Genomic DNA, 54,039 nt, shown 5'->3' with positions numbered 1-54,039 from the left:
TTGCTATGTGAAAGGGGTCACCAGTAAAAAAAAGTTTGAGAGCCACTGTTCTATGCTAACTTTAAAGAATGTAACTACATAAAGTACTATAAATAATCCAATGAGTTTATTTTAAAGCTCGGCTATATATAGAGGCACCACGATACAAGAAGATCACTTTGTCAGGCAGCTACTACACACTACTAGCTCAACTGTTAGCTCAATATGTAGAAATATGCCATTGCAGATTGTAATAACTGACCTTACAGTTTCTTTAGAAAATCTAAACTTTTATTATACATACTGTAGTACACTGAAAATACGTACCCGAAGACAGAAGATCTTGAATTTACAACTGTACAAAAAACAAATAGAAAACATATGGGCTATGCTATAGATGTAACATTTTACAAAATGACATTTCTTGTTAAAGGCACCAGATTCCCAGTGGGCTCTGGCTTAACATTTTTCAGTCTTTTTTCTAGTCAGATCTTGCTATGAACGTGCGAGCCAACCTCAAGCTCTACTGTGTCAAAGTATCAAGCTTCTTTTTTCTATGTAAGTGGTCTGCACTTCGACGTGATTCAGTGGAGGAAATTAGCAACTTCACAGGGGCCTATTTTATTAACTACTCGAAAGAAGATTTTCCCCATCACATCCAGCACCCTATTTTATTTGACTGAAAGGTTAACAGCAAAACTACAAATAAAAACTGAGACCCCTTAGGACACTGATCCAGAACTGAAGAGTTAGTCATCCTAAGAACTGGGCAGTGTTTTGGAGAGTTGGATGGGATTTACTAGAGAACGCTTTGGCAGGAAAAGGTGTTTCCTCACCTCAGAAGAGATGAAAGGAGCCATGTTACCTGTTTCTACCCTTTACTTCACCCTAGAATCCTAAATAAGAGAAACTAATTCTGTGTGCCCCTCAGTAACCACGCTGAGGGGGCTTTCACAGCCTTAAAAAACAAAACACCCACAAAGGTCTCCTCCTTGCCCCCAGTGAAAAATTCCCCAGTGCATTCTTGTTTGCTGAAGCTACCCCACAATGCACATGTGACGTTCTGGCTCACAGACTAGGGCCTAGAATGTTGGGCTACAGTAAAGGGAAACAAGAAAAAGGATTTAAAGAATGTTAGCCCTGAACAATGTGTGCACCTCCCACGCCTAGTTAGTGGGGGCTTCAGCACATCATTCTAGAGTTAACTTGTTTTTTGTTTAGCTTTGCAATGCACTGCTGAGCCTCATGTACAAAATCAACTTTTCAGTCATTTAGATGCTAGGTGAAGACAAAAATTATCAAGCTCAAGGAGTCAGATTTGCTTTGTAAAAATAAAGATTAAGTAATATACAGGAATTCAAGTGCTTGCTCTGCTGTTTCCTGAACTTTCTGGTACTTTAGATGTACTCTTCTCAAAGCACTGGTTCAGTGTTTCCAAGCTATGATGCAGGGCTCTCGATGTAGTTTAGTTTTTCAACAGTGTAATGATTCTAAAAACATTTAAATGGCTACTTTCATTTCATATTTTGTTTTTAAAAAGGACACTAGATACTCAGAGCTAGCTGAAATAAAGTTACAGTCCTTAGGGCTAGATCCAGCCAAGAGAAAGCTTTTGTATTTAAAAATAAGACTGCTAATTATTTTAGCAATGTTAAGTTGTCTCAGTTCCAGTGAGAATGAGTTTAAAATATTTTGTTTCTATTTAAAAACTAATTGGTTTAGTGCATATCACTAGTCTTCGATGAATAGGCCTGGAGATTGAAGTCTGTCCATCTACACAGTAAGTATAGAGCAGGTAGCAGCAGTGTAAGTTTCCCCCATCCTGCTTCATTCTAATACTTCAACCGAGTTCTGGAGAGACTACTTAGAGAGAGGGAGCATCTCCTTGCCCACGCAGTCCTCCTCCTTGCTGCTGATAGCTGAATTTTGGGGATGTGGAATTTGTCCACTAGACACTGGACTGAGAACCCCAATTCATCGCATGTAAACTGAAGAGCCATCAAATGGCAGCTTCTGATCACTACCAAATGGGAATGAGTTTTGAACCAATAGCGGGGGATGCGAATGCACATCCCCTGAGGTGTCCACTCCTAAAAACATTGTTTCTTATAAAAAGAAACAAACCCCTCATCTAATTTCTCTATTAGCAGAAGACTAAATGTATTAAAGCAGCAGCAGTTAAGACAGAAGCGTCACACTGGTTTAGTTTATAGAAAACTAGTTATCACATGGACTATTTTAAAACCTGAAAGCAAACGAGATTGAAAAGGAATGCAATTTATTCCTTACACATTTTTAAAAAGACAAATACTTCTGACTTTAGCCCTTCACTTGTAATGTATTAAGTCAAAGAAGTTATAACCATTGTGAACACACCTTATAGTGAATTCATTCTAAAAACGAAAACCCTCCACTCATTTTAACTTGTTCCTGTTGCTTGTTTGGCTGATTTGTATCACTCGGAAAATAGTCTACCTCACTGCAGAAATGGAGTAATTAAGTAGAGGGCACTTTCTAGAGTGACAGTTATGCTGAGGAGTCTCATTCTCTCACTTATACATGCACACAACTTCTTAATGATAATGGAAGTTCCATGCAGGTACCAACAGTACAACTCAACCATTAAGTGTTAGAATGGTTAATTTAGGTTATTCTGGATCTTAATTTTGTTGGAGCAAATATACATACTTTTGATCAAATCACAATAAAATGTTGTAAATACATTTCCTCATTAATGTTTGCCCTGTTCTGATAGGCACATAGCTGGATAATCTATAGGCTGTGTTGACACACAGATGTATCACTTAGGGGATATTTGCTTTTATCTTAGAAAAAGATCGTGTTGGCCTAAAAGTCATAGATTAACATTCCTTTTTAAGGCCAACTCTGAGTCACCACAAGGCCCCATGTCAGTCTCTCACAATGCTATGTGACTTATCTCTGTACTTCTACCTCCCCAGCATCACCTTCCCAGGCAAGTGCAATTCCACACGAGATTGGCTGAAAGAAATTTAACATGGACATTTAATGCAAGTCTCCACTAAGGGCCAAATTCTGAAGTCACTGCTTATGCGTGGTCTACACACAAGATGTACTGCTTTAACTGTACCGGTTCAGTTAAAGGGGTACAATTATATTGGTATGTGTGCATATATGGTATAGCTATTCCTGTATGGGAAAGGGAATAAGCTATACAAGCATAAGACCCCTTTACTCTGGTATAACTGCATTCACACTAGGGGTTTTACTGGTATAACTATATCAGTTTTCAAGAAAGTCACACCCAACAGTTGTACCAGTACAAAAACCTGTGTGTAGCTCAGGCCTTGGTCACCAAGTGCCCAGTGGCTGATTAGTCAAACTTGCACTAAAAAAAAAAAAAAAAAAAGAAAAAAGGAATTTGCCATAAAGGCAGAGTCTTGCTAACCTTCCACATTCACAGATGTGACAGTAACTCACTTTGTGGCTGGAAGAGCCACTCTTAAGACTGCAGTAAAATTCAACTGCTCTTGAGAGGTGTGAAAGCACAATTCAAGCTTCATTCCCTCCAAGAGAAAGATATGTTGCCCAGGGGGCCTGCTGTACACGAGCCAGAGATTAATCTCCACTGTGCGCCTCACGTGGTAGCAAAGAGCTATGATCCCGAAGCAGCCCATAAGCAAGGTGGGAATTCCGTTTGGCAATCTTAAGTTTGACACTAAAGGAAATTATAAATTTTGCTGCATAAAAGGTTAAGATATTCAGTTCCCCTCCATCTCAGTTGATTTATGCCAAATACAGATTAACTCGTGCTGGGCATTAACATTCGCAATACAGTCAGATTAACAAAGCTTCTCAAACCCACCCTATGACCCTGGAAGAGACAAGCTAAACACACAGTGGGTGCCATTAGACATCTACCACTTGCAGTAGTTAGATTTACTACAATCAATCAAATTGCAGGAAGAACTGCAAATACCTGTGGTGGTGCAACTGTCCATATGTAAATGGAACCCATGTAGTCAAAGTAAATATTTCTGCAATAAAATCCATGACCTTGCTTAGTGGTAAATTGTGATTCTGTAATTGTTCTTTCCTCAGTGCTTGGAACTGAAATGCTCTCAAAGTGAAAAGGAAATTTTTCAGCTGTGATCTCAATGTCTGGCACCCGGAATCACAGATTAACAAATCACAAATGTTAACTTCCCCCCTCCTTAAAAAAAAAATAAAAAAAAAATCTGTCAGTTTGACAGCATCCTCATACTGCATTCACCTGAGCCCAGTTAGTTTGGATAGCTACAACTTGTATTCTGGAAGGGAATAAGAAACCTACACATGAATGCCATTTTGTACAACGGACGCACTCTAGAGGAGCTGGCTGATTCTAGTCTTGGTTTGGTCCACAGTTTGTTGTTACTGAATCTCTTAGGAAACATTAGTTATAGGTTTGTACTTCTTGAGTCTGGTCCACTGGCCCGTAGCATAGTTCATTTCAAAGACTGTGTCAACTAACATGGTGGTGCTCCCAGTGCCATCGGCCTTTGGTAAAACTTCTGTATGCTCGCTAAGTTTAATCTGAATGATGTCGCCTTGCTCTTGGCAAGGATTCTCTGTGGAGACAAGAATAAAAAATAGTCAAACTGCAAGTTAAGACACATTTCAACACAGCCTGTTAGCAAAATTAAAGGGTAAGGAAAAGCTTTGGCTCTGCCAGGGCCAGAGGGAGGAGGAAACCAAAAACCTGACAAGCTACAGTATCGCTAGCACCTTGAACAAAGCAGGAAGCCACATGCTTTCACAGATCATGGTTTGAGTTAACAAAGGGAACTGAACCCTGAGGGACTAAATTAAGGATTTAGCAAGGTTACCGGGGTAGGTGGGTGGGTGTTAGGGCTCTCCCTGAGATTTATCATAGCATTTGAGGTCACCTGATGTGCTTGAGTCAATATTTGCTACATTTAAAACATTAAAGAAGAGGGTCTATACTCTTGAACTCCCTCCTCGTCCTGGTCTGACAGCACCCACACTCACTGATCTTCCGAGCACAGCGCAAGGCCTTTTCACAAGACAAGAGTGTGGACTAGTTTGGTCTGTAGGGGTGGGTGCCCCCCCCCGAGGTCCACCACATGCTTTTGTATGAGCAATGGTATTATGGTTATTTGTTATTTACTGAAGCATGTGCATGTCCTGAAGGGCACATTTTGTAACTACAAAAATACAGTTTGTCAGAGCAGTCAGATGTCAGCACCCCTCCGACCACCACTCACAAGATTTTAGACTTCGGCTGGTATGTTGACACAGCCATGCCATACAAGCTTTCCGTGCATTGTTGTAGGGGCAACTGTATAGTTCAGCTGTTGCCAGGCAGTGTAGTGAGGCACTCCATACCTTTAAAACAGAGGCTTTCCCTGCTCCTCCCAATTTTTACATTTAAGCCATAAAATAAGATCCTGCCCAGATTATCACTAAAGCAGCACATCTTTACATTTTAGTGGTGCTTCATACCATCTACTGGTCCTCAAAATAATGTTAGTTGTAATACATGCCTCTGGATCCTGCCATGAACCCAAGGATAAGAGCCTTTTCTGGCCTGGTAACTTTGTTTGCAGTCTTGAACATTTCCTGTGCGGCATACATTTGCTCCCTCTGCAACATATTAAAGCAAGTGTATATTTCAGTGGAGAAAGTGCTACTGAAGAACACAGTAAGTTACATTCAACATCCAAAGATAAGACACAGGCTACATAGTGATCTTTATTCTTATAGAAAATAAGTCCACTCATTCCTTTTCATAAAAGGCACATAGTGGCACACATTTTTGAGGTTGCAAAAGAGTTCACATAAGCCCCATTTTCACACAATTTTAGGGCAGTCACTTTTTGTGACGAGCACAGACCTCTCAGTGACACCTCCACTCCACTCTTCCTTAAGGACTACACCAGCACATTTCACGTTTCAAACTTCAGCTGCTTCTGCTGTAAAAGTTTTTTAAGGGGAAAAAATCCATATGGTGAAGAATTTCTTTTTATGGGGGGAAGAGTCTGCTTTGCTGACTTGTGTGTGTGCAGAGGTGACAAGGGAACAAAGTGTTAAAACTGTATGTGAATGAAAAATCACTGAGAATGTTCAGGAGCATCTGCTTCGTCCGTCCCTTTTGTGACATTACAGATTCTTCCTACCCAGACTGACAGGCCATGGGGCTGCTGCTGGGACAGTTTCATGAAAGAGATTTTTTGAGAGAGATTTAAATATAGCAAACTCATTAAAAAGAAAACAAAAAGGTCAAACAACCCTTTCTTAAAGCCCTGATTCTTTGAACACTTATGCACGTGCTGAACACTGAAGACCTAAAGCTCACGCTTGAGGGCTTCAGCCAGTCACCTGCAGGGCTCAGGAAGGAATTCCAGCTCCCCACCCCCAATATATTCTATTTTGTTTGATCTCCTACCTCCAAAGCATCAGAGATGGCCACAGCTGGAGGTGGGACACTGGATGGGGCCTGTGCTCTTAGGAGGCACTGAACATTTCCCCTCTCACATGCTTAGCTGGCCGGTTCTTGCTCAGGGTTTAACTGATCACCATATGTGGGGTTGAGAAGGAATTGAGAGACTGTGTGTGTGGGGGCGGCGGGGGGGGGGGGGGGGGCCTTACTCTGGACCATGAAACATCACTTGCCTGGATTATCTGGGTCTCTCTCAGTTAAACCATTTCCCTTCCATTGCAGGGGCCTTGGATATTGATATACCTCAGTCCCTCCCATTCTGCCTGTGGCACATAATAGTCTAGTCCCCTTGTAGGCTGTAATACTTTGGTTTAAGTTTGGTTGCTGGGTTTAGCGTGCAGCTGCTGGATGGTGTTGGTGGTCTGTGACGTACAGGATGTCAGACTAGGGATCTGATGGTGCCTTCTGGCCTTAGAACTCTATGACCTGGGACTACTCATGTACTTAACTTCAGGCATGTGCATTAGAGTTTACAGGATTGTGACCTTAATCAGCAACAGAAAAGAGATGTAGTCCAGCATTTGGAGTATGACTTTTCCTGCATTTTACAGTATTTGACCATTTAAAGCTTTCTCTTTAGAACAATCAATTGCTATCTTCTTCCACTGTACAGTCCCTGCTATCTGTGTTGGTTTATAATATAAGTCCTTTTCAACCAAACATGAATGGCAGTTATGGTGGAAACTCACCCCCATCCCATTTGTCTCAATGTGTGACTGTAACAACCTCATTAGGACCATTTACCGTTATGAAAAACAAATGATTTGTTGGGTTTTTTTTTTTAAACTTAAAAAACAAGGAAATCAGGTGAAGAAGTCTACCATACTGAACCATTATGTTTGCACAGATAGAAATCACAAGACACATGAAAATATCCAATAGCAATGTTAACTAGTTGGCAGAGCACTTCTATTTTCGTTGGTTAAAAGATGTACTTTCCACAGCCTCCTGAATGCCAAAACTCAGCATTTGCCAAGCCATTAAAGAATTAACATGCTACTGAGGTTAATAGTAAAGATTTGTGATCCTGAATGAAAACTGCTTTTCATCTACAGATACATTATTACTTACCGTGAGAGAAAGGCTTTTCTTGGGTGGTGGCTGCTGCGGAGTTTGGGGGACTACTTGTGGAGGTTGTGCAGCAGGGGAAATGGCAGGAGGCGTAGTAGGTGTTAAGGGTGAAGTAGGTGTAGCTGCAGCTGGATTTGAGTTACTGTTGTACATGGGTGTTCGTTGTTTGAACTGAGCAGGAAGAGGAGTAGTGTTTGGAGCTGTAGACTCTTCGGGTTGCCTGTTAGCCTGTATGACCTCTCGCACAGATCCAGCTGCATGAACAAATGTAACAATTAAAAAAAAAAAATCACCCGCAATTGGATAAGGGTCTCACATACTACAGTGCCTTTTAAAAGTACCTAGATACAGACAGACAAGAGTTCGAGAGAGCCACGTTTTAGTGATGTGATTAAAATGAGCCATTTATTTTATTTATGGATTACATTTGAAAAACTACATTCTCTCTCCCTTTCCACTGCATTTCCTTTACCAATAATGGGAGAAAGCTTGGGGACTTCCAACTGGCAAATCTCCGTTGCACTATACTTAGCAGTGAAATCTGTATTTAATGGAGTCTGCTTTATAAATTTTTGAGTTTCTACTCCATAATTATAAGTATAGCACAATTATTGTACGAAGACCTATTATGCAGGAGCTGAGATTAGAGAAACTAAATTTTAGAAGCAACTTCCCAAAGGAAGTCAGAATTAATTCCTAGTCTCAGCCAGTCAGTGACTATTGAGAAGAAAGACTGAAAAAACAGGCTAAACAACAGGAATTATAGAATTCAAATCCAGTCCCTGGATCAGTTGTTTAGAGGACCACTGAAAAGGAAAGGGTTACTGTAGAGACCTGCTTTTGGAATGACAGATGAACTGTCCCTTCTCTCCCAAAGTGGATAACCAACTAATACAATTAAACCCCAAAACCACACAGTAACTATTTCAAATCCAGTATGAACTCAAAACATTTTAGAGGAAAATCCCAGACAATGATATCCGCCACAGCCAGACACAGATTCTACAATTTATCAAATTATAATCTTGTCATCTGAAGACTCCCACAAGGCTTTACAAATGGAATCTATCTATTAATCACTTGGCTTAAACAAAGAAGCTGACTCCTAAGTGACTTAGGGGCTATTGAAAATGCTACTACTATTTAACGATGCTAAGCATCATTATAAACAGTTTAGGGCAGGAAGTGAGGAATGTGACCATATTCAATTGAAACTAGACTGGGGGGCATAGAGGGCAAAAGAAGGAGAAAAAACTGGCAGAATGTAAGTGCAGGAGTTGGGATTTCGGCAAGACACCACATTAACAGCTTTAATCTTGGAGGTTTTTAATAGCTAAAGTGATGCAAGATGCACAGTTTGTTGTATTACATAAAAAAAAATAAGGTCAAACAATAAAGCAATTAGATCCTGAATATGTGAAGTACGGCACTGACCAATTTAATATATTTCCTGCCACAACAATGAAACAAAATGTTTAAAGAAAGAGGTTCTTAACCTTGACCATGAAAACCAGACAGGGCATTCAAAGCCATAAGGTGTATAGATTGTCAGGCTCAATGGGTAGTGATCAATGGCTCCATGTCTAGTTGGCAGCTGGTATCAAGTGGAGTGCCCCAAGGGTCGGTCCTGGGGCCGGTTTTGTTCAATATCTTCATTAATGATCTGGAGGATGGTGTGGATTGCACCCTCAGCAAGTTTGCAGATGACACTAAACTGGGGAAGAGGTAGATACGCTGGAGGGTAGGGATAGGATACAGAGGGACCTAGACAAATTAGGGGATTGGGCCAAAAGAAATCTGATGAGGTTCAACAAGGACAAGTGCAGAGAGTCTTGCACTTAGGACGGAGGAATCCCATGCACTGCAACAGACTAGGGACCGAGTGGCTCGGCAGCAGTTCTGCAGAAAAGGACCTAGGGGTTACAGTGGACGAGAAGCTGGATAGGAGTCAACAGTATGCCCTTGTTGCCAAGAAGACTAACGGCATTTTGGGCTGTATAAGTAGGACCATTGCCAGCAGATCGAGGGACGTGATCATTCCCTTCTATTCGGCATTGGTGAGGCCTCACCTGGAGTACTGTGTCCAGTTTTGGGCCCCACACTACAAGAAGGATGTGGAAAAATTGGAAAGAGTCCAGCGGAGGGCAACAAAAATGATTAGGGGACTGGAACACATGACTTATGAGGAGAGGCTGAGGGAACTGGGATTGTTTAGTCTGCAGAAGAGAAGAATGAGGGGGGATTTGGTAGCTGCTTTCAATTACCTGAAAGGGGGTTCCAAAGAGGATGGATCTAGACTGTTCTCAGTGGTAGCAGGTGGCAGAACAAGGAGTAATGGTCTCAAGTTGCAGTGGGGGAGGCTTAGGTTGGATATTAGGAAAAACTTTTTCACTGGGAGGGTGGTGAAGCACTGGAATGAGTTACCTAGGGAGGTGGTGGAACCTCCTTCCTTAAAAACCTTCAAGGTCAGGCTGGGATGATTTAGCTGGGGATTGGTCCTGCTTTGATAACCTCCTGAGGTCCCTTCCAACCCTGATATTCTATGATTCTAAGTTCAAATTAAAGTAAACCAAAATATTTGGTCTTCATTATATGTACTTTAATTAAACAAGACAATGTTAAACTCCCCTGGCTAGATAACACACATGATCCAAAAGGAATGAAAAATAAAATGCAACTAGCAAGGCTCAGAACATCACATGATGGTTTTTCTGCAGTTAGATACAATGCTAATACTAGAAAACAACACTAGCTGCTGACACTGCTGATGCTTCAGGCCATGTACTTTCCAGAGCTGCCAAGTTGCAGCCAGAGAGAGATTTATACAGGGCTTCTGAGAGATTTGGAACTCTGTTTCTGAGCCAAGCTTGTGTACATTCTACATGTGCCCGTCTGCAGTGACCACTGTGCCAAAGTTCCTGAACTGAAAAGTAAACATTGCTATGGTAGGAATCTGTACACAAGCACCAGGGTAAAGAATGTTGCATATAATTGAAATGTCAGTTCTTTGTTGACTGAATTTATCCCAAAGTGCTTTGTTAACGAATCACTATTATTTAGGTGTATTAGATATCTTACGGACCTGTATGATGACAAGTCCCTTCTCCGTTGTGTGTGGGGGGCGGGGGGTGAAGGATTGGAGGGAGTGTTAAACCTTTTAATCCCATGGCTAATCACTTATTTTAACACTTCCCTGTTTTCTATTATTGAATGTAATTTGATTTTTGAAAAATTTAAGCGCTCAACTGTACCTAATAGACCTTCATAAAAATGCAAAGGAAAAAGGTGAGAGGGTGATAGGTTGTGGTTGAACACCATGTGTTAAAGCAGTAACCCTTTAATAAATTATACAATTATTGTTTAACACTTGAGAAAGTACCTCTCTCTTTCACACATCCAGAGCCACAAGGCAATCTTTGGACTAATGTACATTCCTAATGGCTTACAATCAGATTTCCTATAAAAAGACCAAGCAAATGAACCATTTAGGGGGATAAAGAGTACCTTAGCCTTTGTCAGATCTATCATTAAAAGTGATTTCATAGCTACTTTTAAAGTGAGAATTTTTTTAAAAATAATGTAAATGATGTGTCTTTTGTTACTAAAAAACTAGAGGCCTTCTCCTGCAACCCTTACACAAATAGTCCTGTTGAAGTCAATGAGATTACTTACACCAGGGATAGTTGAAGGAATGTGCCCTGCATTTGTAATTACAAATGAATGACAAAAAATATATGAGAGAACCAATGTATTAATAAAGTGCCAGTAGCAAAAATGATTATTTTACCTGGCTGCACTTCGGAGCTTGGGATATAGGAGGAAGATGGAACCACGCTGGGGGTTGCAGGCAAATAGCTTGTAGAAGGTAGTGCAGACTCATTGTTCAGAGGGCCAAGTTTCTGTAAAACAGGAAATGGTTTTGCCGCCATATATGACATGACTGCATGGAAATTCTGACCTTTTACATACAATGTCAACTTTGTCATTTCTCTATTTCTCCATTAGCGCTTTCTTTTTGGCACTTGCTTAACAATGTATGTACATGGGAGATTTTTCCAATTATACAATTATAGTTAACTGCTATAATTATATCAGTATATAATTATATCAGTAACTCCTCACGTGGACACTCTTATTCCAGAATAAGAGTGCCTTATCTTAAACGGCTTCCAACTCAATATAAACCAAACTGAAAAAAGGCACTCAGTCTGGTAGAAGAGTGTCCATACAGGGAGTTATACTGGTGTAACTAGTGCAGTTTGAATTCACAGCCTACCTTTTAGTGGTATAACTTCCCTGTGCACATTAGTCGTAGAACACCAGAAACTCCCTGAGATGTTGTCAGTCATTCAAAGTTTAGACAGAATTAGCAGTTTGCAATGATAATCCACCTTTCGGCTTCCACAAACTCCTCGCATCCCCTTCTAACCCTCAGAAGAGAAGATCGACCCTAAGTTACATTTATGAAAAAAGCTCTCAGTAGTTTTCCTAGAACACATTTAAGTGTTCATTCTGCATTGTATATTAGCAGCAAAATACATCTAGAATAGAACATTATTTTGTGGAATCGTTATAAAATAATTATTCACTTGGAGGTAAGCTTTAAAGAGGATACAGAACTAGTCTTTACAATAAAATATCCCAGCATTATGCAGCACAATTTTATATTTCATTGCAACTTAATGTCCTACCTGGGTAGACACAAGGCCAGCAGCATAATCTGGAGTTGCATTTTCCACTACTGTTTCTTCTTTGGCTTGTTTTTCCACCACTTCTGTATCTATTGGATAGAAAAGAAGGAGTTTGTTCAAGTTAACTTTCCTAATTCCTGAACTAAATTTTTTTAGAGTGATCCATGTAAAAGATTAAAAGAAAATTCTGATAAAAATTACTTAGAAAACACATCTGTTACAATTCTGGTAAAATCAACATTTTTCCATATAAAATACCCACGTGGTTTCATAATCATGCTGATGCTTAAATTAACAACAAAATTTACATTTCACAAAGATACTGAATCTGAGCATTTAGATAAACCAAGCACAGCTATCCATCACAACACTTCTTACAATTGTGATTTCATTCATAAAAATGTATTTAACTTGTTTTGGATCTTACAAAAAAGAACTGAGATTTGTTTTCATTTAGCAAATTGCAAAATGAAGAAAGTGTTCCAGGAAAAACATGCCACCTAATTTGTTTTCTGCATGTGTTTAAGTAGCCTGGTCTTCTCATTCAGGATGATTATTAAATAATGCCTAATTGTTTTTTCATTCTTTTAAGATCATTCAAAATAAATATTTAAGATGCTTGTATACCATATAGATAAAAGATTCAAAATTGATCCTTTAAAAATTTCACTTAGTTATGCAATAAGTAAAAGTATACAATACACAAAAATGTTTCAGAACTTTTTTTTGACTGCAACACAAAAGGAAAAGCTAATGTCATATTCATCTTTGTTGGGATGTTTGCATGTTCAAAAGGGCACAGATAGTTAGTTCAACTCTCTCAACATATTTCCAGGGCACATAGCATTTTAATTAGTGGAATTCAGAAACAAACATGGCTACCTTTAATTCTTCAAGTGCTTGCCAATGTCCATTCCAAAGTAGGTGTGTGCTCACCCCAAGCACCGCCACTCAGTGGTATGTGTCAGGTTGGTTCCAGTGCCCCCTAGAGTTGTGTGCTCATAGCGCCGCTATAAAGGATTCTACCGATCCTTCTTACCAGTCGCTGGAACTTCAGCTCATTCTTGCATTTTCCCTCAAGTACCCCTCTCAGTGGGCTTTGTTCTTCTAGTTGTACATAATTATTTGTAGTGGTTAAGTTTCAGTTATTTAGATTATGGTACCCTGTTTAGCAGGGTTACCCACCCCCTGGTAGCGAGGCATACCTCGGTCTCCAGGGTTTAAGTCTTGTGTGTCATGCCACAAGCCTATGCTTGTTACTGACCCCCATTCCAGCTGCCTCAAATGTCTGGGGGAAGCCTACATGCAGAAGCACTGCAGAATCTGTAAAGGGTTCAGGCCCCACACTAAGAGAGACAGGAACACCAGACTTAAATTCTTCCTCATGGTGGAGGCACTTCACCCTCCCTTGGAGCCGAACCACTTCGACTCAGCACCGAGTACTTTGGCCTCAATAAGAAGCATGGAGGCTTCTCTTAGAGAGATGCAGCGCTGTTCTGCTTCTCTGGTGCCTTTCTGCTTTTCAGGACTCCTGGCACCATCAGTCATCCCTGTTGCCAAAGAAGATCGCTCCTGTAAGGGACTCTCCATCGCCGGTGCGGAGAAAGAAGCAGAAGAAGATGGACAGGGAGCGATTCCCAACCCCAAGATCTGTGGGACACAAAGACACCGGCAGACTGCGACCCATGCCGGGTCTAAGACGCCAGCAATTCGCCCTGTACTGTTGACTCCAGCCCCAGAAAGGCACCACTGAGTCTGGCACCTTTGGCTCTCTCGTGGTGGAGGGTCCGTCAGAGCCCAACTACTCTGGTGATGCCATCCACACCAGAGGTGTTTGAGGCCGTGAGGGAGGAATCGTTGCTCCCGGGACCGCCATCCCCTACTGTACAGGAGCTGTCAGCGGCGGCACCAGAGACAAGAGCTCCCACAGCATCGTGGCCCAGGATGCCATCAGAAGGGAAACCGGCCATGATGGCACAGCACCAGTATCCTCCCTCCCAGCACCGCTCACCGGCACTTGTCAGCACCACTCCATGCTGGTCACCTGGAAGGGAGTCCTCGGAGTCTGACTCAGAGTCAGAGTTGTATGTCTCCCGCAGAAGCCGGCACTGCTCCAGTTGGCTTTACCCAATGGTTGACATGGGCCAGGGCATTCCACCAGCGGCCTGGCCACCAGCGCAGTGGCAAATGCCACTACAATGATTATTCTGGAATGCCTGGGCCTTTCCACCAATCCAGAGGTCACAGTCCAGGAAATCCTACTCCATTGTTTCAGAGTCTGGAGCTCCCCCACCACGTCCCTCGGAACAGGGCCCATGTTCCGGTACTGAGCCTGGTGCCAAATATCAAGATCCAACACTGAGAGACTGAGCCGGTGCACAGAATGAGGAACAGTGCCCCTTGCCTGTAAAGGCCTCCTCTTCCTTCTCTCTTGACAAGGCAGTGGTGGGAACAAGCATAGCACCCTCCTGTATAATGATGACTATAGGGAGCACTAGGAGCTCCTCAAAAGGGTAGCTCAAAACCTGGGGGTACATAGAGGAGATCAGAGTCCTCCCATGCCCTGGTGGATATTCCTGCTGCATCAGGCCCTCATGAGTTGCTTTGCCCTTAAACGAAGCCATTATGGACCCCATCAAGGCCTTATGCCAGACCCCAGTGTCCCTATAACCAACGGTTAAAAGGATAGAGAAAAAGTACTTTGTTCCAGCAAAGGGGTTTGAATTCCTTCAAACTCATCCACCACTGAGCTCACTGGTGGTATCAGTGGCCAATGAGTGGGAGCGACAGGGTCAGCAAGGTCCAACCCTTAAGACCAGAGATGCCAAAAAATTAGACTTCTTGGGCAAAAAAGTGTATTCAACTGGCAGCCTCCAGCTCAGGGTCGCAAACCAGCAAGTGTTCCTGAGTTGCTATGATTTTAATTCTTGGAACTTGATGGCAAAATTCAAGAAACTATTGCCATAGGAGTCAAGAAATGAATTCACAGCCCTAGCAGAGGAGGGAAAATCTGTGGCAAGGGCATCCCTACAGGGAGCTTTAGACACGGTGAACTCTGCAGCCTGATCAATGGCTTCGACAGTAGTTATGAGGAGAGGCTCTTAGCGTCAATCCTTGGGCCTATCGTATGAGGTATACCAGACCTTACAGGACCTCCCTTTTGAGAGTATGTCATTCTTCTCAGAGCAAACAGACATCAAAATGCACAGCCTCAAGGTCTCAAGAGCCACCCTGCAGTCCCTAGGGCTACATACACCAGCCCCTTCTAGGCTGCACTAAAAGCCCCAACCAGCTCACTTCTTCCCGCCACAGTCCTGACAGGACTATAGTACGAGGAGAAGCAGGGGCTACAAGACAAGACCTCTACCCCAGTCCTCATCTGCTTCCATGCCTGCCCCCCAAGACAATCGGCGGGCTGGCAAACCTTTTGATGGGACACTCGGGGACAACGTACGAGGTCAATGTGTGGATCAGATTTCCCCAATTTTTGTGGACCGGTTGTCCCACTTCTATGAGGCATGGTATTACCTCAGATCACTGGGTGCTACACACGATAATACTGGGATACACCCTTCAATTCAGTTGTTCCCCTCTTTCGCACCCCATCCTCTGTCTCTCTTCAAGGACCCTTCTCACAAGCAACTTCTAGCATAAAATGCCTTCTTCATCCCCTCCCTGTATTCAGGGAACTGGTATGCCGCCCTGGATTTGAAAGATGCTTATCATATTTCAATCTTTCAGGGAAACAGAAGGTTCCTCGGATTTACTGTGAATAATGTGTACTACCAATTTGCTGTGCTCCCATTTGGCCTGTCCGCAGCCGCTTGGGTGTTCACAAAGTGCATGGCAGCCTTCCTGAGGAGACGGGATTCAGGTCTACCCTTATCTCAACAGCTGGTTGATCAGAGGTTGGAGCAAGGCCCAGATGGAGACATATATAGCACAGTCAACTTTCTAGGACTTAGGTCTGTTAATAAATATACAGAAGTCTACTCTCTCCCCAGTTCAAAAGACAGAATTCATCACGGCGATTCTCAATTTGGTCCAAGCCAGAGCCTCCCTCCTGGAAGCCTGGTTCCAAGCAATATGGGTACTCATCGAAAGCTTCAGAAACCACCCATTACCATGGCTGGGATGGATCATGATGGGATAGGATCATGAACTTATGTGGTGAAGCATGCAAGACTACAGCACAGACCCCTTCAGGCATGGTATACCTGGACATGGTCATCACACTTCCCTCATTGGTGATCGCCTCCTTTCTTTGGTGGTTAGACCAAACCAAGTCCCATTCTCGAGACCCCAACCATCAATGTCTCTCATCACAGACACATCAGTGATGGGCTGGGGAGATCACTTGGGGACCCTCAGGAGTCAGGGTCTCCAAAGGAGCTCTTGCTACACATCAATATCAGGAGCTCAGTGTGGTTTGCCTAGCCTGTCAGGCCTTCCAACCCCATCTGAAGGGCAAGTGCATGTTGGTTCTTACAGACAACATGACAGTGATCTTTTATATAAAGCAGCAGCATGGAGTGTGCTTCTCTCATCTGTGCCAGGAAGCTCTTCATTTGTGGAAATTCTGCATAGCTCACTTGATCCACTTTGAAGCCTCCTATCTTCCACAGCACAGAACAAGCCAGTGGATCACCTCAGCAGATCCTTTTCCAACCACCACAAGTGGTCCATCTGTCCAGATGTCATAAAAGGCATCTTTCAGAAGTGGAGGACTCCCCAGATAGATCTGCTCGCGATGAAGTAGAACAAGAAATGTCTTCGGTTCTGCTCCTTCCTGGATCGCTCATAGACACTTTTCTTCTCCCCTGGACAGACCACCACTTCTACGCATTCCCTCCCATCCCTCTCATTCACAAGGACTTGCTGAAGGTCAGAAGGGACAAGATGCATCTGATAGCCCTAGTGTAGCCATGTCAGCACCGGTTCACCATCCTACTAGACCTCTCGATGGAAATGCCAATCTGCCTGCCCCCATTTCCAGACCTGATCTCCTACGACCACAGCCATCTACATCATATGAACATAGCGTCCCTTCATCTCACGGTCTGGAAGTTCCGTGGCTGAACCCCACAGAGCTAGCATGCTGTGAGCTGGTTTGTGAGGTGCTTTTAAAGAGCAGAAAACCGTCCACTTGAGCCACTTACCTGCCAAAGTGGAAAAGATTCTTGAACTGGTCTATGCAGAAGTGTGTTTCACCTGCACAATCAACTCCACTTGAAATAACAAGTCCTAACCGTGTCATCTATTAGGGTCCATCTAGCTGTGATCTTGGCTCTTCACCCATGGGTGAATCGCCATTCTGTTTTCTCAAACTCTAATTGTCGTCATTTTCTTAAGGGCCTGGAGAGGTTATACCCCCAGATATGGCAGCCACTCCCTCCCTGGGACCTAAACTGGGTGTTAGCAAGGCTAACAAGACCTCCATTTGAACCGCTGGCAATGTGATCTCTGCTCTACCTATCCTGGAAGGTGGCCTTCCTGGTGGCCATTATTTCTGCCAGAGGGTCTGGGAGATCTGAGTCCTTACTTTGGAACCACCTTATACAGTCTTCAAAGACACGGTTCAATTGCAGCCATATCCGCCCTTCCTTCTAAAGGTGGTCTCACAATTCCATGGTTACCAGGATATCTTCCTACTGGTCTTCTATCCGAAGCTGCATATCAACAGGGAGGAACAGAGACTCCACTCACCGGATGTCAGATGTGCACTGGCCTATGTAGAAAGACTAAATCATTTCAAAAAATCTACTTGGCTTTTTGTAGCTGTTGCAGACAGAATGAAAGGCCTTCCAGTCTCGGCCCAGATAATTTTATCATCATGTATCCACACATGTTACGATCTGGCAAAGGTCCCTGCTTCTCCTGCCCTGACAGCACAATTCTAGGAGGGCTCAAGCATCTTTGGTGGCGTTTGTAGCTCAAGTTCCTAAGCAGGACATCTGTAGACCAGCACCATGGAATGCAAAATAGTGGACTGACGACCATTATACCATCACCCAACAGGCTCAAGATGATGCAGGTTTCAGCCAAGCGGTATTAACAATCAGCGCGCCAATAAACTCCAAATCCTTCACCTGTGCCATGGCTTGGGAGTCACCTACTTTGGAATGGACATGAGCAACACATCTCAAAGAACCGTAGTTATGGAAGGTTAGTAGCCATTTTTTCAAAGGGAGGAACCTCCCTTCATGTTTAAACCCATCTGAGTTGATAATTTTAATTAAAAGTTGGATTTAAGAAAGTGAAATTGATAGGATATATCTGGCTCTTGTTCTCAAGGTAGTTTCAGTTATTAACATTTATACACCTTACAGACATGCTGTACCAACCTAAAGTCTTTCTTCTTCTCTTTGCTTCACGACCAGCACCAACCATATCCAACTCTGAGATATCTAGTAGCTACCAAAAAAAAAAAAAAAAAAAAAAAAAAAAATTCATTATTGAATTGAAATGCCTTACAAAATGTATTTCATAGAATCACAGAAATGCAGGGCTGGAAGGGACCTTGAGAGGTCATCAAGTCTAGTCCCCTGTGCCAAGGCAGGACCAAGTATACCTAGACCACTTCTGAAGGGTGTTTGTCCAACCTGTTCTTAAAAACCTTCAATTCCACAGCCTCCTTTCGAAGAGTGTTCCAGAGCTAAACTATCTTTACAGTTAGAAAGTTCTTCCTAATATCGAATCCAAATCTCCTTTGCTGCAGATTAAGCCCATTATTTCTTGTCCTATCTTCATCAGACATGGAAAACAATGAATCACTGTCTTCTTTAAAGCAGCCCTTAACATATTTGAAAACATATCAGATCACCCCTCCAACCCCAGTCTTCTTTTCTCAAGGGTAAACCTGCCCAGTTTTTTAACCTTTCATCATCGATCAGGCTTTATAAACCTTTTATTATTTTTGTTGTGGACTCTCTCCAATTTAGCCACATCTTCCCTAAAGTGCGCTGCCCAGAAGTGGACACGATACTGCAGCTGAGACCTCACCAGTGTTGAGCACAGCAAGACAATTATGTCCTATGTCTTATATACAACATTCCTGTTAATACACCCCAGAATATTAGCCTTTTTTGCAGCTGCATCACTTTGTCAGATTATATTCAATTTGTGATCCACTACAACCACCAGATCCTCTTCAGCAGTACTGAAACCTAGACAGTTATTCCACATTTTGTAATTGTGCATTTGATTTTTCATTTTTAAAAGTAGTATTTGATTTGTACTATTTGATGAAATACTTTGGAAACTCACAAAAAAATATTAACTGCTCTATAACCAGTGCCAACAAACTATAGTTCACTTTTGATCAGAGGCTGGGGACTGATGGGAAAATGCAAGAGTATTTAAAAAGACTATTACTTACCTTCACTCCTCTTTCTTTGCGCAGAGGTGTTCTTGAAGGAGGTATAGGGGTTCTGTTTCCAGCAGGGCTAAATACACTAGGTGCTGTGGGACTCCTGAATGGAGCTTGTTTTGGTATTCCTTTGAGCGGGGCTTTGGAGGGGGAAAAAAAAATCAGCAACATCAGTTGTAATGAACTTCCACTTAGTTGAAAAGAATGATGAGATCTGGACTCCTCATTTCTTGTACTGTAGCTTTAAAAGCTTTAAAAGCTTCTTGGACGGAATTGACTATAGATATACATCAGATGCATCTCAGAGGTTTATTTTTGCCTGCAAAAATGTTAATAAAAGGAGTTCACTGGATCAGAGTTTGTGCCCCAAAGGTTTAAGGATGAGCCACAATTATTACACAGTTAGACGCATACAGATATCTTTTCATGCACAAGAATTTAAATAAAGCAGTCTATTAAAAAAGACATATTGCTACTGAACTACATCAAGCTCTGCTTACTGCTAAGGGCTCTATTTAATCAAGGTGAATTATAGACACAGATGGTAGTACCTCCTATAGTTAAGACTGCCTAACGTTTTCCATGATAGGACAAGTTTTCAGTTGCTTATAACTTTACCATGCTTTAACCTTTTGAGATGAAGTGTATCATGTTATTTGTGCATCTCTGGCTGAAATACACAGGGGACTGCAGGAGCCAGAGGAGGGGGAGGGTCAGAGGGATGCAGCAGCTGGTGATGGGGGTAGATAGGAGCAGAGGGTGCTGGTGGGATTGCATAAGAGAAGAGTTATGGAGGGAATGTGAAGGATAAAAGAAACATGGAGTAACTACCCATTCCCTGAATGAGACAGAGGCCCTGTGGAAAATAATAGTATGTAATCATGTAATTGAAGTCTAAATCATAATGCAAGGGTGCCAAATGAAGTTTTAACACAAGCAGCTTTAATTCAGACTTTGCAAACTTAATATGCTTTAAGATGTGTTTTGGATGCATATATAAAGCAGGAAAGCACTTAGCTTAATTTTCGTAAGCTATTAAGAAGTTAAGCTATGGGAAGGAGCAACATATTGGTTATCAACTTCCCTCAAACAGCAGTTAAAAGCCATCCTGATGTCTCTAACCTTCGGAAAGGGGACAAAAGTAATTGGTGTTCTACCTGACTTTCCTGCTTTCAATCAGGTTTTTGGCTTGGGTTTAAACAGAGTGTACCCATTCATTTTGTTGGCTGATTATCTTCTCCTATGGAAACTCAGGTTTCCATGCAGAGATTGTATTGTAAATTGTCCAGCGACCCTTGATGCTATTGACCATAAACTTTTGAGACTCTCCTGCAGATCCTGGTGATGGGAGTAGATAAGATTGCATTTTGATGCTTCTCTTCTTTCCTCTCAGAGATCCAAGCATTATTCTGAGAACCTGTTCAGATGTTCTGAAGGTTCTCATGTGTTATGCAGAAATCTATTCCCTCACCTTCCCTTTTCTTGTGAGGTCACTTGGGTAGACAACAACATGTCTCTACATCTCCCTGTCACCAGACACTGATGATGCAGCCTCACTGCCTTCCAACTGCCTGGCTGAAAAAAGGCAGGTAAGAGCACAGATAACTGTAGTTCCAGAAAACATCTATTGTAGATAGAAGAGGAAATGGAGACGGAGAAACTGCACTGGCTGAAACTGCTTCTGGCTGCATAGATGTTCCTGAAGGTGTGAGAAGGTGCAGTGTGCCTCATAAGCTACATAGAAGAGAATAGGTGTTTGTCTCTAACATTCTATCACTGTTGAAAAGTTATTGAAAGTAACTATGTCAAAAGCAACCAGCTGTATATTTAGCAGTGATGATACTCTGTCAGCCAGAGTAACCCTCTGCGAAGGAGTCTACACCACTACTTGCTTCCTAAAAAATGCCACAGCCTAACTTGCACTTCTGGAAGTTGCATACAGGCAACAGTAGCTGCAGCAGCTGGGTGCATGTCTGAACTCCAACAGCAGGTCTGGCCACTGTGCACCTACTCTGGATGGGTCCTCAATGTGAAGCACACCTCTCTACCTTGAGATCTACCAGTATGTGTAGGACGCCACTCGTCTGGTTTTATATGAGGCAGTCCTCTTTTTGGCTAGTTTGTCCCCCAGCCAGTACTAGACAAAACAATGCCATTTTGAAGAGCGTGCCACTCCATCCCTGCCAGTGTGATCTTGCATGCACTGTGAATGCAGGGTCACACAGGCAGGAATGGGGTCATGCAATTCCTAGAAGTGCTGGAATGCCCAGTATTCTGGGAATCTGTGGATGGCCACATTGTGTGACACCAGCACTTAACATGTGACAAATGCCCAAAATGTTTACTAAACTTACTGCCTCAGCAGTTGTGCGGTGTGACCCGGGACCTCTTGGTGCCAACTGGCAGAGGGGTGCATAAGTGATACAGGGTTCCACTGGGTCTGATGTCTTCATATTAATTAGTTTGCCAAGGGTGCGATGTAACCCTAGTGATCATAATCACTGTGAAATGTATACATGGATAATATGTAAGGAGTCATGTATATATACTGAAAATTATGTTCCCAAGGTATGTGAATTGGAGCTGGTCACCAGAAGGTGATAAAGAAGTTTCTTTTAGGCAAGAGATGTTTGTCTGGCTATATGTAAATTGAATATTGTGTGGTTCACAATGGATACCCATTTACAGTCTGAGCTGAATAGTAATGAAGGGATTGTAAAATCTTCAAGAGAAGGAATTTACAGGAAGAAATAACCCAGCAGAAGGGAATCCAGTTTACAAGTGAAGACAATGGATTTTTGGACTATAACTGTAGAAAGAAAAAAGGAACTCACTCTGTATCCTTCATGTAGGAAGTAAGCTGACTGCATGTGTGCTTTATGAAAAAAGGATCATAGCCAGGCTTGGTTGAAAAATGCTGGGAAGACTTTGGGATGAACTAAACTTAGACACCCCTTGGCCAATGAAGTAAGTCTACATTCTAGAATGCATGTTATGAACTTTGTTATATGTAACCCTTTGCTTCCAATATTTCTACTTGCTATCACCTGGATCTGTTCTTTGTTAAATAAATATCTTCTTTTTACCGTAAACATATCTAACTGCTGGGTGTTAAGCAGAGCCGCGAACTAAGGTATAACTGGTAAGCTGAAATGTACTGTTCTTTTGGGAGCAGAGGCTCCGGGAATTCTGTGAGCGTCCAGTGATCAGAGGCTGGGCACTCCACGGGAACACGTGTGGAGAGTTAGAGTGTGCGTATTGTTAACCTGTAAAGTAAGTGATTGCATTTCCAGAGGCTGGTGAAGCTGGGGAACTGACCCATAGTAAGCACAGATGAGGGCAGGTGGTACGGGTGTGCCTCACAACCATAGGTACCCCCAAGAAGTGTCACATGTGGATTAAATGTAACATGTATCTTTGTATCAGAGGGGTAGCTGTGTTAGTCTGGATCTGTAAGAGTGGCAGAGTCCTGTGGCACCTTATAGACTAACAGACGTATTGGAGCATAAGCTCCACTACATGCATCTGACAAAGTGGGTATTCACCCACGAAAGCTTATGCTTCAATACGTCTGTTAGTCTATAAGGTGCCACAGGACTCTTTGCCGCTTTTATGTATCTTTGTGAAAATCTTAAGTGACCTACAACACATTCCTGCTGGCATCCTTCCCTGTAACCACAGGCACATCTGAGCTTACTGAAGCTTCTCCATCTGCCAGAGGAAGTCGGGGGCTGGGTGAAAAAGAGGCCAGAATCAGAAAGTCAGACAGAGGAGGGCACATGCATGGGGGCTCTTGCAGGTAAGACTAGCTCCCGCACACAAGGCAAGACCAATAGTGACTGACAGTGATGGCATTTGTTAATGTATGACCAAAGTATTAAACTGTTTAATACATTGTTTGAACCCTATGCCATGTCTGATGGCCCAAGGATTCAGAATACACTGACACCATTTTGTCCTTTACCACTTGTAAGATATCACCTATTTTAAAATGCCCTGAACTACCACCTCTATAAAAAAACGTGTAGCCAATGCTAACCCTGTAAGGCTCTTTGTTTCCTACAGTGGCTACCCCACATACGAAGCTTTTAGAGTCTGCCCCTGCCTTTGACCAAATGGCCTAATCCTCTAGCTCAAACAATAGCTTTAAAATCCAGAGGTCCAGGGCTTATTTCGCACTAAACAGCCTGACGAGTGGGATACAAAGAGAAACGCTGCAAGCATGGATTACACCCTGGCCAGGGAAGCTTGTCCCAAGCTTCAAGCTTCTGAGGTTGACAGGAGTTTCAATCCTCACATGTATCCATGGGGATTGAACCTGAGACTTCTAGATCTGAAAGTATGAGCCTCTAGTGCTTGGGCTAAAGAGACAGCTTTATTAGCTCCAAGTCTAGAGTAGACAAACCACTATCTTGTATCTGTGGTCTGTCCTTTAACAGGGGACAAAGAGCCACATTTCATTAGGGTCAGAACTCCTGTAGCGTGGTAGTAAGCAGTATGTCTGATAAATTAGATCATCCTAAACCCCTTGTCATTGTACTGAGATAACTCCAACACTACCATTATAACTTGTATCTTCAGCAAATTGTGTCCACATAGCTCCAGTGCTACCAATATTCCTTATCTTATACCAGTGCCAACCTTGATCAGTTCCACTGTATCAATGTCAACATTCAAGCAGTAACATTTTAAAGCTTAAATATCTATTGATTTTTTAAAAATGCAACTTTTAAATATTCTTCCAATCTACTCATAGCAAAGAATCAGACCAAGTTTCACACTTCAGATTGCTGTAGGATGTTTAAAGAAGGCCCTGAAGGAAAAACTTCAGGCACTAACATTGTTTAGTTGCATAGCAGTTTCAAAAACTGGCATAACTGGCCTTAACTTTTTTTCCCCACTACAAACTGATACAGAAAATTCAAGCAGTTCAGAAATTACAACAAATACTTGGAACTGATCATCTCAGAGCACTGACTTGTATAGACTCTTTTCATCCCATTAAAATGGAAATCTTGAGTGCAATTTTAACTGTAGTGGTGCTACTGCTACCCTAAAATATTGAAGGTACTGACACATCAAGAAAATGGTACATTTATAGTTATCTACATTTAGAAAACAACTATTCTCAATTACTACAATATCCTTAGTAAGAGCTCGGCAATCTTTGCATCTGTCTGAGTCAGTGTTTGACAGGCTTTATCTGCCTTTTCCCTTCTAATGCGCAGAACTGTTTATGTTCTTGGTAATTATGTTTGACAGTTTTGTACCTTATTTTAAGGATTACAATAAAATATACTATTTTTATATATAACCTCATCTATACATGTAAGAGAAAAAATTCCAAGCAGGAATTTCAAACTATTTCACCTGGAATAATTACCCCATATTATGGTTATCACATGTTCTCCTTTCCATATGTGAAAGTCAGTTTAAGAGTACTTCACTAAAGTGCATCATTATTTTTATATTTTCATGTTTCCATAGAGCTTCATTACCCTCCTCTCTGCAATCCAGGTTTTAAAAATATAAACCTTGCAATTTTATTCTTTGCAAACATTATATTTTACCTACATATGAGCTGTATAGACATATAAATTATTCTCTACTGAGTAGTAATATAAAATGAGTCATACTTGTTGTATCTATTTTTTTGACCAGCCCCCTCCCTTTGGCATGGAAAGGCACTCCTGCAGTCTTCTTGAGCTGTTGTGCGGTTTCTGTTGCTAAAAAGAGAAATGCTTTAGTTATTTCAAAATTTGTATTTGAAATTAAAACTACTGCACATCCTACATAAAATTCTTTTAGGACCTAATCTAGTACAAGATGGGAAACTATCTTTAATTGACACAGGTCATCAATGTTAGACAAATCACATAATCTAATTATTTTTTTTCCCAAATGGTGCATTATCTGTTACACAATCCTTTTAAGTTACAGAAGTATGCAAACTAACATAAAAATAAACAAACAATCTACTTGAGGGGAAAGTAGAAAGTTAAAAAAGGTAAAAATTTCATTCAAAATGCTTAGCTACTCAAGTTGATATTTTAATCCAATCAAACTGACTAATCAACTCAAAGAAAGGTAAAAGGAAGTTGCTACAGCAAAGTGCAATGTACAGTACAATATTTTAAATTCACTCAGTTAAAGAATGGCTGTGGCTAAACTTCCTGCCTTCTGTTAATGAAAATCTTGGCTTTCACTCACAGTAGGCACACTGAGCAAGGGAAAGCATGCACTGGCTGCCTCTGCTCCCTGTTGCAAAAACATATGACAAAATAAAGCTCAGCTTGGTTCCAGTTTCATTTTTGTGGTAAGAGCCCCAAGCATCTTAACAAAAGCTCTCCCTGATGAGTCTCAAACTGATTGCTAAATATAACCACCAAAGAATCTAACCTTGCTTTAAACAGAGGAAAAAAAAAAAAAGAAAAAAAAAAAAGCTTTTTCAGTGCCTTCAAATCTGAACAGCATTTAAGATTACGAAAACAAGACTAGCATATTAATATGGTGACAACCAGAATGGCTTCAATAGGCTTAGTCCTGATCTTCTGCACTGTTGTGTATTGTGGAAAACCAGTCAGCACATATTCTTGTAAGAAGGGAAGATACGATACATGTTCCTGTACTGAAGAACAAGACTGAATTCTATGCCTTCCTTTTACAATCCTATTTGTAACTGTATCTGATCAACTAGCTGGTTTACTACTTACATTTCTGCAAGAGTTCTGCTCGAAGAGTGGCACTTTTGGGTTTTCTTTTCAGCTGGAAGTGTTTCACTGGGGGAGTAAGTGGCCCAGCTAGTGTTGTCAAGGCATTTTTGTTTAAGTACTGGCACTCCAACGGCAACATAGCTGATGTTTCACATTCACTTACTGTGTAAAGAGTTAACATAATGCATGTGGGTAAAAGGACCTCTTGCACAGATAATTACAAGACAATTTTTATATAGTTTGTGCAGGTGATTCTTAACTTCAAAGTATTTATTCAGACCCCGAGGGAAACTTCTGTTTTGCTCATAATCACTATTCCAGAAACCTGCCAACTCTAGCTATATTGTAGGAAGTAACCCTTCACAAGGATTTAATAAAACAGGAAATATGTTATTTTTAAGACGGCCATGTTAGATTTGTCTAGTCAAGTGTAAAGTTATTTTTAAAGTATTGTACATATTTCAGTACTCGGGAGAAAACAGCTGAAGATTAATTCTCAGAAGCTACATTTAAAAAAACACAAACAACCAAACAAACACAAAACAGAAAACCCAATCTGGCAGACCACAAAATACCGAGAGGTAAAGATTTCTACCAGCAAATGATCATTCCTATTTTCAAGGATGATGCAGTTCTCTTTCCAAGGAGTTTTTCTATTACTTTGCTGCATCCTGGCTTCTACAACCATTTCTGTCCATTACATTCGGTGGCTCTTCTACACTTCCAACTTTTGGGATAGTTCCTGTTATTTCACGAACACTGGTACTGCATCACTGGTAGCAGTAACTATGGGAGTACTAGCATATACATGGCTCAGGCATTTTAACTGCCTCAGTCTAGACTACACTAATGCTCTCACTGCTGCCATCATCCGTGAAGCTGCACCGATGGGACACTTCCTAAGAACTGCTAGTATAGTTGCAGTCCATCTGTATAGCACGATAGTTGGCTCTTTGAAGTACAGATGTACACCCTCATCTTTAATGAGGCTCCATACAGGGGTCTGCCCACACAAAGCTCACTGCTTTGGGATCGGCGTCTTAGAAAGAAAGCATAATATCATGCTTTCGAAACTATGAACAAGTGCACAGAGCCTCTCTTCTAATGTGACAGTTTTAAATAACAAATAGACAACCCGAAGTCCCTTGAAAATTAGTAAAAAAAAAAAAAAATATGCAAGACAGGAATAAAACGATGTTTAATTTATGATCTTTTAAAAGTTTATACAAGTTTAATCAAAAAGTAATATTTATTAAATTATACATCAGTTTTATTTCATTTCAGGCACTCCTTACATAGTTCTACTGCCTCATGTGGAACACTTCCTGTGGCAAAGAGCTGCTGAATTAGATCCACATTTATTGCTTCCCGTTAGACTCTTAAACACATAGGGTGTAATCCTTGCCTCATAGACTTTCACCCATAGTGGTTTGAATGCAAAAATGTCAAATATGCAGTGTAATTTTAGACAAAAAATGATTGCTTACCCTTTTCCCTAAGTTCTCCTAAAATATCTTGAACATTGGGATTCTGTTCTTCAAGATCAAGGTTAAGGGAGCCAGTATCTGGAAAGGATTTTAAAATATCAGCTACCATTAAGACCCAGGGGTCTGAATCCAAGGTAGCGAGCTGGATAATTTCAGTCAGTGCACCTTTCATCTAACAAAAAAGAGAAAAGAAAATCAACAAATTGGAAACAATTCTAAGAAGTTTACTTTGTATTTGGAAATATTTTCAGAAACCAGCACAAACATGCACAATATTTACTTCCTGTGGGGAACTCATATAAATTATTGTGTTTTAACACAGTTAAAAAGACCTATAAGCCATATGTCCAGGGTCATCTTTTTTGTTACAGAATGCCATGAAGAAAAGATGATTTTTAAAAACTTATTTCAGGAGGTTCAACTGGGGAAAAAGTCACAAGACTGTAGTGGGGGAAAGTTTATTTCAGCTACTAGTCAAAATATCTATTAGTTTGTAGCATAAATAAATAAAAATAAAGAAAATACAATCATCTCACTGAAATTACATATTGACATTTGGTTTTAATCATTATACTTTATTCACAGGTAGCTCAGTCCCTGAGAGAGTTGAAAATTCAGATTTAAAAACTTTTTTAAATGTCTTATTTGAACGTTAAAAATTGACTTTTTTAAATCTCTCCAGTCTTTTGCAGAGCTAAGATGTGGCTTTAGGCAGCATGTGCTTACCAGAGCACAAGAAAAAAGACAGAGTCAACATAAACTGTGTGACCACTATTAAGACATATTGGCAATACACAGTCCTAACACTAAGGGTTTTAAGATCAAGTGCAAGGAAACTAAGAGTTAATATTGAGACGTGGCCCTTTCCATATCCCATTGTGATCACATATTGCAGTGCATATGGCACAATTTACACTGTTTTCAGGAATCCAAACACAACGAGACAAGTCAAGGAGAGATCTTCATCCTTAACTCTATATTTCCTTTCTCTTATTAATTTACAACAGGACTTTTGTTATTTGAACATATTTTGCTTGTTAAAAAAAAAAAAGTATTACACCAAAATAGTAAATTATTAGATTATATCCCAGTTCTCTCTTCCATTTCCAAGCATCTTTAGACCTCAGAAATAAAGTCAATGGTCCTTTTGATTTTGCTGATTATATAGTGATCCCCCTGCTCCAACACATACACCCTAAATTACAGAAAGCTAATTTACGGTCTTATTTATGCTGTGCACAGAAGTCTCCACAAATTTCTAATCCCTGCTCCCCTCAAAGCCTCCCTCTCCCAAATCTTCACAAGAAACAGTGCTTAATTTGTAATGAAAGAGGTGCTGGGGCTCAAACAATTTTTTTTTACTTTCGTAACTGATGCAGCAAGCCCAGAGGTGCCAGGGCTATGAAATGCCAAGCCTAGAGGTGCCGGACTCAGCTCTGGCACAAATTAAGCACTGCAAAAAACCCAGTGTCAGCCTAGAACTGAGGGGAAAATGGCAAAACGGCCAAATTGGGCTTCCCCTCCATCAGAAGCTGCTTCCGCTATATTTTAAAAAAGGAATGAAGTAAGCAATGGGAGAGAAGAGTATGATACTTCTCAGGACAAAGGGCTGCTTTGACCTCTCCAGTCCACAATAGAAATTATAGAACTTGAATAGGGATTTTCAGGGATTGTAAGTGTGAACACAGAACAGTCAATAACGCTTTCAGTACGTTTGAGTAATATGGTAAGAATGATAGACCCTGACTAAGCTGTCTATATTATGATTCCCACCAGTTTTAACACTGGTTCAGCTGACTTGGTGGTAATTTTTTCCATACATTTCCTCAGTGTCAAACATCTTATGTCTCCTCTTCCCACCACTCTGTTAGTGCTTTTTCTTCAGGCTGCTTTCTACATATGGCCAAGCATCCTCAAGGCCCTCTTTTATATTCCTCCTCAAACTCCTCTTTTCCCTAGTTTTGCATCAGGAAGACCACCACTGGGCTCTCTGATCCCAGGTTAAGTTTACAGATCTGGCAGTTAGAAAAATATGTATTTATTTGCAAACTGAGCATATATGATATGCAAGTCAGAGGCAATAGAATCGCAGATGCCATTTTTACAGTTACTTTTCAAAGCAGAACTACATTCCAACATTGTTAATTTCATTATGGACCGAATCTTGAAATCCTTACTTAGGCAAATCTCTCATTGATTCCAACAAGAGTCTTGTTAATCATAGACTTCAGGATCAGGTCCAACATAGTTTGTCAGTTGTCCTTATGGGTCTTTCCTAAAACATCAATGTTTAGCAAAAATACTTTAAAAAAGGAGTGAAATTACTACCTATGGAAATGAGGAGCTAATTACATTTTGTACAGACAGCCAAAAATATGGCAAGGCTTTAACTTGGACAAATATCACTACAAGATTAACATGAGAAAAACCAAACTCATTTTCACTAATAACGAACAGCCATCAGTATTATAAATAATCATAGCATTTGGGAATGGGAGGGAAGGGACAAGTTATTGGCAGCAGACAAGAAAACCAGACAAGAGCTCCAGGACTTCATCCAAGTAGTTCCTATTAATTTGCTTTCCACTTCTACCACTAATGCAGTGTGGATTAAATAGAATTATAAAGTGGTTTTACTACTGGCTAAAAAACCTTAACTGTTTTTAATGGTTCAGTGTCCATTAAGAAGGTGATGTTGAATAGGAGTCCACAAAGGTCTATTATTAATCAGCATTTTCATTAATCTGAAGAATGGAGTGGAGAGTATATTAATATCTGCAGATGGTAAAGGTCAAAAGGATCAAAAATACTCTAGTGACAAGGGATTAAAATACAGTATATATTTAATAAAATGGAAAAATGGCCAACTTCAATATAAAATCAGATTCAATAAACTGTAAGATAGGAAATACAAGTGAGGGCCAGGGAAATGTAAAGGATGACAAATTAAGACAGATAGTGATTGTCTGACATGCAGCTCAAAGAACTAAGGTGGCATAATATACGCCCCCTTACTCCGGTGCTTTATACCACCACTTCTAGTGTGCAGGGAGCAGACAACTTCCCACGCATGCGGGTGGATGGGGGCAGAGCCTTGACTCCGTACCCTTCAGTGTAGTTATGCTAGTGCATCAGGGAATGCAAACAAGACTCCAGGTTTAGGCAACTCTCTCCCAGGGTACTCCAGGGGAAGCACAACACATTGCCCAAAATGCAGGGCTAGATCATAACGACACAACCTAGCCATAAAGGAGTAAATGCAATCCTGGCAGAAAAATGCACATGCCACTATGGGTCATGTTAACAGGAGTATATTGTGCAAAATAAATAAGGGTAATTATTCCTCTGAACTCAGAACTGCATTGAGCTTTCGGTATCATTTCAAAACTCCGATTAGCTGCAAAGGGTTTAGAAGAAAAAGAACAAAAGGTTAGGGAAATAAATCCATTAGGGAATGGTTAGGAAAGCTGCCATGTTCAGCTTAGAGAAAAGCAGTACGAAGGATGAATTTAACAATTGTCTACAAATACACAGAGATGTTAAGAAGACAGGCACCAATTATTCTCATTAGTCAGTGAGGACAAACAAGTAGTAATGGGTTTATGGTGTGGTAAGGAAAATGTAGGTTAATTACCTACCCCACAGGAGTGCTGGAAGGATTAATTCATTAATACTTGTAAAACACTTGGAGTTCCTGAATGAAAGGTACCAAGGAAGTTGCAAACTATTGGGGGCGGGGGGGAAGAGGGGAGAGAAGAGCTGAACACTCAAGCAATGGATCAAGCTGTCAAAGAAGGTTTGTGAATCACCTTCACTGGATATATTCTTAGATAGACTTGACACTTCCCAGAGAGGTTTAGGGATTAAGAATGGACAAGTGACCATCAAAAATCCTTTTTAAACCAAACAACACCATGTATTCTATTCATCCCAACATTCATTGTAGTCCAGAAGTGGTTTCCAAATTATCCTGTTCCACTGTTAACCAGTATACTTCACACAGTGCTTATTTTAGAAGGATGAAAGATACTGTCTCTTTAAAAAGCCTATATTCAACCTACTATCCATACAGCACAATATAATTTGATGTTTAATACCTTTAGTACACATGATACACCAGTTACACACACTGTACACACCATTTAGAACCAACAAATGCAACATTGTTCCTAATCTCATAACATTTTCAGACACCAGCTCAATGCTCTGAGTCCTAACACCTGATCAGTGCAGACATGTACATAAGGAATAAAGAAAAACATGCAGTACGCTAATGAAGTCCAATCACACTGTCATTTTCACAGGTCAATTCAACTCATAATACAAACTAATTCAAAAATCAGTCTGAATATACATTAAGACTTTTCACTCTTAGCTAGCCACAGCTCTCTTATATTAAAGTAATTTATTATTATTAGTTGTTGTTAAGGGATGACATTGTGCTCAGTATCATATATATCAGTAACACTGTGCTCAGTATCATATATAAAAATGAATACTGTTCTGGCCCAAAAGACTAAGAAACTGTAAGGTTAATGCTAAATAGCAGCTGTTACTTGTTTTAAAGTCATCCTATAACAAGTGTGATTGTAACACTGTTTAACGTGACTTCCTAAGCATCATCATTTAATTTGAGCAAGTTTATTATAAAACAATGCACTTTTGATGTAACAATTGTTCCTTCTCAATGAACTCATCACTGAATTCCCTTTGATTAATAGCTTTGTTCCATTGGGGTACTTTATTAACAATACAAAACTAACGCAAAAAGTTTTGGGATTCGACTATACAATTTTTCATCTTCAACTGAATTTACCTATATAATAATGATTTTTTTTATGTTTAAGTTTTAAGTGGGTGAAAATGGAGGAAAAAGGTCACGTACCCTAGCAGTTTTAACAGATCACAAGTACTCTGCAAAGGGACCAAAAAATTACATTGTGCAAGTCTCTCTCAAGACTAGGCTTGCTCAGTTTACAAGTCAAACGATAAAATTTGTAGCTGCTAGCTCCACAAACTCCATCTAGAATCTGAAAAAGCCAGCACTTCTGCCTCTGTCAATAACACCAGTACAAGTTTCTATATTCAGAGCTTAGCTGGCCGTTTTGACAATACATGAGGTAGAATAGAAACTAGCTCACTCTTCAATAGTTTGAATGAGTCAGCAAGGCTAACAAAAGTCAAAATGAGTGAAGTGACCTGCCAATCCTAATTAAATTTGGATTAATTTTAAAGCAGTATTTTAATAAAAAGTACCTCAGAAGTACTGTTCGGATGGATGGCTTTGCAGCATTTCAATGGATTATTTTACAGTGTCACTTGAGCTGCAGCTCCATCAGTTTGAGACAAGAGCCAATCAAGTGTTCTCCATGAAGACCCCCAAACTTTTCAATTCACTCCTCTTGATCAAAATACCTCTAATGTGGTAACTTTCAGGGAACACAACAAGTCCCATTTTTTTACCTAAGCTTTCTGGGGCTTTTGCTAACTCTGGGTGTAATGAGAGCTGGGGTCTTGATATGGAGGGATCATGTGGGACTGGGGTGAGCGATTCCTATTTTCTGGTTTTGGGGAGGCCGCTTTATTTTGTTGTATTAGTATAATTGAATTTGTAATGTAAGAAAGACTCAGAGGTGGGACAGGCACTTAGCAAGCAGTTACAGTATGTCTCAAAGATACACAGGAAATAGATATGCTAAGAAAGCGCCTTTTTAAAAACAGAATGCAGTGACACATAACTCAGTGAATGACTGCACAGAAACACCTACAAGAGCCACTCTGAGTCACACTACTCTGAAACCAATTGGTTAAAACACTTGATGCTTTGCATATACCTCTTTTAGGACATTTGGTTGTAAATTCTCGAGGGTGCAGTGTGCACTAATCCAGGTTATTTACAATTTCCCCCACATCGTGTTTAGAACACTACTATCACACCTCAACAACAAACATATCCTATCTGACAATGGCATCCATAAACATGAGTCTCTTGCAAACGGCACATCTACTCGGAAAAGGTGAGACTCAAGCTGAACCTGCATGCTATCTGCATTGGTGTTGTCAGGAAACAGAACAATGTGGGCCATGAAGTAGAGTGCAAATTCCTCAAGACTCAAGTTGTGGAAATGTATGCTCCAGAATGCCCTCCCATTGTAAAAGTATTCCCTCACAAATCAGCAGCTTCCTGACTTCCAACTCAATGCCACTTCAAAACAGCCCACTCAGACTGTTAGCATCCTCCTACCTCCAGTTAGCCATGCCAACTCTGATTTCCTAGCCCCTAGACATATGAACGTCAACATCCCTCTCCTATCCCCCCTAGAGACCCCTGCTCTTTCCCCCTCCGAGTTTCAGCACTTGCTGCTGTCCTCCCTAGGGTAAGGCTCTTAGGCTATATTTACACTACAAGTGCTACAGCAGCATACTGCAGTGCTGCATTATAGACCAGTGATGTGCAAATGGGGGGGGGGGGGGGGGGGGGGAGAAGGATGCAGGGAGCAAAAGGTTCGGGGGGGGGGGGGTAGGCTATTCCCTATATCGGTGGTTTTCAACCTTTTTTCCCTGCATTTACAGATTCCTAAAAAGCATCAAATGGAGGAGCAGACCCCTGTGGAAATTTCAGACAGTGTGCGGATCACAGGTTGAAAACCACTGCCCTACATAGTTTGCTCCTCTGGCCTACTTCCCAGCACAGGTGCTGGCCCAGAGACACAATCCCCCAGAAGGAAGCCACTACACTAGCAGTTGTACCTCATGAAAGTCTCAGGTTCATAACTCATCAGCCTACAGATGAAAAACAACCCCTCCCCCCAACCATGTTTTAGACAAGAGGACAATGATGGGACTTTTTAAGACTGATTGTATGGCACCCACATGGGTGCCACACACAAGTAACAGTAATGATTGCATTTTACACTTTCCATTAGGAGGGTCTCCGGGCACTTCACTTACATCACAGATTGAAACCTCAAAGTACTGGCTAAACAAATAATACTAAATGCCTAGATCTTACAGAGCACTTTCATCAAAACAATACAAAGAAGGACAGTACCAATATCCCCATTTTACAGATGGGCAAACTGAGGCACAAAGGTGGGACAGGACTTGGCCAAGGTCACCCATCAGGCCAGAGGCTCCCAGGCCCCGTGGATTCATGGCCAGCGCTCTCTCCACTGAGAGACATGGGTCTCAATGGGCTGGCTACTCAATCCAGAACAGCTATTTCAGTGTAAACTGGGGAGGCTGGTCGGGTTGGGGGAACTGGGGGAGGGCTTGGCAGGAACACATGGCAAGGACCCGCTGGGAGTGGATGTAGGGGCATTATGGGTTATAACTGTATGGGGGCCAGACCAGGCAGGTACTGAGTGTAACGCCCCGGGGGATGGGGGGGGCCGCAGTACTGATACCCCCTCCCCCACTCGGGGGTGTGTCCGGCAGGCGGGGGCGAGACTCCGCGCTCGGCTCCTCAGACGCCATTTAACGGGGAGGGGGCGGGTACCGGCGCCGCCGCCACACGGGGACGTTTGCCGCCTGCCCCGACGGGCCGTAGCCCCGACCTTCCCGGCTCCCGTGCAGCCCCTGCCCCGCTCTCACCTCATCCACCGCCCGGCGGGGCAGGTGCAGCATCCCCAGCAGCAGTTTGAGCTTGACGGCCGAGGAGAGGCCGTGGAAGCAGAGGCGGATGTTGTCGATCACCGAGGCCGTGAGCAGCGAGGCGATGCTCGGCGGCGCCCACAGCTCGTCCGTGGAGCCCAGCTTGTTGTGCAGCCACAGGCCAGTGTCGCTCTCCCGCATCGACGCCATCTTGAGAGCGGGGCGAAAAAAGAGGGGATTCTCAGCGGGCATTTTATGAAGACACCTAAACGAAGGGAGGGTGAGGACCCCTTTGGGCTGCCGTTTCGTTCGTAACCCAAAATGGCGGCGCCCAGTGGAGAAACTCCACCATGGGGGGGGCAAGGAATTCCGTAATCTAAAATGGCGGCGCCCTGTTGGGGAGGAAGAGCCGGCTCTTGAGCAAATCTCCCGTGATGCAAAATGGCGCCTCTCTTCCGTATTGCAATATGGCTACCCCCTGTTGAGGGGAAGCGTCACCGACAGACTGGCTTCCTACCCCTCTCCGCGGGCTGGTTGTGTCCCCAGTACTCCCTTGTGGTAGTAACGGGCCACGGGACGGGTCTGAAGGTCGAGCGTCTTGGAGCGCGCCCCACAGCCAGACGGAGCAGCGGCTCTGAGCCAGGCCCCTGCCCTGTGCCCGCTCCCTCTGCCCTTCTCTCTCCCTCATTCATTTCTTCCCCCTTCCCATACCTTCACCTCTTGTCTCCCCGCCCCTCTTCTCCGTCCATCCGCTCTCCTCCTTCCTCCCACTTCAGCCCCGCGCCTCACTGGCCAGTAGCCAGCACAGCTGTTGCCAGCCAAAGCCCAAGAACTCCCCTCTCAGCCCTGCGCGGAGCAGCTACCCCGCGCCGGGGGCTGTGCTCTGCCCATTGGACGTTACCGACCGTTTCTGACTCGGTGGCAGCCTGTTGTATGCTTGAGCTGGCCGGAAAAGTTTGCAATGTATATTTTATTTATAAAAATATAAAAAGACTTCTCCTGACTCCAATCTCTCCCCCCACCTTCTTTTGACCAGTCAGCCCGATGCTCTAATCTACACTCTCCACTGTGGTGTCTGGGCAACTCACTTCTTTGGTCCTCAGTTTGTTCCCCCTCTTTCCTTCCTTTCAAAACAACAAACCCAACCTGCCACCAAATTGATAGATGATGAAATCAACTTGCAATGCTGTGCTTTGACGGAAGCAAAGTTAACTGCCTTTTTCATCATCTCCCCAAAGATTTTAGTGGGGGGTAATGGTGACAGGAGGAAGTCACCTCCGTGTTCACACCAAAAGCAGGAAAAATAGTCTCTGCAGGTTCAGGGCCTTATAAATACAGCTTAAAATGCTTATTTTAGTATAGCAATAAACTAAATTAAAATGGGGGAATTTTTCTGGGCATGGCTGGAGACCATGAATTTGGTGACCCTGTCATACTTAGGGATTTTGTATCTGCAGATTTTGCCACCTCACAGTTTACCTCTTTTTCCAGACCCTTTATGAATATATTGAACAGTACTGGTCCCAGTACAGACTCCTGGGGGACACCACTATTTACCTCTCTCCATTCTGAAAACTGACCATTTATTCCTACCTTTTGTTTCCTGTCTTTTAACCAATTACTGATCCATGAAGAGCCTTTGGTGAGGGAACTTGTCAAAGACTTTCTGAAAATCTAAGTACACTATATTCACTGGATCCCCCTTGTCCACATGCTTGCTGGACCCCCTCAAAGAATTCTAGTAGATTGGTGAGGCATGATTCCCCTTTTACAAAAACCATGTTGACTCTTCCCCAGCAAATCATGTTCATCTATGTGTCTGATAATTCTGTTCTTTACTATAGTTTCCAACCAGTTTGCCCAGTACTGAAGTTAGGCTTACCCGCCTGTAATTGCTGGGATCGCCTCTGGAGCCTTTTAAAAATATTCATGTCAGATTAGCGATCCTCTAGTCATCTGGTGCAGAAGCAGATTTAAATGATAGGTTACATAACCACAGTTAGTAGTTCTGCAGTTTCACATTTAAGTTCCTTCAGAACTCTTGGGTGAATACCATCTGGTCCTGGTGACTTTTATTACTGTTTAATTTATAAATTTTTTCCAAAATCTCCTCTGAACCTCAATCTGGGACAGTTTCTCAGATTTGTCATCGAAAAAGAATGGCACAGGTTGGGGAATCTCCCTCCATGAAGACTGATGCAAAGAATTCATTTAGTTTTTTCACAATGGCCTTAAGGGGGATAAGTTCTCCTTTAGCATCTCGATCATTCAGTGGCTCTGCTGGTTGTTTAGAAAGGCTTTCTGTTTCTTATATACTTACAGGGTTTTTTTTTTGTTTTTTTAATATTACTTTTTGAATCTTTGGCTAGCTATTCTTCAAATTCTTTTTTGGCCTTCCTTTTTTTTTTTTTTTTTTACACTTCACTTGCCAGAGTTTATGCTCCTTTCTATTTTCTTCAATAGAATTTAACTTCCACTTTTTAAAGGATGCCTTTTTGCCTCAACTGCTTCTTTGACTTTGTTTATCCACAGTGGCACTTTTTTGGTCCTCTTACTACATTTTTTAATTTGGGGTATACATTTAATTTGAGCCTCTATTACAGTGTCTTTAAAAAGTTTTCATGTAGTTTGCAGGGATTTCACTTTTGGCACTGTACCTTTTAATTTCTGTTTAACTAACTTCCTCATTTTTGTGTAATTCCTCTGTCTGAAATTAAATGCTACCGTGATGGGTTGCTGTGGTGTGTCGTCCCCCCCCCCCCGCCCCCGGGATGTTAAATTTTATTATGTTATGGTCACTATACCAAGTGGTTTAGCTATATTCACTTCTTGGACCAGATTCTGTGCTCCATTTAGAACTAAATCAAGAATTGCCTTTCCTCTTGAGGGTTTCAGGACTGACTGCTTCTTGGAGCAGTCATTTAAGGTGTCAAGAAACTTTTTGTCTTTGCGTTGTGTCCTGAGTTGACAAGTCAATATGGGGATAGTTGAAATCCCCCACTATTAGTGAGGTTTTTTTATTTTTGTAGCCTCTCTAATCTCCCAGAGAATTTCAGTCATTATCACCATCCTGGTCAGGTGGGCAGTAGTATATCCCTATTGCTATATTCTTATTATTAGAGCATGGAATTACTATCCATAGAGATTCTGTGGTACAGTTTGGTTCATTTAAGATTTTTATTTCCTTTCACTCTATGCTTCCTTTCACATATAGTACCACCAGTACAACCTATCCTGTACTTCTGATATATTTTGTACCCTGGTATTACCGTATCTCATTGATTATCCTCATTCCACCAAGTTTCTGTGATGCCTAGTATATCAATATCCTTATTTAATACAAGGCACATTAGTTCACCCATCTTATTATTTAGACTTCTAGCATTTGTATATAAGCACTTAAAAATTGTCACTTTTTAGCTTTCTGCCATTATGGGATCACACCTCTAGTCTATCACATGTTGTGCACTTGGACAAATCACTTAACCTTTGTGCCTCTGTTGAGTGAAGTTTTTTATGTGTAACTTCCTACCTTTAAAAAATATTGAAAAAACAAATTTCATCATGTGGTCATGTTGACGCCCACATGGGTCATCGGCTATGTAGGGCTATTTACAGTGACTCGAGTGTGAGTGAAAATCTCAGGGCAGGCTGTTAGGAAGCAGGGCACAAACCCCAAATTGGCTGTGGCACCAGCTGCCAGGGAAGGAGCCCCAGGGGGGCCTGTGGCTGCTCCAGCAACCACCAAGGGGGCACCCCAGGGTCAACCGCTGCCCTTGGGGCTGCTGCTCAGGCGTTCCCCAGGGCCAGCTGCATCGGCTGCTGCTCCGGCGGTCCCTGGGGCCAGCTTCCCTGGGCCTCCAGAGTAGCAGTTGGGGTGGGGGCCGCTCCAGCAGCAACTGGTGAGACTGGCTGTGGGGCCACCTGAGTGACTGGTTCCAGGGTCAGCTGCTTGGATGGCCATGGGGACAGCCACACTGGCTGCTGCAGAAGTCATGGAGGATACAGGAAGTCACAGAATCTATGACTTCCACAACCTCCGTGACAAACACAGAGCCCTACACATAAGTGAGCCAGACTGATTCCTGCTATGTATTTGTCAGTGTTCTACTGAGACACGGGGACTTTGGCATGAGCTTGCACCTGGTTTGCCAGCATCACACGCACTGTTGGAACCTTTAGATCTATAACACAGACCTCTGCGACTTGAGCTGAGGGAGAAACTGATAGCAGTAGTAGGTGTCATCATCAGCCCAGTAGGAGATGGGATACTTTGCCAGGAGGTTTCACAAATCTTTGCTGGCAGCGGAGGAATGGTGAGTCTCAGGAATCTTGGATACCATGCCAGACTCTGGAGGGGAGCTTGCTGTGAGCACAGTTTCTTTCTATCCTTTCCAAGCGGGATCCCTTCTGCCCCAACCCCTCTAATCTGTCCTTGTCCCAGTCCACGTCCCATTCCCCTTACCTAGCCAGTTCCAGTCTTCACTCCACTCCTTAGGCTTTTTTCCACTGAATGCACCCAATGAAGTGAGCTGTAGTTCACGAAAGCTTATGATCAAATAAATTTGTTAGTCTCTAAGGTGCCACAAGTACTCCTTTTCTTTTTGCGAATACAGACTAACACGGCTGCTACTCTGAAACCAGAATTATGTTTGATTTTTTTGGCAACAGTATTACATTGTTGACTCATATTTAGTTTGTGATCCACTATAACTATATAGTGAACCTTGGGTTCAATGCCAGCTTCTGGAAAGGTGTGTCCTCTAGTGGTCACAGACCCTTCTGCCCCTTTCTCTCTCCCCGCAAAAGACTGACCCCTTTGCTCCTCTCCCAGACCCCTCTCTCTTCCCCTAACTCCCAATCCTAGCCTGGACCCTGGGTTCCTTGTCCCAATCTACCCCATCATATGGTTCTTTTCCCTTCTGGATTCATTAGATTGGTTCCTCCTCTTTGTTCTCTGGGTACCAGAAGAGAGACCGCCTTCCTGCCCTCAGGACCACAGAAGAGCTCAAGCTGGAAGAAGCAATTGCAAAGGAAGTCCTTCTCAGCCCCAGTACCCAAGATGGAGTATGCTCAGTCGGTATATGCAAAGTTCTGTTGGCACATAGAAGCTGTGAGGGGATGGAGCAGGTCCAGTACAGACAGATTCTTCAGAGAATTTAGCTGCCAACCTTTTAACAAGTCTGGACTGAGAATTTGTGAGATGAGATTTTTTTTTCTAAGGCTTATAACTTGGCCAGGGTTTCTCATGGAAATATCCTTGATACAAAGGCCAAATTTCAAACCCCTTCTCCAAAGCATGGAAGTGCAAGAGCATTTCAGCAAAATGATTGTATGAATTTTTTCTAACATGGACAAAACAACACATTTTCCCCTAGTTGGTTCTCAGAAGCACATGGTTTCAGCAAAAATAGTCTAACTAAATTCAGCCTGAGGCAGACAACTGACATGGAAAATGTCAGCCCAAGTGGTTAAAGGCTGGCAAAGTTATAAGCTCCTAATAACAGCTCTTATGACGGAAAGCGTCAGGGTACCTTAAGTATAAGACTCGCTATCTGTGCCACCAATAATGAACAGTAAATCTGAACCTTGGAAAAATTAATCTTCAAAAATGTATTTCAAATGCTATACGGCATTTGTTGTTTTAAATGAGTTTTTCCAGTGGTCCATACAGCTGTTCATACGCGTTAGACTTATTGCAAGATATGAAGGAAGCAGAAAAGGGGAGCAGGGAGAACCAAATCTCAACTTAAACACCTCACCCACAAAGAGCCAGGAAAAATAGAGCTGAGCACACTTTTTCAAAACTTTTTTAGTGAAAAAATGCAGATTTGGCAAACAGAATTTGTATCAATTTCACCAAATCATTTAAGTAAAAAAAAATCTCAAAAAAGAAAAATTAAAAAAAAAATCTAAATGTTTAAATATTTTTGGAACAGGACATTTTGATTTTTTCAGTTTGAAATGACTTTGTTTAGAAATTTCCTTTAATTTTATTAAATAATTTACAAACCCCCTCAAAATTAAAATGAAACCTTTTGTTTTGGGTTAAAGAAAATGTCTTGCTCAACCCAAAACAATTTTTTGAAATTTTTTGATATGCTAAAAATTTTTGGTTTTGGTTCAGCCTGAAACTATTTCTCTCTACCCCCACCCGATTTTTTTTCAGAATTGCTAGTGAACCAAAAAATCCATTATTCATCCGCCTCTACAGCAAAAGTAACGGTAGGACTCAGACTCTTTTGTTGTTTGAGATGCTCTCACCGAAATTTTGGAAAACATTTTGAAGTGTGTATTTGCTATAAATAGTTTTTAAAAAGTTGTCACATTCAGTCATTTATTTTTCCAAGCTATTGTTGCAGGAGAACCTATGCCTTCCATTCTGGCAGTTATTTTTTGCCCAACATCTGTGCCATAGTTGTTTTGTTTTAAGCTACACATATTTGTGTCCTCAGGTCCCTTTCAATACTAAACTTGATGTAGGGATAAGTTTTGTAATAAATAGATTGTTAACATACAGGAAGATATTTTTCTAGTATTGTCCAATGACCAAACAGCCATGAAGCTTATGTGATAATTTTGAGTTGTTAGAATGTGAAGGGATGCTTCCCTTCATCCTATGAAATGTCAGAATGTTTCACTGTGGCAAATGGGTGCAGCTTTATTTTAATTTCCACTGAAGAAACTTTTCCAGGCAATACCTGGTCCCATAAATGTAACCAAAAGGTGGCAGCATGTTGTTTGCTATTCCTTTTCTCTCACTTTATGGAAACACTAGCAATAAGCAACTCAACTTTACTCCATCAGTCTGCAGAGATGCCAGGAATACTGGCATAATCATTCTGACTAAGGCATGTAGGTGATGACTAATGTAAATTCAGCTGTTTGTTTAAAAGAACATAAGAACGGCCTACTGGGTCAGACCAAAGGTCCATCTAGCCCAGTATCCTGTCTACCGACAGTGGCCAATGCCAGGTGCCCCAGAGGGAGTGAACCTAACAGGTAATGATCTAGTGATCTCTCTCCTGCCATCCATCTCCACCCTCTGACAAACAGAGGCTAGGGACACCATTCCTTACCCGTCCTGGTTAATAGCCATTAATGGACTTAACCTCCATGAATTCATCCAATTCTCTTTTAAACCCTGTTATAGTCCTAGCCTTCACAACCTCCTCAGGCAAGGAGTTCCACAGGTTGACTGTGCACTGGGTGAAGAACTTCCTTTTATTTGTTTTAAACCTGCTACCCATTCATTTCATTTGGTGGCCCCTAGTTCTTATATTATGGGAACAAGTAAATAACTTTTCCTTATTTACTTTCTCCACACCACTCATGATTTTATATACCTGTGTCATATCCCCCCTTAGTCTCCTCTTTTCCAAGCTGAAAAGTCCTAGCCTCTTTACTCTCTCCTCATATGGGACCCATTCCAAACCCCTAATCATTTTAGTTGCCCTTTTCTAATGCCAGTATATCTTTTTTGAGATGAGGGTCCACATCTGTATGCAGTATTCAAGGTGTGGGCGTACCATGGATTTATATAAGGGCAATAAGATATTCTCCGTCTTATTCTCTATCCCTTTTTTAATGATTCCTAACATCCCGTTTGCTTTTTTGGCTGCTGCTGCTGCACACTGTGTGGATGTCTTTAGAGAACTATCCACGATGATGCCAAGATCTTTCTCCTGATTAGTTGTAGCTAAATTAGCCCCGATCATATTGTATGTATAGTTGGGGTTATTTTTCCCAATGTACATTACTTTATATTTATCCACATTAAATTTCATTTGCCATTTTGTTGCCCAATCACTTAGTTTTGTGAGATCTTTTTGAAGTTCTTCAGTCTGCTTTGGTCTTAACTATCTTGAGCAGTTTAGTATCATCTGCAAACTTTGCCACCTCACTGTTTACCCCTTTCTCCAGATCATTTATGAATAAGTTGAATAGGATTGGCCCTAGGATTGACCCTTGGGGAACACCACTAGTTACCCCTCTCCATTCTGAAACTTTACTATTTATTCCTACCGTTTGTCCCTGTCTTTTAACCAGTTCTCAGTCTATGACAGGATCTTCCCTCTTATCCCATGACAACTTAATTTACATAAGAGCCTTTGGTGAGGGACCTTGTCAAAGGCTTTCTGGAAATCTAAGTACACTATGTCCACTGGATCCCCCTTGTCCACATGTCTGACCCCTCAAAGAACTCTAATAGATTAGTAAGACATGATCTCCCTTTACAGAAACCATGTTGACTTTTGTGCAACAATTTATGTTCTTCTATGTGTCTGACAATTTTATTCTTTACTATTGTTTCAACTAATTTGCCCGGTACTGACATTAGACTTAGCGGTCTGTAATTGCCAGGATCACCTCTAGAGCCCTTCTTAAATATTGGCGTTACATTAGGTATCTTCCAGTCATTGGGTACAGTAGCTGATTTAAAGGACAGGTTACAAACCATAGTTAACAGTTCCGCAATTTCACATTTGAGTTCTTTCAGAACTCTTGAGTGAATGCCATCTGGTCCCGGTGACTTGTTACTGTTAAGTTTCTCTATTAATTCCAAAACCTCCCCTAGTGACACTTCAATCTGTGACAATTCCTCAGATTTGTCACAAAAGACTGCTCAGGTTTGGGAATCTCCCTAATATCCTCAGCCGTGAAGACTGAAGCAAATGAATACAGACCTGTTATTTCAGTTGGTTCAATGGTTTGCACCTCATTTGTTTGGCTTTTGGCATAAGATAGAAAACACCTCTGAAGAAAAGTTACATTTTAGCTCACTGTTAGTCTGCTGAGGTAGCTTCAGGAAGAACATGTCCTTTACTGCTTGTTAATTAATCTAGGCATTGTAAGCAGACTATTTGAAAAGCCTCAGGTGTGTTATTGATCTGTAGACTTGTGCCGAATTTTGTCCCTTGTGCCACCTTGGATAACTGGGCTGGGTGCCAATGACCTCCCCAGGACCAGGAAGGGGAGGAGGAATCCTTCATGCAGAAGTATACAAAAGTGAAACGGTATGAATATATCACTCAAGGTTTTGCTGAATGACTGCATCTGTTTAAATGACTGCTCCTGAAAGATCTGCAGATGTCCAGTTCCCAGCTTCAGTGGTAAGAGGCACGTGTGTGTGTGTGTGTTCTGGACATCACTTACATTGCATTTCTGTAGTCCAGAGAGCATCTGGGCATGGAGCCAGCAGCCTTAGCAACTTCAGCTAGTACAGAACACTGCAGCATGACTCCTCAGCAACAAGGGCCAGCAAAAGCACAGGAGTCTTGTCTTCCACGTCCTCTGCTGGCTTCCCACAGACTATCAAGTCCAGTTCCAGGTCTTGGTCTTTGCCTTCAAGGCAATCAGTGGCCTGGGATATTTAAAATATCACCTAATGCTCTGGGATGAGGACCATTGTTGACAACTCTACTCCCCAGACACAATGGAGCTTTCTAACACAGGGGTAAAGCTTGCCTGTGCAAGAGACAGTTTTCTCAGGGGCTGTTCACAGACTGTGGAACAAACTCTCACAGGAACAAAGGACCATCATAAACATCACCACTTTCTGTACTAAGTGCCAGGTGCACTCCTTCAGCCTAACCACAGAGCGATGGGTGCATGTGTAAAAACAAATCCCTCAATGTTACACTGAACAAATAAATCTTCCCCTGAGGAGAAAATGAGAGAACAAACCTCACATGAAAAATGTGGTTTAATCCACTGCTGGAAGGTGCTCAGATGCACATGTTGTTGACGATAGTACAAGGGCATATATAGTTTAGGAGCCCTGGGTTTTCATTCTTGTGTTATGTGAACTTCAATCTCTGTGTGGAGTATGGGGGTAGGGGGCTGGAACTTGGATTCTCTCTTTACTGTTTGCTATATTTTGGGTGTTGTTCTCCCTGAGGCAGCACTGAGATAACATGCTGGAGAATGTTTAGATCACTCTGTATCACTTGTTGGCAGTGGCTGTTCTACTGTGCTGTCAGTCTGGTTCCTGCAACCTGCCCTCCTATCTGCTCTTTTCTTGGTTTGTTTACTTTTCTATGATGTCAATACACTCTTGGGACATGATCCTTTGAGGAGCCTATGATGATTGGGTGTGGCATACAAATTTAGCACCAGCCACCACAATTTACACTAAACCTAGTTTACACCCTCCCTGGAGTCTAGTTTAGGAGTGAGGGTGGACACTGAATGCACCTGTAATGGAGTGTACCAGGGCCTTTGAGGCCCCCTGTTGGAGACCTCATGGTCCTCCTACCACACCCCACCCCAGAAAAGGAGCAATAAAGGTGGGTCCTCCAGGCCTGCCTAAAAAGGCTGCAGGAAAGCAGCCAATCAGAGCACAGCAGGCTCAGATTAAAGGAGCTCCAGGGTCTGAGCAGGTCAGTTGCTGGCTGGGACCAGAGGAGCAAGTTAGGTGCTCCTTGCTGGAGCTCAGTGGAGAACCAGAAGACAGGTTGTAGTGACATTGTTATTCCGTGAGGAAGAACTTCAGCCCTGAGGAAGGGGCTACATGGGAAGTGGCCCAGGGAATAGCAGCAGCAACTATTATAGGGCAGAGAATGTTTAGATCACTCTATCGCTCGAGGGCTAGTGGCTGCTATTTATAGGGTCCCTGGGTTGGGACCCTGAGTAGTGGGCAGGCTGGGTCCCCTCACTGGCAGGATTGTCTAAGTCCCAAGAAGGGGATAAGACTTATTTAGAGGCCCAAGTGAAGGGCAGGACTTAGAGTCTCCAGGGAGGAAGCCCTGGGGGGACTGCTCTATAACAGGGCAGGGATGGACTTAAAGCTAGCCCAGAAGGGGCTGAGATCTGAGTCCAGAGACAGGGCTGTAGACATTACCATGGGCACAGGGACAGGCCCTATTGGACCTTTTACCCTGGAAGGGGTTTGTTTGTTCACGTTTGACTGACATTACCAAGGGCACAGCGTTTCACTGCGTGTGACTTGGCCACAGGGTTGAGCCACTGAAGGCATGCCGGACAAGGGCAATAGATGACAAGGGGCACCATGAGAAGAAAAGAGTGCAGAATTGCACCTGGCTGAGAGAAGGCACTCATGGGAGGTGAGTGACCCCCATCACAAAGCCCCATTGCCTTTTTTGTGCATGCAAATATACTGGGGGAGGAGGCGAGATGAGAATTACTTCATGAAGTGTCTTATTTCTTTAATTGCTGTCATAGGTATGAATTAATACAAATTTCAGTGTGCCAGCATGAGCAGATTTCAAAGCTGCTTGACTGTTGCTCCCTCTATTTCCCGTCTCTTGCTGAACAGCTGGTCTCTAGAAACAGAGGAAATGTTTCCATTGGGAGATTTCAAAGCCAGCTTGAAAGAAAAGGGACAGAGGGTACGTCAATATGTTCTCTCCCCTCACTCCTTCCAAGCCCTGGACTATTAAAACACTCCAATTTGGGAATTGTCTATGTTTTATGCCTTCATGGACCCAGAGTCATGTGTTCAGCTCAGTCTGTCATTGACCTTTAATTAGCTGGCCCACTGTGAACAGAAATTCTGTTTTCCTTTATCCTTTACTTCAAAAGCATCTGCGGCACAACGTTATGCACAAAACTTATAAGTCTGCATGTGAGAATGAGAATGCCAATGCAATTTGGCGTGGCACGGGCCGTGTCCCAATACAGCTCTGTTACATTTGTTTTGGGGATGAAGGTACTTTCTGAAGTTGCTGTGCTTGTGTCTGATCTAAATGAAGATGGTTTAATTGGGATCTTAAGGCTGCCTTTTCTTTACTTTGAAGAGTTATTTCTGTTCCCTAGTCTCTTCACTGACATGTACACTTTTCTCTCTCTCTTTCTTTTTGGGTTGGGAAGGCAGGCCAGAATTAATACTCCTTCAAGAATGTCATTCTGTCAATAAAACATCCAGAGGTGCACCTGTCCATTAAGATACTGAGTGCTAGTCTCTACTACTCTGGGCCAGATTTAACTCACTAATCTTGAGTTTAAAAGTTTTCATGTCATTACCAAGCTTTTGAGCCACCTGGTTCCCTGACTTCACTCTTAGGAAAAAGTGACAATTTAGTATTTTCCTTTCAAAATTAAGGCTACATCTACACTACCACACCTTTTAGCCACTACAGCTGTCCCACTAAAAGGTGCGCAGTGTAGCCGCTGTTTGTTGGCAGGAGACAGCTCTCCTGCCAACAAAGCGCTGTTCACGAGTGCTTTTCATTAGCAAAACTTTTGTCGTTCGGGTGTGTGTGTGTGTGTTTTTTTCACACCCCTGAATGACAAAAGGTTTGTCCTTCAGGTTCCAGTGTAGACACTGCCTAAGTTTTGAATATTTAGAAAAAGACAAGTAGTAAAGCTTTCAAAAGGGCCAAAGTCCCAATTAGTCAATGAGTGGCTTGCATTGTCTAAGCCACTCTTAAAAACAATCAGCAAAAACCCCAAGCCAAAAATTCTACTGTGCATGTGAAAAAAACATTTATATGCTGATCTATTTTTTTTTTTTTAAAGTACTGAACAGATTTTATTCAAATGTGGCTTGCACCATAGCTACAGAACAATCCAACTTTAAATACAAAAAAGTTTGAGCCAACTTTGAATGATGCAGGGTCAATATTTTTGCCTGGAATGAGTAAGGCATAGTGCATTTGTTTTAGTTTTTACACAAACTGCATCAATTCTCTTCAAAGTATCTCCCCTTCTCCCCATTCCCCCTGAGTCACTTCTGTGAGAAGACTAAGTATGGAAAATTACAGACTCAAATGCATTTGTTTGCAAGAGCCATGAGCAATTGAAGAGGTTAAGTGGGGGGTTATAATGGAGGTTGGAATTCAACTTTAACTGCAGAGTAAGCAGTAGCACATGCTAATTTATCTGTCATGTTTGATGTGTGTTTTTCAGATACTGAATGCAGCCGTGGTCTTGTTTGTATCAAAAAGATATTTTTCTTATTATTGTTTGTTTGCCTGAACCATGTTGTAAAGCTGCCATAAATCTATTGGGACTTTTTTTTTTTTTTTTTTCTTATTTTGAATCTTGAAAAATTCTCACTTCAACTTGCACATTTAAAAAAACCCGACAATATGAAAACCACATGCCCTAAGTGTGAACACATTTTCCCCTCCATGATTCAGAGCAGTATTGGATTGTACTGTAACTCTTCAAAGGTGGCAGTATTGTGACAGCAACATTAGCATATCACAAGTGTTCCATTAGCACAGACATAGCAAGAATATGTGCTTTGAAAAATAAGAGCTTTTAAACCCCCTCCCCCCACAACGCCTTTCCTCTTTACCTTGATGCAGTTTCCAAGACGCAGTTGGAAAGCTAGTTAAAAGAAATCTCCCTTCTGAGATGAGATTGTTCTGCGGTGATGAAAACCCAGAGATGTCTGCACAGAGCAAGTTCCTTGGCATTAGAAAAACATCTGAGAAACAGAAAGCTATGTCTTTTTGTTTTCTTTTCTTTGAGACAGTGAGTGGCCATTAGGACTACAGCTTTGCATGATCCAGGGGATATAAGTGTGCCCTAAAAATAATAACGAAATTTACTGTGGAATCCCAGCATACGGGTTTGTATGCTACTCCAGTGCATGGCACTCTACTCCAGTGCATGGCTTTTCAACTTGCAGGTTGTGAACTGGACTCAGTGTCTGTCTGGCCCATGTCTAGGGCTCCTAGGTAGTATGGTAATACAAATAAATAATTATATTAATAATAATAATAGACCTGTGTGAGTAACAGATTTTTTTTCACTAGTAATTTCAAAATACTGAAAAAAATTTGTTTGGATCAACATAATACTGACACTTTCCTGAATTTTTAGTGAATCAAAAAGTCAGAGACAAAAAAGTTGTTTCAGGGTGAACAAAATGTTTTGTTTCAGTTTTGACCATTTTTAAAGGCTGTTGGGGTTTTTTTTAAATAAAATTGAAGGGAACTTCTAAACAAAATTGTTTTGAACTGTAAAACTGAAACAGTTTTTACCTTTTTCTGAAATTTTTTTTTGACACAAATAATTTGGCAACATCAGCACAAATTTGTAAAATGTAAAATGTTTGTTTGTAAACAAATCTTCAATTTTTTGCTGAAAAAACTTTCAGGGGAAAAAATTTGCCTAGCACTGGTTGTGATCACCTTACCCATCCTGGATGGGTATTCCTGGGGTGGAAAAGGCAGGTCTTTAGTATGGAAAAGTTGGAGAAAAATTTTCTCTAGGACACAGATGCCTTTCTTAGGGCATCCCCAGGATGAAGAAGGGTCTTGGTCAAGGCGAGCCATAGGCATTTTTTGTTTGTTTTTTTGCCAGCCTGCAAAATATTTTGCAACCAGCTCTCCTGCCTCCAGATACCCTTAAAAATAAAAGGTACTCTTGTCTCTCACTCCCTGCAAAAAGTAAATTTTAACCTCTTCTTACTCATCATGATCACCCCCATCCTCCCACGCTATGTATTTATGTGAGTTAACAACGCAATCCTGTAGCCAATGATTGTAGTTTATTATTCATTTGTTGTGTAATGTTATAACTAACTTGTATGCTATTTCATATATCATCATTGCATGCTAAATAGATTTAAATTGTCAGATTATAGAAGTATAAGATTGATCAAGAGTTAGAAGAGATAATTACTTAGATATCTAATACATATGGCTGAAACACAAGGCCTACTGGCTAAGGCTTCTAAGATTTTAGCTTATAGTCATACTAGGCCATAAGCTTAAGAAATGCTTGACACAAGTAAGTGATCAAAGAATGACCTTATGCCACAAGATTACGGGAAAAGATGCACCAATGGGTGATACTGCGAAAAATTAACCGTAAGAGAATTTTTTGCTTACAAGATACCAGATAGTCACATTTTTCTAACACGTGCCCTAACTGCAGGGTGCACTATATGTGTAAATGCTAATGAGGTATAGTCAGAATCGCATTATAAAAAGAGGGTGCCCCGATGAGGAAAACTTGAGCTCCGTATGGGAAACTCCAGCAGGAACCATTGCTCTACTGAAGATCAATTGGCAAGGCAGCCATCAGACCTTAAGAATATTGCAAGTATATGAGTAACTTGTGCATAGGTCTTTATAGAATTTCTATATACTTGGGTAATAACTTTAACTGTGACTTTAATAAAACTTGTAAAACAGATCAGACCTTGTACTTGTGAAATGTATTTGTGGTCACGATCCTTGGTCTTTATGTGTTCCTAGAGACTCTAAATCGGAAGCAAGTAGCAGAGGTGACTCACTTGGTTGAGCTTGAAACTGTAGCCACCAGCGCCGAACTCACGGTGTTGTAATACAACATTACTAAATTTATTTAAAATAAAATAAAGGGCTACGATCCCAATTTATATAAATGTCTATCTATCTATCTCAGTGTTTGTTTTTCTGCCTCCCATCACTGTCATGTCTAAGTGCCTTCCATGTAAAATGGACAGCAATAGTGAAGTCCTCAGGGTGATCATGTGGCTTTGAAAATCAGGGATGTCATAGAATCATAGAATATCAGGGTTGGAAGGGACCTCAGGAGGTCATCTAGTCCAACCCTCTGCTCAAAGCAGGACCAATCCCCAGCTAAATCATCCCAGCCAGGGCTTTGTCAAGCCTGACCTTAAAAACTTCAAAGGAAGGAGATTCCACCACCTCCCTAGGTAACTCATTCCAGTGCTTCACCACCCTCCCAGTGAAAAAGTTTTTCCTAATATCCAACCTAAACCTCCCCCACTGCAACTTGAGACCATTACTCCTTGTTCTGTCATCTGCTACCACTGAGAACAGTCTAGATCCATCCTCTTTGGAACCCCCTTTCAGGTAGTTGAAAGCAGCTACCAAATCCTCCCTCATTCTTCTCTTCTGCAGACTAAACAATCCCAGTTCCCTCAGCCTCTTCTCATAAGTCATGTGTTCCAGTCCCCTAATCGCAAAAAGAAAAGGAGTACTTGTGGCACCTTAGAGACTAACCAATTTATTTGAGCATGAGCTTTCGTGAGCTACAGCTCACTTCATCGGATGCATACTGTGGAAATTGCAGAAGACATTATATACACAGACACCATGAAACAATACCTCCTACCACCCCACTCTCCTGCTGGTAATAGCTTATCTAAAGTGATCATCAATTTGGGCCATTTCCAGCACAAATCCAGGTTTTCTCACCCTCCGCCCCCCCACAGACAAACTCACTCTCTTGCTGGTAATAGCCCATCCAAAGTGACCACTGTCTTCACAATGTGTATGATAATCAAGGTGGGCCATTTCCTGCAGAAATCCAGGTTCTCTCACCCCGCTCCAAAAACCACACACACAAACTCACTCTCCTGCTGGTAATAGCCTATCCAAAGTGACCACTCTCTAAGGTGCCACAAGTCCTCCTTTTCTTTTTGCGAATACAGACTAACACGGCTGTTACTCTGATCTCAGTCCCCTAATCATTTTTGTTGCCCTCCGCTGGACGTCTTCCAATTTTTCCACATCCTTCTTGTAGTGTGGGGCCCAAAACTGGACACAGTACTCCAGATGAGGCCTCACCAATGTCAAATAGAGGGGTATGATCACGTCCCTCGATCTGCTGGCAATGCCGCTACTTATACAGCACTGCCACCACATGCACTCATGCACTGCAGGTGAGCCCCAGATTTTGGTCGGGTGTCAGGGCCAGAATGGGGAACGAAAGGGATCAAGGTGGGAGACAAAGGAGTGAGAGAGAATGGAAAAAGTGTGGCAGAGGCAGAGAGAGGACTTGGAAGACAAGAGGCAAGGAGCAGAGGTAAAACAAAAATAGACAAAAGTACAGAAGAGGCACCCTTTTCTTTTCCTGTCTCTCTTAGTTTGCTAAAACCTGCAGGGCTGGAACCTGGAGGGTTTGGGGCTGCTGATGCCTCCCCCTCACCACAGAAGGCTTAGGCTGAGTTCTCATGGGAGGACCCTGTGAGGCTGGGCTTGCCAGGAAGTACCGCCCAGCAGGACTTGAGTGACACCCTCTCACAGCCCCCTGATTGGCCAATATCAGTACTTAAACCAGGAAGCCAGGATGGGAAGCTGTCTGAGCAACAACTCGGACTACCTGCCCATTTTTGCTCCAGATCCTTGCTTGCGATCGACCCTGGTTTGTCCTTGACATCACTCTTTGATTGCTGTCTGTAACCTGGTGCCCAACCCTGACCTCCTGCCTGCCTCCAAGCACCTGACTCTTGGTTCACCCTCTGGCCTGTCTTGGACTCTGTTCTCCCGGTGCCTGACTCCTGCTCCAGCCACTAGGTCTGACTGCCCATGTCCTGGTCATAACACAGCTGACAAACCCTCCTGTGCACATCTCAACCCCCTCTAAAAAGTGTCTGTAAATTCTCTTTCACTGGGACAAGTGTTCTGGCTTTTCACTTTGAAAATCTGTCTGTCCTCTAAATGACCTGCTATTATTTTGAAACATAAATCCTGTCTCAAGCTATTAAACTGCTGTAAGTATCTGCAACTCCGGCTCAGGCAACTCCAAGTTTCCGAGGGATCATTCTCATGTTTTGGTGTGCAGACTCACCCATCAGACTGCTGGGCTTAAGGCTTTCAGACAATTCTGGGTTCCAGTGATAACAGTGCAAAGCCTGAGAATTTTTCTTGGTTCACTGAATGGTTAAGTGTCTAAAAACAGTATTCTGCAGAAATCACAGTAATGGGGCAATGCATCTCCTGCAGTCTATTCTTGATAACAAAATGTTTTCTAGAATGATGAAGGTGTAGCCTGTATCATTTCAGCAACGCTTTGTAGCTTATTTGTCAGGTATTAATAATCAAAGTCAGAATGATTATTGTTTCTCTGAGAACTGCATACCAGACTCCATAGATTTTGTGTTGGCCTGGAAAACAATATTTTGCTGTCTAACCTCTAACGACCCCATCCACTACAAATATATTACTATGTCCAGGGCTAGCCTGAAGGCTTTGGGATAAAGGTTAAGGGGATGATTCTTTGGCCTGTACCCCAAACTCAACATGCTCTTCACTTCTCTACCCCTTCTTGCTCATCTGGTCTTGTCTCCTGCCATCTCTGCCCTGCAGTTATGCCAGCCCCAGCCTCCCCTTTTGGCTATTTCTCTCACAACCACTCCTGTGCTTTCCTCATACTACCCCTTACCGATAGAATACCCTCTGCAAGATGTAAAGCCACCCCCTCTCCTTCAAATCCCTCTGCAAGACCCAGCTTTACCATGAAGCTCACATGAATTGAATTTACTGCATTAACAGTGGCTTATCAGCCCATTGGGATAGATGAGGATTACAGAAAAAAGTTTATTGTATGTTTTGTTCCTCAGCTTCCTCATTTGGCTTGTTGCTTGTCTAAGACTGTAAACTCTATCTATTTTAGGGTTTCATACTGCTGCCCATAGTAGCTGAGTGCCTTCCACATAAAATCAATAGTATAGTTCCTAGTAGGCTTCATGGGATCTCTAGCTCTTCTCCCTTTTGCAGGGTCAAAACTCTGTAAGATAATTTTTTTTGTGGAGTGGTGGTGCTAGGGGCTTGGGAATCTTCTTCTTCTTTTGTATGGCTTGGGTAGGTAGCAACAATTACAAATTTATATTTAAGTTTGATAGCCAGCAAATGTTCCCTTCATAGCTCTACTAGTGCATCTCAGTCCTGACCCTCACTTCTGCTATGCCCATCCTTTTGAAACAGGGACTGCCAAACATGCCGCA

General features: G+C 42.0%; 1 protein-coding gene across 1 annotated transcript; it reads right to left on the bottom strand.

The window, feature by feature from the left end:
• Window positions 1–252: 252 nt before the first annotated feature.
• NELFA (negative elongation factor complex member A) lies at window positions 253–41,253 on the bottom strand. Its single transcript, XM_007055973.4, has 11 exons — window positions 35,385–41,253; window positions 27,792–27,963; window positions 26,305–26,466; window positions 25,228–25,317; window positions 19,601–19,731; window positions 18,567–18,636; window positions 12,223–12,311; window positions 11,319–11,430; window positions 7,532–7,785; window positions 5,505–5,604; window positions 253–4,568 (listed from the first exon to the last, which is right to left on the bottom strand). Exons 1-11 carry the CDS (start codon window positions 35,634–35,636, stop codon window positions 4,384–4,386), a joined length of 1,617 nt encoding a protein of 538 aa, XP_007056035.2. The 5' UTR covers window positions 35,637–41,253; the 3' UTR covers window positions 253–4,383.
• Window positions 41,254–54,039: the final 12,786 nt, after the last annotated feature.

This window comes from Chelonia mydas, chromosome 4, assembly GCF_015237465.2.
Source record: "Chelonia mydas isolate rCheMyd1 chromosome 4, rCheMyd1.pri.v2, whole genome shotgun sequence".
NCBI classification, from domain to species: Eukaryota; Metazoa; Chordata; order Testudines; family Cheloniidae; genus Chelonia; species Chelonia mydas.
The sequence above is the reverse complement of the archived record's forward strand: the minus strand, read 5'-3'. Positions and strand labels throughout refer to the sequence as shown.

Coding starts and splice junctions, on each gene's coding strand:
- NELFA (XM_007055973.4), bottom strand. CDS start 35,636: ATGCCCGCTGAGAATCCCCTCTTTTTTCGCCCCGCTCTCAAGATGGCG. Junction 19,732..25,227: donor CAAAAAAATAGATACAACAA/GTATGACTCATT, acceptor CCCCCTCCAAAG/CCCCGCTCAAAGGAATACCA. Junction 12,312..18,566: donor GAGAAGAAGAAAGACTTTAG/GTTGGTACAGCA, acceptor TCTATCCAATAG/ATACAGAAGTGGTGGAAAAA.